The sequence below is a fragment of the Nicotiana tabacum genome, chromosome 11, assembly GCF_000715075.1.
Source record: "Nicotiana tabacum cultivar K326 chromosome 11, ASM71507v2, whole genome shotgun sequence".
Taxonomy (NCBI): domain Eukaryota; kingdom Viridiplantae; phylum Streptophyta; class Magnoliopsida; order Solanales; family Solanaceae; genus Nicotiana; species Nicotiana tabacum.
The window spans coordinates 7,093,761-7,165,849 of NC_134090.1; the positions used below are offsets into that span (position 1 = coordinate 7,093,761).

At 37.3% G+C, this 72,089-nt stretch overlaps 5 protein-coding genes across 5 annotated transcripts; 3 read left to right on the forward strand and 2 right to left on the reverse strand.

The window, feature by feature from the left end:
• The first annotated feature begins 4,642 nt into the window (after positions 1-4,642).
• On the forward strand, positions 4,643-9,636 carry LOC107775383 (protein ecdysoneless homolog). Its single transcript, XM_016595106.2, has 5 exons — positions 4,643-5,950; positions 6,839-7,159; positions 7,599-7,732; positions 8,407-8,567; positions 8,880-9,636. The coding sequence occupies exons 1-5, from the start codon at positions 4,806-4,808 to the stop codon at positions 9,060-9,062; spliced, it is 1,944 nt and encodes a 647-aa protein (XP_016450592.1). The 5' UTR covers positions 4,643-4,805; the 3' UTR covers positions 9,063-9,636.
• A 26,319-nt stretch (positions 9,637-35,955) lies between these two features.
• LOC107769432 (uncharacterized) lies at positions 35,956-36,705 on the forward strand. The gene has a single exon (XM_016588647.2). The coding sequence runs from the start codon at positions 35,956-35,958 to the stop codon at positions 36,703-36,705; it is 750 nt and encodes a 249-aa protein (XP_016444133.2).
• Positions 36,706-38,906: 2,201 nt separating this feature from the next.
• On the forward strand, positions 38,907-41,739 carry LOC107769430 (nicotinamidase 1-like). The gene is made up of 5 exons (XM_016588645.2): positions 38,907-39,158; positions 40,185-40,368; positions 40,450-40,583; positions 40,711-40,893; positions 41,371-41,739. Exons 1-5 carry the CDS (start codon positions 39,003-39,005, stop codon positions 41,464-41,466), a joined length of 753 nt encoding a protein of 250 aa, XP_016444131.2. The 5' UTR covers positions 38,907-39,002; the 3' UTR covers positions 41,467-41,739.
• Positions 41,740-41,829: 90 nt separating this feature from the next.
• Positions 41,830-46,001, reverse strand: LOC107769429 (kinase-interacting protein 1-like). The gene is made up of 2 exons (XM_016588644.2): positions 45,775-46,001; positions 41,830-44,747 (listed from the first exon to the last, which is right to left on the reverse strand). The coding sequence occupies exons 1-2, from the start codon at positions 45,866-45,868 to the stop codon at positions 42,082-42,084; spliced, it is 2,760 nt and encodes a 919-aa protein (XP_016444130.1). The 5' UTR covers positions 45,869-46,001; the 3' UTR covers positions 41,830-42,081.
• Positions 46,002-53,330: 7,329 nt separating this feature from the next.
• On the reverse strand, positions 53,331-56,476 carry LOC107769431 (uncharacterized). The gene is made up of 2 exons (XM_016588646.2): positions 54,886-56,476; positions 53,331-53,822 (listed from the first exon to the last, which is right to left on the reverse strand). The coding sequence occupies exons 1-2, from the start codon at positions 55,367-55,369 to the stop codon at positions 53,773-53,775; spliced, it is 534 nt and encodes a 177-aa protein (XP_016444132.1). The 5' UTR covers positions 55,370-56,476; the 3' UTR covers positions 53,331-53,772.
• Between the last annotated feature and the right edge of the window lie 15,613 nt (positions 56,477-72,089).

Below are 72,089 nucleotides of genomic sequence, written 5' to 3' on the forward strand. Positions count from 1 at the left end.
TCCTTATACGAATTGAAATAATTAGGGCGCATGTGGTATAATCGCTTGAGTGAGTACCTGTTGAAAGAAGGGTACGAGAATGATCCAATTTGTCTTTATAAAAAGGTCTGAATATGAATTTGTTATAATCGTTGTGTATGTTGATGATTTAAATATCATTGGAACTCCTGAGAGCTTCCAAAACCTGTAGATTGTTTGAAGAAAGAATTTGAAATGAATGATCTTGGAAAGACGAGATTTTGTCTACAAATTGATTATATGAAAAATGAAATTTTTGTTCATCAATCAACATACACCGAAAAGATCGTAAAACGATTCTATATGGATAAATCACATCCATTGAGTAGTCCGATGGTTGTAAGATCACTTGATATAAATAAAGACCCATTCCGACCTCATGAAAATGATGAAGAGCTTCTTGATGCCGAAATACCATATCTTAGTACAATTGGGGCATTAATGTATCTTGCCAACAATTCTCGACCACATATAGCTTTCTCAATAAGTTTGTTAATACAATTTAGTTTTTCCCATCACAAAGACACTAGAATATTATTAAGCATATATTCGGATACTTGCGAGGGACCATTGATATGAGTTTATTCTATTCAAATGAGTCTAAGGCAGCATTAGTTGGTTATGCAGATGCAAGATATTTATCTGATCCACATAAAGACCGATCTCAGATAGGTGTAAGGCCCCGTGAAAATTTCTACTCAAAACCCGAAATCTCATAGCACCAAATTGGGACCATGTGTTAGAAATTCGTGCATTAGAAAGTTAAGGAATTATGTTTCCCAGAAAAGTGCATTTATACAGTCCATTATGCGGTCGCATAATGGCTATGCGGACCGCATAGTCGCCGTAGAGTCAGACAGTTAATGGTTAATTTGAGGTCAACTATGCGGCCAATTGTGCGATCGGATAATTAATATGCAGGTCGCATAGTCATCGCATAATCCCCTTGGAATTTTTGTGAGAAGCAGTTCTGCGGTGCATTATGCGACTGCAGAACAGGTATGCAGACCACATTTCTGTCGCATACCCAGACAGTTTGTTCAGGTTTTGGGACCATTTTTGCGGTCCATTTCGCGGGCCGCATGTCCATTATGTGATCGTAGATTTTGTGGGGGCTCCTATTTTCTAACTTTTAAAATCCGACCTCATCCTATTAAAAACACCCATTAGACTTTTTTTATGTCATTCTTACTGCAAATAGAGTGAGAGAGAGAGAGAGAGAGAGCTCTAGAGGGAGAAACTAACTCTCAAACCTTGCCAAAACTTTGAAGACTTTCAAGCAAAATTTGCTAGGCTTTCACCCCAAGAGGTAAGAACTTGAGCCCTAATCTCTGGTTTCGAAATTCACACTAGAATGTGTAATTAGCTTGTGGGTTCATGGGTATAAAAATGGATTTTCTTGCATGCATAAGAGATAACAATGTATGGGGAAGTTATGAGCCAAAAAATAGTAATTGGGGTATAAGATGATGAAAATCTCTCACCAAAGGGTCCTAAAATTACAATGGACACTTAGTACTTGATTGTATACCTAAACGAGCTAGAATATTAATCATGTCTCTAATTCTTGGTTCAATTTGTAATTTTCATAAAATAGATTGAAGTTGTTAAGGGTCCCGAAATTTTGTAAGAATTTAAAGAAAGCTCTATTGAGGTATGTATGGCTAAATCCCCCTCTTATTAAAAATTGAACTCTGTTGGTATGTGTATGTGCAAATATAGTAAGACTAATAACTTGATTGATGTATTGATTGTTATTTTACATGAATTGGTTTTGGAATTGTATATATATAAACATGAAAAGTGTGCCTCAATGTGTGCAAAGTACTATCCTAGATATTTGAAGATGTGCAAAGAATATGAACCAGGTGTTGAAATTGCCTAGACTTCACATCAAGATTTAAAACTGAGATTGTCATGCTAACTATGTGAAATCTTACCTATGCTTGCAACTTAAATTGCTTTTGTATGTGCCTATGATCATAAATTGCAAGGTTGGCATTGAAAGTAGAAATGATACGATAATTGTGGCTTTAGTGCCAATGAATTGATATAATAAATATGAAATAAAGATTCAAACGAGATGATTAATGAGAAAGGAACAACGCCTAGGTAAGGCAGCCTAGCCGATCGGGCCGTGATCGGATACCATGCCGCACAAATGGTAGTAATGTGCTGATATTGAATTCCAAAAAGGAGAATAAGATTGTGCTTGAGGTATATGTCTCAGATGAGGCAACCTAGCCAATCGGGTTGTAATCGGACTCCGCTCAAGATAGTTGTGGTATGTGAATAATGATGAACAGTATGAAATGTCCCAAACTAAAGCTATGGAAATGATGTGAAAGTTATATGATTATTTTATGTGATGATGTGGTGCTCGGTTAAAGCTTTTGATTGTCTCTTGTGATTTCCTTGTTCTTCTATGATAGTTCTTTCTAATAAGCTGGTGTTTAGTTATACATACTAGTACTATTCCATGATACTAACGTCCCTTTTGTTGGGGGCGCTATATTTTCAAATGAATGTAGATGGCTCCATAGCGGACAATGCCTATCGCGCGTAGCAGAGTATCCTCCTCACATAGTCTTGGTGAACCCCTTCCTCTTTCAAGGGGGTATATTGCACATCTTTTGTTGTGGACTTCCACTTTTGAGGTATAGCTGGGGCCTTATTGCCGGCGTTGTCATAATTATCTTTTGTATCTTTAGAGGCTCTGTAGACGTTTGTGTGGGTTATGAATGGGTGTTGGATGGGTCTATGAACTAGGTTGTAATCTCAAACTCTTGTTTCTCTAAATTGTGACTGTATGTAATCTTGGAACTTAACTATGGTTTAAGGTTGTAATATGAAGTGATCTATCAATGCTGAATGTACAATCTTTCCTATTGTCTAAGTCAACGAAAATATGGTTCCCTTAATCATATGGAGTTGGGTAGGAAGTGTTAAAAAGACTTGCTCAGTTGGGATCACTCGATTGAGCACCAGTCACGCCTCCCGAGGTTGGGGCATGACAATAGGCTACTTATTTACATGTGGAGTTACAACCATATCATGGCATTCAACAAAACAGACTATGGTTGCTACTTCTTAAAATCATGCAGAGATAATAGTCATGCATGAAGCAAGTCGAGAATGCGTTTGGTTGAGATCAATAACTCAACACATTCAGGAAACATGTGGTATTTCTTTAAAAGGAAATATTCCAACAACATTGTATGAAGATAAGTCGGCTACCCGCACTCTGTAACCAGAATAGGGCTCTGGACTTAAAACCAACCGCTTTTAGAAGTTTGGAAGGCGGCGCATAAACTAGTCGGACACTCTTGAATCGATAGGCTTACCAGACGTCTCTGTCTATTCAATTGATTTTGTTGCAGACTTTTCCCCATGTCTATTTGTTCCGCTGGCCCTGTAGCTAAAGTCAAGCCTCTTCATTCATTCATGGCAATCAGTCTAGTAAGGAAGAAGTGAGCTCTAGCCTTAGTCTTAGTACGCGCACTCCGACCTATGGCTTTTCGATTATTTCGATCAGACAGAAGCTGGGTCGGACGACTTTCTTTTCCCTAGCTTGTCGAATCACATCCCCGCACAACGACATTCTTTGTTTGTGCGCCCCTTACCATTCTCGCTCAGTCTTTCAATGGCTGGGAAGGCAGTCGTAGAAATGAAGCCTATTGCCACGCCGACCATCAAATACATGAACTTCCGGAGTCCCTATCTAATAGTCACCCCCCTCCCTTACTGACTAAGGCTAAGTTATACTACATGTATAGCTCAACTGAAATGAGGATATATTAAAGGAGACGGAACAAAATATATTTCAACAAAATTCTTCTTCACTTATGATTTTCAAAATAATAGTGAAATAGATGTTCAACAAGTTCGTCCAAGTAATAATTTAGCGGATCTGTTTACTAAGGCATTATCAACCTCAACATTTGAGAAGTTAATATACAAGATTGAAATGCGGCGTCTCCGAGACCTTAAGTGATATTTTAATCAAGGGAAGTAAAAATATGTGTTGTACTCTTTTTTTTCCTTAACTAAAGTTTTATCCCATTGAGTTTTAATGGGGGGAGTAAAAATAACTCCAAATGTTTTACTATTAAGCTCTTAATGATGCATATTTTTTTTATATGACCATCCAAGGGGAGTGATGCAAATAGTATGTGGATGAAGTTCATGTATAAATACCTTGTGGATAGATTTCTATACTTTATGTCCATCTCTTATACTATTTTACTATAGTAGTTTTCACTTTGTATGCCTATAAAATTTTATGTAAATGACATTGGAAAGACACCAAAAGAAGTAAAATACTCCCTTTTTCTATATCTGTTTCTTATTTATATTTTACTAATAAATTACTTTTATTTAGTAACAACGGTAACATTAAGAGCTCGTTTGATATGAGGGATAAGGAATAATTAATCTTGGGATTAAATTTAAGAAGAATTTATTCCATATTTGGTAGGTAAAAAATTGTGATATAATTAATTTTGGGATTAATTATCCCAAAATTATTGTATTTTTTATACTTATAGAAAAATAGAATAATTAATGCCGGGACAATTAATCTTTAGAAAACTTCTATACGACCAAAGGACCCTTATTTGTGCACATCGCCCGTAGCGTATTGGTCCTAAAGTGCTCGAACCAGCCCATTTCCTCCCCGACCCGAACAGATGAAACCCAAACCCATAAAAGGCGGGACAAAAAACCGCTATCTCTCGAGCTTTCACTCTCAGTAGTTCTTCTAAGTTCCAGAACCTCACCGGCGAACCATGGCGGAGCTCCACCCTTCCACCGCCACTTCCTCTAACATCTTCTCCCAGAAAAATTCCGGTCCACCGGACGACACTGTGTATTTCTCCATATACCCAGATTTCTCCTTAAACCCAACTTCTCCACCCACCACTATAACTTCTCAACTCCAATCCCTTCACCTCCAAATCCTCCAAACCCTATCCCCTTACACTTACAGCTACATATGGCAACACGAACCCTTCACCCTCTCACTTTCCGCCACCGCCACCCTTCCCCATCTCTCCGGCAAACTCCGTTACGGCGACAACCTCGAAGACGAATGGTTCGTCGTATTCCTGCTATTCGAAACCTCAAAACACTTTCCTGATGTCTCGATTCGTGTTTGGGACAGTGACGGCGAGTTTTTGTTAATTGAAACCGCTTTTCATCTCCCCCGTTGGGTTAACCCGGACACAGCGACGAATCGGGTTTTCACTCGAGGTGGGTTTCTCCATATTATCCCTAATTCTATAATACCCTCTACCCCGGAACTTCGCGAGGCGTTAGTTTTATTAAGCAATAATATCCGTTCTCTTCAAACTAGAGCACCCGAGGGAGTGCAGCGTCAGTTAGAGAATAGGTTAAAGGAGTATCCTAATAGGGCGGAGAAGAATGTGCATCGGGTTAGGGTTAGGGTTCCTGTGTCAGTGGCAAAGGTGTTAAAGCATGAGCCTTGTTTGATTTCACTTGCTGTTGAAGGGTTTTACGATAGGGATATAGATACAATGAAGTTTGCAGCGAAGATGGATAAGTTTTTGGAGAGAGGGAGCGGGGAAGAGCTGGTGCAGGTGGTGGTTAGGATGTCCAGGGCAATGTATGCGCAGTTGGTGCAGCAGACGTTTCAGGCGCCAAAACGCTATCCACCATTGCCACCTAAGAGTGATTTAGGTGCTTATTTGGAAGCTGAGCTAGGGATGAAGATTGCTTGTGGATTTGAGATGATTTATCAGTTGAGAAAGACACAGGGCATGGAGGGAAAAGGGAGTACTTGGGATGCATTTAGACAGAGTCTCGAAAGGAGTGGGTATTTTGAAGGGTTGTTGCCGGGATCAAAGGAATATAAAAGATTGATGCAGAATGCTGAGGAGTATTACAAGAATAGTTCACTGCATGCTCGAGAAAGGTACCTGTTGTTTGTCTGTTTGTGTCAAAGCTTGATTTTTTTTAATGAGATTATAGAAGATGCATGTTTACAGACCTATTAGAGTTTGTTTCATAAGCTTTGGTACAATTGGTTTCTTGGGTAGGACGAGTTCAATCTATACTTGGCATTTGGTGTATATATGTCTAGTTAACTTCTCTGCCAAGGGAAATGGTGTATGCAATGGCTTCTTGAATGATATTATTGTGAGATAACAAACAAAACTGTGGGTTGCACCACTAACAATATCTGTAGATTTGGGTAATAATAAATTATGCCATCGAGTTTATATTATCAATATGAAATTTCTGCATACCGGGTAATAAAATGGGCATTGCCTGATCAGGATCTGTCTGGTATCATTTGCAACTTCACGAATCCTAGGTAAATATCTCCTGGTGCATCTGTTTAGCTTTATTTCTTGTTTATATGATGATGCAATAGCTCCTATCAATTGTATGGATTTTCAATAATGAGTTCAAATTGTTGTATACTTTCCTATGCATCCTAGATGTCAAAAGGAAAATTTGAAGCAGAATTTGTGTATACAGATATGATCTGGATTTTGGAACTTTTTGCCTTATTTATTTAATAAAAAAACTTGGAACTTGATTTTGAATCTCCGAGAGTTGTTAGTCTTTGAATACTTATGTTCTGTACTAAAAGGAGAACTTGAAAATGGTAACGTAAGTGACATGGTCATATTGTTTACTGTAATGGTACTTTTTTTCTCTTGGCTTGATTCACCATTTTCTCCACTTATTGCTTGATGTGCTGATAATACTGTTTATATTAATCTTGTCTGAGATGCCCTTGTGTGTCATTTAAGTATTCCTTAACCTATTACTAATCAACTTCTTGAAAAAGCAGTGATATGCTAAGTGCTCCAGTGCGAAGAATAGATGAGATCCTTGCTCTTCCTGAGTCTGCTGATGACTTTAAGGATCAGGAGCTGCCACCCTCTGATGATGATTCTTGGCTTTATGATGGGGAGGATGAGCTAAATGCCGCTCTTCAAGAGAGGCAAAGGGAGATGGAACTTTACAATTCAAAAAAGAAACAAAAATCAAAAGAACAGGATGGGCCCAGCAATGATTCTGATAATTTTGATCTTAAAGATATATCAAAGTCTATGCAAGCATTTGTCACGAAAGTGGCCAGCTATGAAGGTGCAGAGGTTCCAGAAGACAGGTTTTTGTCCTTCATTCTTCTCATTTCAGCACGTGGATTGGCATATACTTGGTTTCTTTTGTTTTATTTTTACTGACGAGAGGTTAGATTGTACCATCTTGTATTTATCGGGGTTGTGCTATTTGGATTAACTGACTTGCTGATTATAGTGATTGTCTTTGGACGTTTTCTGGGGTCCAAGTTTAAAATAGATCAGATAGTTATGAAGCAAGAGATTGCATCATAAATTTGGTCATAAAAAATAGGTTCCTTGTAATAGTCTAATAGATATAAAGTCAAAGGAGGGCTAGTTTGCTTAAATATATCGTATCTATATTCTTTAGGAGCAGCATCTTCTTGAAAATAAGGGTGTAGTGCGTGTGTAGTGCGTCAAACTGGTGAATAAAGGACATGCGTCCATCCTCTATAGCTTATTTTGGCTTATCCTCGTCTCCTATAGGAACGTAAAGGAAGTGGACTTTGATGTGGATCGCTTTATGAAAGACATGGAATCATTTGTGAGGCGTCAGGGCTCTGGAGACACTGGCAATGATGTTGATATAGAAGAAGAGTCATCATCGGATATGGAGTTTGGTGAGTCACGTTTTTTATTTCTTCAAGTAGATCTTTTTAGTAGCAATAGCCAAATGTTATTTATTAATTATATATGCAGATTGGAATTTTTCGCTTATTTATAATATTAGTGGGTCTGCCAACGAAAATTGCCTAGTTTTAGATGGATATCTCACAGCTTTTACTTTCAATTTTTCCTACCATAGTTTGTTGCTTTTTTTTTTGTTGGGGGAGGGGAGGTGGGAGAGGCCGGAGGGATGTGATACCTGGTCTCCCTTAGGCTGGGTTTGGTTGAGGTAAAGTGGTAGGGCGCCATATCATTTTTCTTGTTGGTTATGGAGGTGAAGTGATAGTGGAAGGCTCAGCTGCTCCTCCATGACAACTTTTACCCATCATTTCTAATGTGTCCGAATGTGGACAAAAAATCACGTTTATATAAGGAAGTCAACCAGGTAGTTTCTCTCCCTTATCCTCCCTCCTCTTCCTGGGGAGGAACTTAACATAGTATTGGTGTAAGTTCATCTTTTGAATTCACTAAGTTTACAATCCCAAACTCCTGCCAGAAATGCTAGAGGATTGGGGGTGGGAGGGACATGCTCAAATTTAAAGCATCTTCTGCATGTCCACCCCCCCCCCCCCAAAACCCAAAAAAATGCAAAAGAAGAAGAAAAAGTTGACATTTTTTGGACATGCAGATGAATCTGAAGATGAGAATGATATCACCGAGCCATCTGATGATGAGGAAGGTGCCGCTTTCATGGATTCATATTCGGACTCTCTGAATGAGGAACTTAAAGGTAGCACACTGAGCAATACATTTGTCCGTGCACATGAACAATCCGTTAAGAAATATGAGGTTAGTCCACACTTTCAATTAAATCTATATTTGTTTTCTGATCTTGGCTGGGGATCAGGTCTTAGCTGGTAGCAATTTTCCTGCTACATTAAATTTACAGTTTATTCCTGTGCCCCAACATCATTTCAGCATTGACAAAAGTGTTTATGTGGCAAAAAATGGGTTCTTGTAAATGTAGCATATTGCTCGCACATACCCCGATTCTGTAAATTAGAGGCAGAAGACAGAAAAGTGAAAAATGCCATCATACATTGCATTTCAAGTTACAAATAATATTGCTAAGATCACTCATTGGACAAATTTATGAAGCAGGGAACATCTAATGCTACAGAAAGCATGGAAGAGGAGTTCACTCCAGTGGATGTGGATTTCAATCTTGTAAAGAATTTCCTCGATTCATTTTCTTCTCAAGAAGGACTTCCTGGACCTGCTTCTAACTTGCTTGGACTCATGGGCCTACAGTTACCACCACCAGATGCTAGCAAAGGAAAATAAGCATATTTTTGTCCAGCAGCCAGCTTATTTCTCTACTTCCTTTTCTGTATCCTGTTTGTTTATGATTGCCATGGAGATGATGGTCGTCTGGAGGCTTAGCTTGAAGTTAAAGATTGTCCACATTCTAGTGTACTCATGCATATTCCCATAAATGACAAGCTAAAGCAACACAACTCCAGGAGCCACCACCTTGAAACGAAGTTTATATATTGTGTCAATCGTTCTGCATCAGATATGTTCCAATATTAATCGAGAATTCTTGTTGCAAGGAATGATATTTTTGACGAGATTAATAGCCGATACATAATAGATCTTAGATGCCATGATCTGTTTTTGGCCAAGAGGCATGTGATGCGATTGTATCAGTTTGAGTTGTGAGAGGTCCTCCCCTTAAGGGGGAGTTTGGTGTGTTCATTGTATCTATTTTATCTTCCCCTAGTTACTTTTAAGTCGGACACAAGATTTTGAAAAGAAATTAGACGATTGAGTTGAGAACAAGAGGAGTTTTTATGAAGCTATGCAGTAGTTTATCTACTGTTATAGTTGGTATAATATTCAATTTGCGAATTGTCCATTATCATTTGGTGCAAGTTTATTGGTCAAATCCCAACAGAAAACAAATGTGTTGGATGAGTCTCTTTCTCATTTGTTCAAATTTTGTTGTAGATTTTTATATTAGCATTGCAGGAAGCAGTAGGTGCTTGATGAAATTCCTCAAGCACAAATACTTGATGAAATAATTGATATAAGCATCAGGGGCAGAGCTAGTGTTCTGGCTAAGGGTGTATTGTGGGTCGGGCCTAGCCCGGGACCGCTAGCAAATGGGCCAAACAGGCCGGTTTAAATGGGCCGGTCCCTAACGGTCCTAAAAGCCCATTGTGGGCTGGTCCTCCCCAAAATAGACCGCGAGCCTGGGACCGTTTAGCCCAGGATCGGCAGGCGGGCTTGGGCCATTTCAACTGGGCCAAACGCTATTTTTCAAAAAAAAAAAAAAATTGCCAACGGTTAGAAGTTTAAAAACTAGTCGTTGGCCTGCAATATTAGCCGTTTGGCCTTTTCAAAAATAGTCATTTGGCCCCCAAACTTTTTATAATTACACTTCTTTCCTATTCTCAACTATAAATACCCCCTCATTCTTTCATTTTTACTTACAAATTCATCAATCTCTCTCTAATTTTCTTCTATAATTACTTACTTTATTATTGCATTTTTGTGAAAAATTGTGAAGTTGGTGAATTGAAGTATTCAAGTCTTCAACGATATACAATTTTCAACAAAGTTGTTCGTCAATTCGGTAAACTCGTTCCAACTCTTAAGTTTTAATATTATAATTTTGTTTGTTTTAGTTTGTATAATTATAATTAATATGACCTTTTCTTTGAAAAAAATGTTTGGTGGGAAGGGAAAATCTAAAATTGGTGAATCTACTCGCCAAGCTACTACTCCTCCCCCGGCTCCCCGACCCAGACCTGTTACCCGTCCTCCTCCACCTGTTATTCTTGATAGTGATAACCCTTGTTTTCAATTTTCCGATAGTCAATTTTGCCATGGTGTTGCACCAGGTCAACAATTAAATGATGAAGTTATGAATGCTCTTTATCCTAATCAAACTATCTTTGAAAATGATGAGGAAAATGATGATTTAGATGATACACCTACTAGTCATGTTAATAACCCAACTGATAATAATCCAAATGATGCCCCGCCTGACCCTCCTGTAGTAACCCCTACTTTTAATAGACAACCTTCTAAACGGACCGAAACATCTCTTGTTTGGCACTATTTTACTCAACTAAGAGAACAAAATAAGGCTAAGTGTAAAACTTGTGGGTCTTTGATGGCTCATAAATACACTGGAGACCGTAGCGGTACAGGTACTTTGACTAGACACATAAAGAAACACCCTAGAGATAAAGCTAGATATTTACAAATGAAAGTTGCGCCAAGAGGGGAGAAGTGTAGATACTGAGGTTAACCCTAGTACAGGGTCAAATCTAGTTCAACCGGGAATTAACATTGTTACCGGTGGCATTTTATATAATGATCCAAATAAAGATCGTGAAGAATTGGCAAAAATGGTTACTGTTATGTGCTTACCCTATAGTTTTCCTTCTAACACTCGCTTTGTGCATTATATTAGAAGAGTTTTTAATCCTACTTATAAAGGATTACCTTGCACAACTGTAAAGAGCGATATTTATAAATATAAACATGAATATAAACAATATTTGCGCTATTTATTTACTCATATAGATTGCCGCATTGTTATTACTACTGATATTGGTAAAAGTGGTAATGATTGTGATTATCTAACTGTTACAAGTCATTGGATTGATGAGGACTGGATAATGCAAAAGCGCATTATTGCTTATAGAATAATTAATTCGCCCCACACAGGTAAGTTTATTGCTAACACATATTTGTAGATATTTTTGCACTAGAGATAAAATAATGTCAGTTTCAATGGATAATGCTTCTAGTAACACTAATGCTATAGGCTTGCTTACAACTACACTAAATCCTGCATTTAGTAATATTTTTCATGTTAGATGTATTTGTCATATTTACCATTCAATCGCCGGTGATGGTAGAAAATTTTAAATGTGAAAATTGAAAAGGTTAAAATGGCTCTTAATTGACTTTTTTATTCAAACCGTAGAAGTAGACTTAGAGAATATTTTAAAAAATGTGATGAATTTGGCCTTAGAGAAAGAAAGGTTCCTAAACCTTGTTCGAGTAGATGGATTACATGTATGAAAGTTTAGTTGTTGCAAATGAATATAAAAACCCAATAAACGCAACGTTTAATGCTCGTGTTGGTGGTGGTGATGATGATGATAATGATGATGATGATGATGATGATGATGATGATGATGATGATGATGAGTACCTTACAAATCAGGATTGGACTAATGTTAAAATGCTTATAGACTTTTTAGAACAATTTCATGTTGCTACAAATAAATTATCTGGGCAATAATTATCCTACTATTTCTAACTGTTTAGTTTATATTGCAGCACTTGCATATTTGTTTAATCAATTTTCAGAGGGTGGGGTAATTTATCAACTTGCTATTAATTCTATGAAAGATAAGTTTAAAAAATATTTTTTCCCTATCCCCCCTATTTTTGGTGTTGCTGTCATGTTAAATCCTACCATGAAATTAGGAGGTCCTCACTTTTGGTACACAAAATTTTATAAGGCTTTATCACTTTTAGATGAGGAATTTGATACACTTGGAGATGCAAAAACCTCAATTAAAATAAATGCTCAAACAATTTATAATGCTTATCAACTTGCCTTAGATCATGTTAGACCTAATGTTCCAACTCCTACTTCGTCTAGTTCGCAATCATCTAAAAGAACTGTAGGCCTAAAAACGCTTAGTTCTTGAACGAAGTTCAGGGGTTCTCAAGGTGATAATATTGGTGATAGTTCACAACTAAATGAGCTTCAAGTTTATTTGTCGTAGGGACTTGAATAAGAGAATCCCGACGGCTCCTTTGATGTCTTGGAATGGTGGAAGGACAAACAAAAACATTATCCGGTTCTTTCAAGGATGACTCGAGATATTTTAAGCGTTCAAGCTTCAACGGTGGCATCAGAGTGCACTTTCAGTCAAACGAGACTTCAAATCGGTGATCATACAACATCTATGAGGAAGAGCTTGGAAAAATCATAACTCTTCAGAGATTGGATCCTTTCGGAAAGAAGAAATTTTGGACTTGCAGAATCACAATCGGAGAGAGACGAAACTTATGAAGAAATGCTAGCGGAACTTGCGCAGGATGCTGCTTCGCCGGGAAGCGGTGATGAACAAGCTTCTTTTCCGCCACCACCAACGGAAATTCCTCCGGACCTTGAAGGATTTATGAAATTTGTTAGAGATAATACATAGACTAATATGTAACTTGTATTTTGGAACATCTTCCTTAGTTTTTTTCCTTTTAATGGTGGTATTAGTACCTTGTTATGCTCATTCCATTGGGGGAGGAAGACTAAGAAAGATATTGCCATTCTTTGTTAATGTCGTAATAATAAAAATTATAACAGATATCTATGAATGGGATATATATGGTCTTGCTGAAAAACAAATCTATACGACTGTCACACCTCCTTTTTACGCACCCGCTAGGGCGCAAGGGAGTTTTTTCCAATTAAAGGACAACCGAAACGGGATTTGTTTATTTATTTCAGAGTCGCCACTTTGGAGGTTTAGGGTGTCCCAAGTCACCAATTTTGATCCCGAATCGAGGAAAAGAATGACTCCATGTTACAGTCTGCGTACCAGAAATCCGGGTAAGGAATTCTGTTAACCCGAGAGAAGGTGTTAGGCATTCCCGAGTTCCGTGGTTCTAGCACGGTCGCTCAACTGTTATATTCGGCTTGATTATCTGATTTTATACAAATATGAACTTATGTGCAAATTTTAATTTTTTACTGCTTTCATTGTTATATTTTACGAGAATTGCAACGTTGTGAAAACATATCTCGAACCACGTTACATCAATGCACACGTGATTGTTGACATATCTCGACTCGGTTGAGATTTGGATTTGGGTCACATAAATGTGCACCCGAGTTAAGGAAAATAAATTACTAAAGGCGCGCTTAAAGCAACTAGCGTATTGTTATTTTGGGAAAAGCCATGAAATTCGCTAAACGGCATGTCCCGAATTCTAAGTATTTTTATACATATACATTTAGAGGGCCCCGCACTTTGTACATCTTTGTTTGTCGAGGCTCGTCTCATTCCTTATGAAAAGAATTTGCAACGTCATGGAAATGCATCTCAGATCATGCCACAATCAATGTACCCGTGGTTAGAGACACATTTCGATTCCGTTGAGATTTGGATTCGGGTCACATAAATGTGCACCCGAGTTTAAGGAGATAACATTATTAAGTACGCGCTTAAAGAGACTATCGCGTTATTATTCTGGGAGGGCCGTGAGATTTGCTAAACGACCCATCCTGGAAACTGAATGCTTCGATAATATACATTTAACGAGGGCCCCGCAGCCTGCGCATTTTTGTTTATTTTTGTCGAGGCTCATCTCGTTCTTATTTTAAAAGGATATCCTATAGCAACTACATTTCTTGTCGCGTTTGTCTCTACTAATTGAAAACAGTAGATAGTCCTAATTAATTACATGCTTGCAAGTTATCTATAACAGAATTCCGAGTGCTTGCGCAAAATCAGAAGCACGGCCACGTACACAGTCAGCAGAGCAAAAATTAAAGGCCCAAATCCAGCCCGTGCGTGATGGGCCAGACCTGGGCCATTGTTTGTCCGGTGCAGGCCTGCTTGGTCTGTTTTGACCTGGGCTCAACCTTCGTGGGGTTGAGATTACAAGCCCTGTGTTCTTTGTCTTAAAACATGGTTTAACAGTTATATATGGCAATTTATCGGAAAGGAAAGAACTTAACTGGTAGTGTACGATTTTCATGCTTGACATACATTACAGACTTATACTACACCATTGAACTAAATCTGAGATACAACCTACTGCCTTGGGCATACTCTTATCACCAACCTATATACACAGTCTAACATTCAACTACCATACATTGACATTTATTAGGCATGAAGACTATCTCCAGCATCCAAAACAAGAATGTAAACCATTATACATTACATGAATATTTAATGTAACAATCTATGTATAAAAGACATTCTTCAGGTCTTTTCATTTGTATTCATGCTCAATTTTTCCAATTACATTTGACAGTGCATTGGTTGTGTACCTGGTATAGAGGACAAAGAAGAAAGGAATGATCAGCTGGGCAGTATGCAATAAACACAGCAACAGCAGATACACAGCAACCACACAGCAACAAACCAACAACCACAAGTGTTTTCCACAGTCCACAGACAACCAACAACAATTTCCAGAACAAAGAAAACCAACAGATGGTCGAGCACCAAACAAGTGATCCCAGAAAAGAGTAATGAGATGCAGCCAAGAAAACCCAGAATGTTCAATGCAGTAACAGCAGAAAATCAATAACCACAAAAGCTGAGCCAACAGCCAACAACAATCAGCAAAGACAGCTTGAACAACTTGAACTCTTACACAGTTTTCAAATGATACTCATTCACAGTATTCTGAAATCTCTTTCTATTTTTTTTCTGAAGACTAAAAGTCCAGCCCATTTTAAGTTCTGAAATGGCCTATTTATAAGCCAAACGACCCAGTGCAGCTAAGCTGCCTGGATCCTCCCACTTGCAGACTGCCCATACTCTTTAAACCCATGCTTAAGCATCTTTTGGTGCCAGCCATTTGTTCCCCACGCCTGGCTTATTCTTTAATCAAGAGTTATGGGCTCATTTTATTATTCATTTTAAACCCCATACTCTTGTGTCTTGTTCCCCATTGGTATTAGTTTAATCCCAAATTAGTACCCTACTTGTCAGCTCATTTAAACTAAGCCTTTTTGTTCTTTTCAAACCCCAGACTACCCCTGTTAAACCTTGATTATTACTGCCCTGCCCATTGCAGCATCATGGCATTTTGAACTCATGAAAGTTCAAATTCAGGACTGCCCTGGACTGAACCTTTTCAGTCATTTTTGCAATGCAAACAAACTCATTCCAGACGATGCCGGGCATTCAGTCAGTGACATGGTTCAAACTAATCGACGACGTTTATCGAGTCGACTATACTAAATATAACATGTAATAATCAGTCGCTCATATAAACAACACGTACAGGGTCCCGAATGACTTAAAACATTTTTGTTCAATTACTGGGAACCTATATGAGTTAACTTATTTGACGATTAATCTAATTGACGAGCATGTATATCATAGAGTACATTCAGAACACACATAGAAAATCAACCGACCAAATAAAAGGTCTTTGCTAGAGATGGAAGAAATCAGGAAAAATAACAGATAATAACAAACAATCACAACAAATCATGTTGACAACTCAATCAAAACTAAAAGGAAAGAGAACACTTACTGGGGAAGTTTAAACCGAAATGACCCAAGTCCGACTTAGCTTTGACCATTTGAGGCCAAACAAACTTTAATCAGGGTGTTCTCACATGAGAACACCTTGATTAAGGTCTATTAGACCTCGAACCCTTGTTAAGGTCGGCTGGATTCCAAGGCTATCCGTGTTCTAGGTTTTGGATTTTCAGATCTGGTTTTTTAGGAGTTGTGGGTAGATTCGGACCAAACCAAGTTTGGTTTGGTCACGAGGAGGGTCAGGGGAGTGTCTGGTATGAAGATGGGGTGGTTTGGTATAGATCAGAGTTCGACTCAAATCTTCAAATGAAGATTCGAGACGAAGGAAGGTGATTCGAGGCAAATGGATAGCAGATCCATGTTTAGGACAGTGAGGTGGTCCTAGGGTGTTCAGGAGGTGGCCACCGGCGTCCATGCCGCCGGCTTTAATGGCGAGGGAGAGGGGGCGGCTAGGGTTTCTAATGGGAGGTCTGGGTTTGAGCTTGGGGACGACGAGATGGGGTGTTCGTATAGGGGGCTGGGTAATGAATTACGTTTATATACGTAAAGTGTAATTAGATCCTGGCCATTGGATGCATCGAGATTGATGGCCAGGATCTTTTACTTAGAACGGAACGACACCGTTTGGCCTCGGTTGGGGGGTTGGTTCGGATTGGTTCCTGGGTCGGGTTTTGAAACGGGTTACTGATAGTGATCCTGGACCGTTGGATTGGATTGGTTGGAACGGCTGAGATGAGTCGTCCTTGAAACAACGTAGTATTGGTATTGAACTACGTCGTTTTGATGACCGGTGAATGGGTCTTGGGCTGGCTGACTTGGGCTGCTTCTGGGCTTCCAAAATTTGAAATAAAATAGGCCCGATCCGATTTCTTAAATGATTTGCACTCTTTTATTTTGTTTTCTAATTTTAAAATACAACTAAATTAATTAAAAAAAATGAATTTGAAATACCCATTAATCAATACTTAACACAATTATTCACACACATATATAAAAAAAACTTTTTTTTAAAATGGTTAAATTACAACCTAGAAATGCATACATATTTTTTGTGAATTTTCTTTTAATGACACATACTTTTTGTATTTTGTTTTGATAAGATCAAATGCAAAATGGACAGACCCAGAGGTGATTAACAGCACATGTCGCGGAAAAACGACAAATTGTACAGCGAGGCCATTTGTCACTATTTTTTGTTTTCCTTTTGGAGTGATTGCTCGTAAAGCAAAAATCACGTGCTTACAGCTGCCCCTCTTTGCCCGAAGACACGAAGGGTTTTCGCGCGAAGACAAAGCGGGTGATTTTTGCTCGTCTGAGTACTCCGTGTGAAGCATTTTTGAAAAATGTTTGACCGAACCTTTGCTTCAAAGGTTTCCTACGTATCCTGGGCTAAACAGGAATCAGGTCAATGTAGTTCGGGAAACTTTGGTAGCTGGGACTACCGTGTCACTGTAGTGCTTGCTGTTGTTGTGCGCTGTTGCCTGCCGCTGTAGGATGCTACCGCTCAACCGATCTCCTTGTTACATTGTTCTTGAAAGGAAAAACAAGAAGCTAAGTTAGAGTATGAGATCTCATCTATCTTCAACTTGTTCTTGTTGCCTTGCTTTCTTGTCGGCTAACGCTTTCCTCTGATGCCCTTATTTTGTGAACTTGGGAGATGATGCTGGTCCTTCGCCTTTTCTGAATGCCAATTTTCATCACTTCGCTTGATTTGCTGGGAACATGGCTTAAATCTTTCAATGGTTTCTTCAGTGGTATGGCTTTCTTCATCAAAATTGTTATATTAGGCATGCTACAACGTTCCCAAACTGCTTCTTCTGAGACACGTTCAAACCTTTAAATGTACTCTGTTATATTTAGTACAGCCTTCTGTTTCTTTGCGCTGGGGATTTTATTGTTTCTTGCTTAGGGGATCTCTGTTGTAACCTTCTGTCTTCAGGTGGGGCTACTGATTCCAAAATCTAGAGCAAAAAAGTATTCCTACATTTTACTAGTGGGCGACCTAGAACTTAAATGTATTCCCGCGTTATACTGGTGGGCGACCTAGAACTTAAATGTATTCCCGCATTATATTGGTGGGCGACCTAGAACTCAAATGTATTCCCGCATTATACTGGTGGGCGACCTAGAACTTAAAAGTATTCCCGCATTATACTGGTGGGCGACCTAGAACCTAAATGTATTCCCGCATTATACTGGTGGGCGACCTAGAACTTAAAAGTATTCCCGCATTATACTGGTGGGCGACCTAGAACTCAAATGTATTCCCGCATTATACTGGTGGGCGACCTAGAACTTAAAAGTATTCCCGCATTATACTGGTGGGCGACCTAGAACTTAAATGTATTCCCGCATTATACTGGTGGGCGACCTAGAACTTAAATGTATTCCCGCATTATACTGGTGGGCGACCTAGAACTTAAATGTATTCCCGCATTATACTGGTGGGCGACCTAGAACTTAAATATATTCCCGCATTATACTGGTGGGCGACCTAGAACTTAAATGTATTCCCACATTATACTGGTGGGCGACCTAGAACTTAAATGTATTCCCGCATTATACTGGTGGGCGACCTAGAACTTAAATGTATTCCCGCATTATACTGGTGGGCGACCTAGAACTTAAATGTATTCCCGCATTATACTGGTGGGCGACCTAGAACTCAAATGTATTCCCGCATTATACTGGTGGGCGACCTAGAACTCAAATGTATTCCCGCATTATACTGGTGGGCGACCTAGAACTTAAATGTATTCCCGCATTATACTGGTGGGCGACCTAGGAACTTAAAAGTATTCCCGCATTATACTGGTGGGCGACCTAGAACTTAAATGTATTCCCGCATTATACTGGTGGGCGACCTAGAACTTAAATGTATTCCCGCATTATACTGGTGGGCGACCTAGAACTTAAATGTATTCCCGCATTATACTGGTGGGCGACCTAGAACTTAAAAGTATTCCCGCATTATACTGGTGGGCGACCTAGAACTTAAATGTATTCCCGCATTATACTGGTGGGCGACCTAGAACTTAAATGTATTCCCGCATTATACTGGTGGGCGACCTAGAACTTAAATGTATTCGAAATTGTTTCCCCGTTCTTCCGAGAAAATTTTTGACAATCGGCAGAAAATTTTCTGCCCCGGTTTTTGGTGACTTCCCTGGCGTTGAATCTTGCTGCCATCATCAATCCTTTGTTTTCCTGCAGCAGACAAAAGGATTTAATTAGTTTTCATCGTGGTGGTAGAGGGTGCCTTTCCGGCGGATGATTTTTCCTTTCTTCTCTTTTTCTTGCTCTATGTCCCCATAATTGGTTAGTGGACAAAATTGCCTGCTGGGGGTCTCTAGCCTGCTGGGGCTGGTTTTCAATTTGTTCCCTTTTCTACTTTCTCTTTAAGCACGAGCTGTGGGAATCTGCTTTTACTCCCGAAACCATTCCCTTTGGAGCTTACTTCCTCCAAAACTGCGAGGCACGATTATTGTATTGCCTGGTGCCGGCCTTTAAGACTGTTTGTGTTATCCTGCATTGGATGAATTCCCCTTCGGTCTCTGGTAGTAAGCTTTGAAAAATCCTTTTCAAGACAAATTTTAGGAAGAGAAATAAAAGCTAGAAAAGGAGAAAATCTTTCTGAACCAATATTTGGTGGGAGAAGAAACTCAGAAGAACTTATCTGGAGGACATGGCAGGTCCCCGTGATCATGACGTGCACCATAGATTCCCGACCCAGTCTATTTATATCAATCGATTTGCCCGATGGTCTGACTTGCTGGGGATGATAAATGACTGTCCATTTTGTTGCGAATGTGGTCGCTTTTTTGTTGATCTATCTCGTCGCCTCATGGTGCCCTTCGAGGGGTTTTCACCAATGAGACTCTCTCTTTTCTCTCATCTCCCGGCGCCTTATGGTGCCTGTGAAGGTTTTCACCAATAAGACTCTCTCATTTCATATCTCTCATCTTACGTCGCCTTTCGGTGCCTGTGAAGGTTTTCACCGATAAGACTCTCTCATTTCATATCTCTTATCTTACGTCGCCTTTCGGTGCCTCTGAAGGTTTTCACTGATAAGACTCTCTCATTTTATTTCTTTATTGAAGAATCGGGGTGTTGTCAATACGACCCTCTCTTCTGGAGATCCCTTTGACCATCAATTCAACCCCAGTCTTATGATCTCTTCTTTGCTGGGGATCGGTGTATTATTCTCGGCTTTATTTGCCTGACTTCGCATCTGTTGGATATTGATCGGGAGGTCTTTTGGACGTCGATGTTGGTTTTGGTGTGGGGCTAACGAAAGGCTATAAAAATGAAAATAATTTGATGGGTGATGTGCTACAACTTTTGGAATCAAACCTTTGTTGGAACTCAAAACATAACCTCTGCCCCAGTTTTCTTGCTTGGGGAATTTATTTTCTTACACTTATGTTGCGCTACGTGCGTTACGCACACTGTGCCTATTATGCACACTATGTACATTATGCATCCTATATTCACTATGATGCATACTATGACCGAGCCGTGAGGCGCCTACGTATCCTCTTTGAGGAATCAGATCAAACGTAGTTCCCACGGTTTTGTATTTCTTATGATTTTATCTTCCTTTTTTTTTTCTTTTCCTTCTTTTCATTTTCTTTTTCTTTTCTTTTTCTTTTTTCTTTTTTTTTCATGTCTTTTCCATTCGTGATTCCAAAAGAGGGGTATGAAAGAATAACTTAAGGCTCAAAGGGGGAAGCAAGGGTTAAAAGTGTTTGGATAGAAGAAAGAATCGCCTCCGTCATCTCATTATCCAATAAATGCCAAATACAAACAAATAAACCAAAAATTGCCATAATTAAATAAATTACGCATAATATCTCTTGACCGCATCTGAATTGATAGCCATGTCGACACATCTACCCTCGACATCTGTCAAACACAAAGCACCGTTGGACAATACTCTGGTCACGATATAAGGCCCTTGCCAATTTGGGGCGAATTTGCCTTTTGCCTCGACCTGATGTGGGAGGATCTTCTTCAATACCTGCTGCCCTACTTCAAACTTCCTGGGGCGCACCTTCTTATTATATGTTCTCGCCATTCTCTTTTGGTATAGCTGACCATGGCACACTGCTGCCAATCTTTTCTCATCTATCAAGCTCAACTGTTCCAATCGAGCTTTGATCCATTCATCATCATTAATCCCGTCTTCAGCGATAATCCGGAGGGACGGAATTTCGACTTCCGCTGGTATTACGGCCTCAGTTCCGTACACCAACAAATAAGGAGTTGTGCCTATGGAAGTTCGGACGGTAGTGCGGTAACCCAACAAAGCAAAGGGTAATCTCTCGTGCCATTGTCTGGACCCTTCCACCATCTTTCGCAGTATCTTCTTGATATTCTTATTGGCTGCTTCGACCGCTCCATTCGCCTTGGGACGATATGGGGTGGAATTGCGGTGTGTAATCTTGAATTGTTGGCATACCTCTCTCATCAGGCTGCTATTAAGATTCGCACCATTATCCGTGATGATTACTTTTGGGATCCCAAATCTGCAGATGATATGGGAATGAACAAAATCCACCACTGCCTTTTTGGTTACCGACTTGAAGGTTTTAGCCTCAACCCATTTGGTGAAGTAATCAATGGTCACTAGAATGAACCTATGACCGTTGGATGCTGCCGGCTCGATGGGCCCAATGACATCCATGCCCCATGCCACAAACGGCCAGGGTGCTGACATCGTATGTAACTCCGTTGGCGGAGAATGAATCAAATCTCCATGTATCTGGCACTGATGGCATTTCCTCACGAAAGTGATACAGTCATGTTCCATGGTGAGCCAATAACACCCTGTTCGAAGGATCTTTCTTGCCAATACATATCCGCTCATGTGTGGCCCACAAACTCCAGCATGTACCTCTGCCATAACCGTCGTTGCTTGACTGGCATCTATGCATCTCAATAATCCCAAATCCGGGGTTCTTTTGTACAATACTCCTCCGCTGAGGAAGAAACCATTCGACAAACGCCGAAGGGCTCTTTTTTGGTCTCCAGAGGCATGTTCTGGATATATCCCCATTCTGAGGTATTCCTTGATATCATGAAACCAGGGTTCGCCGTCTGCTTCTTCTTCTATGGCATTGCAGTAGGCGTGCTGATCACGGACCTGGATGTGCAGAGGATCAACATACATTTTGTCAGAGTGGTGCAGCATTGATGCTAAGGTGGCCAAGGCATCCGCAACCTCATTGTGAACTCTCGGGATGTGTTTGAACTTCACCGATCGAAACTGCTTGCTCAGATCATGCAAGCATTGTCGGTATGGTATGAGTTTTAGATCTCGCGTTTCCCATTCACCCTGAATCTGGTGTACCAAGAGGTCCGAGTCTCCCAAGACCAAGACGTCTCGGACATCCATGTCAGCAGCCAAGCGCAGACCCAGAATGCAAGCCTCATACTCGGCCATATTGTTGGTGCAATAGAAGCATAGTTGAGCCGTAACAGGATAATGGCGTCCTGTTTCAGAAATGAGTACTGCTCCTATTCCAACCCCTTTTGCGTTTGCAGCTCCATCAAAGAAAAGCTTCCAACCCGGTTCCTCAGGTAATTCCAACTCATTTGTATGCATTACCTCCTCGTCAGGAAAATACGTTCTTAAGGGCTCGTATTTTTCATCAACGAGATTCTCCGCCAAATGGTCTGCCAGCGCCTGGGCTTTCATGGCCGTCCTCGTCACATAGATGATATCAAACTCTGTGAGTAGAATTTGCCACTTTGCCAACCTTCCCGTGGGCATAGGTTTCTGAAAGATATACTTTAATGGGTCCAAACGGGATATGAGATAAGTAGTATACGAAGACAGGTAGTGCTTCAACTTCTGAGCTACCCAGGTTAGGGCACAACATGTTTTCTCGAGTTGAGTGTACTTGACTTCATGTACTGTGAATTTCTTGCTAAGATAGTAGATGGCCTGCTCCTTCCTTCCTGTCTCATCATGTTGCCCCAGCACACAACCAAATGAATTTTCCAGGACAGTCAGATAAAGAATTAAGGGCTTCCATGGCTTAGGCGGGACCAAGACGGGTGGATTAGACAGATACCCTTTGATTTGGTCGAAGGCCTCCTGACACTCTGCCGTCCAACCTACCGCAGCATCCTTTCTCAGCAATCGAAATATGGGCTCACAAGTTGCTGTGAGTTGGGCGATGAACCTGCTAATGTAATTGAGTCTACCCAGCAAACTCATTACCTCTGTTTTGTTCCTTGGCGGTGGCAAATCTCGGATGGATTCAATTTTGGATGGGTCTAACTCAATTCCCCGTCGACTGACGATGAATCCTAGCAGCTTTACTGATGGAACCCCGAATGCGCATTTGGCCGGGTTGAGCTTGATATCATACCTTCGGAGTCTTTGGAAAAATCTCCTTAGGTCTGCTACATGGTCTTCCTGACGCCAGGATTTGATGATCACATCATCGACGTACACCTCGATTTCTTTGTGTATCATGTCATGAAACACAACAGTCATTGCTCGCATGTATGTTGCCCCGGCGTTCTTCAATCTGAACGGCATTACCCGATAGCAGTAAGTTCCCCATGGCGTAATGAACGCTGTTTTTTCCGCATCTTCCTCGTCCATTAGGATCTGATGATAACCCGCATAGCAATCTACAAAGGATCCGATCTCGCGCCCCGCGCAATTATCGATCAAGATATGGATGTTGGGCAATGGAAAATTGTCCTTGGGACTTGCTTTGTTGAGGTTGCGGTAGTCGACGCACACCCTGATTTTTCCATCCTTCTTTGGGACTGGTACCACATTGGCCAACCACTCGGGATATCGAGTGACCCGAATGACCTTCGCTTGCAACTGCTTAATCACTTCTTCTTTGATCTTTACACTCATTTCTGTTTTAAATTTCCTTAGTTTTTGCTTGACCGGAGGGTATGCCGGGTCAGTGGGCAATTTGTGAACCACTAAATTGGTACTTAATCCAGGCATATCGTCATATAACCATGCAAAAACATCTTTGAATTCCATGAGGGTTTTGATCAATTCTTCTCTGACATTCGGCTCAATGTGGATGCTAATTTTGGTCTCTTGGACGTTATCAGCGTCTCCTAGATTCACAGCCTCAGTGTCATTTAGGTTAGGCTTGGGTTTCTCTTCAAATTGGCACAGTTCTAGGTTTATCTCTTCGAAGGCTTCACCTTCGTCACATTCAGATTCATCCTCACAAACGACCTCTTGCATCATTGAGTCGGATTCAGATTGATTTATTAGACTAGGTCGAAGATCCGTTGTGCATGCCATGTCATTAGAACCAGTAAAAAGAGAACTGTTCAGAAAGAAAAAGAACAAAACAAAATTAAAATGGGACAAAAGAAAAGAACTTTATTAAACTTGCGGGATAAAAGGGTTCACACTTTTACAAAAACGAGAGTAAAATTTGGGTTACACCCTTGAATAATCCGGACAAAACAAAACACACAAAACATAAATCAAAGCCTACTACCAAGACTCCCCTCGGACAGGAAGAGGAGTAACTGTCCAATTGTTGGTCTTGGCCTCAGGCCCCACAAACTGTATCTCTGCTCTGCTGGAACCTTCTCCAGCTTCCACCATATTGACATCCGCGAATAGCCTCTCAAAACTCTGATTCAGGTCTTCATTTATACCGATCAAAGGTCCTAGAATCTTTGGGACCGGTGACCCCTTGGCACTTGCTTTGACAAAAGACCTTGAGAGGCGTGGCACTGGTTTAGGTAGAAACCAGACCCTCTTCTTCATTTTTCGCGCTTGCTTCCTATCTGCTGCGGTTGGTTTGAACCCCAATCCGAAAGTTTCCAGATTTTTAGGAAGGGAGACAGGTTGGACAATCCCTTGAAACTCGAATCCCAGGCCTTTTCCTGGCACAAATCCATTACCCAGCATTTCTGAGACCATCATGACTGTTGCGGCAGCTACCCTAGGGTGCGGGATAATTTCTCCTTCAGAAATTTTATTCGCCGATCCTGTATCGAAAATCTGGTAGACCCAAGGACCTTTGTCATCAGCGGTCTCTATGAAAGGTACGATGGCTCTGCCCATGGTGCACGTTGTATCCTCACCGTGTAACACGACCTCTTGTCTTTCCCACTCGAACTTCACTATCTGATGTAGGGTGGAGGGCACCGCCTTGGCTGCATGAATCCATGGTCATCCTAACAGCAGGTTGTAAGATACTGTGGCGTCTAATACCTGGAATTCCATGGTAAACAGGACTGGACCGATGGTCAGTTCAAGTACAACATCCCCCACAGTGGCCGTTCCGTTTCCGTCAAACCCTCGGACACAGATACTGTTCTTGTGGATCCTTCCGTGGTCGATCTTTAACTGGTTCAAGGTAGATAGTGGGCAAATATTGGCGCTTGAGCCATTATCCACCAATACTCGAGTTACCACCGAGTCTTCACATTTGACAGCTAGGTATAGAGCTTTATTATGCTCTGTACCTTCCACCGGCAGGTCATCATCTGAGAATGTTACCCTGTTCACCTCGAAAACCTTGCTGGCAATGGTTTCCAGGTGGTTTACAGAAATCTCACTGGGTACATGAGCTTCGTTCAATATCTTCAACAGGGCCCGTCGATGCTCCTCAAAATGGATCAGTAATGACAGCAACGAGATCTGGGCCGGTGTTTTTCTTAGCTGTTCGACCATGGAGTAGTCCTGCACTTTCATCTTCCTCAGGAACTCCTCAGCCTCTTCTTCGGACACAGGTTTCTTGGTTGCAACTGGGTTGGTTCTTCTTAGCTCCACCGGAGCAAAACATCGACCTGATCGAGTCAGCCCTTGCGCTTCACAACTGACTTCTTCCACCTGTTTTCCTTTGTACATCACCGCCGCCTTTTCATATTTCCAAGGCACAGCCTTGCTATCAATCATCGGCAGCTGGACTACAGGCTTTACGGTGACCAGTTCTTTATATGCCCCTTTTACCACAACAGTAGGTGCGGGTGGAACCCCTGATATTACCAACTTGTTTGGCTCGGGTTTGCTTGTTGTGGCGGACGGACTCTTTCCTAATATCACTACTAGCTTGATGCTTTCTCCCTGTGACTGTACCCTCGTTCCCCCACTGGTTGAGACTTCTTTCGGGGCGGCCTGGATCATCATCACTGTTTGTGAGGGTTTTCTCAACTCTCCTCCCTCATATACCAACTCAATCATGTGAGTCTCGTGGTGCGCTGGTAGTGGGTTCTGGTTGATGTTAGGAGCCTCCGGTGTCTGGACCTCGATCTTATTGGTGTCAATAAGATCCTGTATGGCATGCCTCAATTTCCAACACTTCTCGGTATCATGTCCGAGCATCCCTGAGCAGTATTCCCAACTTAATGATCGATCCACATTCTGAGGTGGGAGATTTGGTTCTCGAGTCTGGACAGGATTAACCAAACCCAATTGCCTCAACTTGTGGAACAAAGCGGTGTATGTTTCTCCCAACTCCGTGAAAGTTCTCTGTTTCCGCAACCTGTCATTCCTAGCATCTGGATTTCCCCGAAAGCTTGCCCCTGAAGGGTTTCTATACGCCCTTGGTGGTGGATAGGTATTTTGTGGTGGTGCATATATGTTCTGGGGAGCCGGCGCGCGCCATTGCGGGCGAACCGGAGGCTGGGTGTATGCCTGGGCCTGGTGTACGGAACAATGTGGTTCTTGAGGTGGATAGAAATTTTGTGGTGGGTTGTATGGGTAGTTTGACCTGTGAGGTCTGGGTTGGTTGTAGTGTGGCCTGCCAGCCCTGGACCAACTGCCTGCCTCGATCATGGCAACCTCTTCTTTCTTTCTTCTCAGCGCACCTCCCGTGCCGCTTTGAATAGCCTGGGTTGTGGCCTTGAGTGCTGAATAGTTTAAGATTTTGTCAGACCTCAAACCTTCTTCTATCATGACCCCTATCTTGACCACCTCGTTGAAAGATTTTCCAACCGTTGTCACCAAGTGACCAAAGTAGGTTGGATCCAATGTCTGCAAGAAATAGTCCACCATCTCTCCCTCTCTCATGGGAGGATCGACTCTAGCTGCTTGTTCTCTCCAGCGGAACCCGAACTCGCGAAAACTTTCCCCGGGTTTCTTCCCAGTTCTTAATAATGTGAGACGGTCAGGGACTATCTCGAGATTGTACTGGAAATGACCTGCGAAAGTCTGGGCCAGATCATCCCAAGTATACCACCTACTAGAATCCTGCCTGGTATACCATTCTAGTGCGGATCCGCTCAGACTTTGGCCGAAATAAGCTATCAGCAGCTCATCCTTGCCGCCAGCCCCTCTCATCTTGCTGCAGAATCCCCGCAAATGTGCCATGGGATCACCGTGTCCTTCATATAAGTCAAACTTAGGCATCTTGAACCCAGCCGGGAGTTGGACGTCTGGGAAAGGGCACAGATCCTTGTACGCTACGCTGACTTGGTTGCCCAGCCCGTGTAAGTTCCTGAAGGACTGCTCCAGGCTTTTGAACTTTCTCAGCACTTCACCTTGTTCAGGGGCCTTAGCCGGCTTTTCAATCTCTGTCGGTACTTCCAAATGTGGATTGTAAGCTTGAGGCTCGGGTGCATGGAATGTAGGCTCAGGGGGATAGTATTGTGTATCGTGAGCCTGAAATAATGGCTCACTGGTCGTTCTTTGCAAAGGGGATGATGTTGGTCCCACAAAAATGGGAATATTGGGTGTTGGGAGAGGTTGATGGGGTGGTGGAGCTTGGGAATCATGAGGGCTTCTTTCTTGATGATAAAGGGGATTTGGGCGGCTTGTGGAAGGGCCAGAGTGAGGGTACTCCGGCATGTGTCCCAGTGTTTCAGGGCTCTTTTGTGTTTTGGCTATGGCTAGCTGCATTGCATTCATCTCTAGTCTCATCCTTTCGATCTTTTCCATTGCTTCTTTTAACAACTGGCTCATTGGCCTTTCTTCCTCATTACTATTCTCTGAAGTAGTCATGCTTGTTGCTACCGGTCCTTTGGATCTGGTTTGGTATGAGTGTGTTGCCAGAGTTCTTTAACAACTAACTTGTCTGGATCAGACAACAACAGACTTTGTTAGCGTTAGAGTTTAACAGATTTGATCATAACACATAGAGGATGCAATGTACCTAGGCAGTTAACTGTTTCTACATGCTTTGCTTCAAACAACATGCGTCATCCCGGTTTGCTCATTCGTCCCTTCTTAAAGTATTTTGGGAAACCCTGTGTTTTATTTTATTTTCTTTTCTTTCTTTATTAAAAGCGGTCAAATCTTATGGGGATTGCCTACGTATCACGTCCCCGCGTGAATCAGACCAGGCGTAGTTCTGCCTCAAAGTAAAGAAATACAAAATTCTTGTGAAGTCATAAATTCATTCTCAAAATTTTGCTATTACTTCAAACAAGGAATAGCAACAATACAGACTCCACGGTTCTTTGACCCTATTTGATTGAAGGAAAAATAGAAAACAACATATGGGAAAACATCAAAGCCTAAATAAACAAGACTCGACCAAAGGTTAATTTTCCAACTTAGGGACCCGCGAGGCATCATTCGGCCTTTTCGCGGTTCTAGGTGCGAGATCCCTTTCGAGCTGCTCCAACTCGTGCATGGTCTGTTTGACATAACCCATCACTGCTGAGAGAACGGTAACGCAGGTCATGTTCTCGCACCGCCGACACCGTCTGATGATGGCATGGGCAATGGCCCTGATCTTATCTCTGGTTTGTTTCTTCTCTATGAGTAGGTGTCTTATCTGATCACTGCACGTCTTGAATACCTGTGAGTCTTGTATATATTGATTCTTCAGCTGCCGCACTTCTGTCTTCATTTGGGCCAACAAGTCGTAACAGTATCTACTCTCCAATTGGAAATCTCTGGCCCGCTTAACTGCTTTAAACTCAAGTGTAGCCATCTCTCTCTTTATTTTGGCAACAGTCTTCTCGTGGTCACGTTTCAATTGGTTCAAGCATCGGCGATGCTTATCTACTCTTGTATCCCACTGTGCCCTGAGCTCTGCTATGTCGTTTTCGGATTTCTCCAAACCATCTTGCCATTCCCTGATTTCACTTTTTAGCCTTTTTATCAACTGCTCGTCTGATCGACGCCTTGGCTGTTTATCCGCATCCGCCCTTATCTGTTTGATCTGGGCTCTAAGCATTTCGTTTTCCTGAATTAGCCTGTTCCTCTCTCCCAGATTGGCAGCAACTTGCACATTGTGCTCATATTTCAAGCTTTCCACTTGTTGTTTCAACCTGCTGATTTCGGCACAATACCCTCTTTCTTTTGCTAGCCAATCCCATTGTTTTTGCGATGTTTCAGCGAAATTCAGGATGTGGGGTCTCTTAGCCGGCATTTCATGCTCAAGTTCCCTTCTATACTATGCGAGGTAACCTGGTGCCGTCTCACCTTTGGCTCGATCCCGTACGCAAGTATCTGATTTCAAATATTGACACTCACTCCAGATTTGGCGAATTTTCGCTTCTGGAAACCGTCCGTCAGGACTTATCTCAACTGCTTGAGTGCTAAGATCTTCCTCATGAGGTACTGTCTGGCATCTTCCGAGCTGTCTCAAAACTCGGTAGGGCGTGTAAGGTTGAATGCTCTTAAGCCCCATCAGTAAGAAATGAGTTTTAGCTGCCGGCATATATATGACTTCATCAACAGGCAACCATCCCAGCGTCCACTGTATTTGGCTGGCAGTAAGAGCTTGAAAGAACGAGGTCCATGCCAGGACTCCTTTGGGCAAACTAATCTCTTTGGTTCTCGTGTAAAATTCTTCTATGCAAGTCTTTTCCAGGGAGCCATGGCTCAAAATCTCGGAACGATGGCAGAGGTGCTCGGTCATCCACATTTGTAGGAGCAAGTTACAACCTTCGAAAAATTTTCCCCCAGCTTTACAAGCTGTGAGGGCTCGGAAGATGTCTGATACCACCATAGGCACTAGAGTACTGTCACTTTGCGTGAGTAAAGTGCTGACGACCCCGGATATCTTCAAATCAATGTTTCCGTCTTTCCTTGGAAATACCAGAAGGCCCAGGAACATCATCATGAAGGCTACTCGTCTGTGTTTGTCCCACTTCTGACGAATATCTTTGCTGCACAGTTTGTTGATTGGATTATTGAATCCCTCTTCATGACCGTACCTATCATATATGAAGCATGGAGTGCAAAAACCGGCAGCCAGATCCGGGTTGTGGACCGTTCTGGGTATCTTCAGTGAATCGAGGAACCGATGCACCGTGACAGCTCTTGGGGCGACCAGGTATTTTTGCTTTAACGGAAGTTCAGCAATTCCGATGTACCCATCCATTTCTTCCAAAGTCGGGGTGAGTTCAAAATCAGAGAAATGGAAAACATTGTGCGCCGGGTCCCAGTACGTAACCAAAGCTCTTATGATATCTCCCCGAGGTTGGATTTCCAACAAACCTACGAGACCTTTCAAATATTTCTTGACCTCATTTTGTCCTTCAACACCTAGATCATTCCACCATAGCCGTAACTTGACAGGGATTTTGGTCATTATTGAAAAATGTTCATTTTGCATCGTGCTCATCCTGCACATTTATTAAGGTGGTTTTAACAAAATGACTTGACTCAATAATATTTTACAAATGGGATCAAGTTTTGAACACGACCTTTAAGTACTTCGGGGACGAAGATTTAAGGCCATGTGGGTCAACTGGAAACAATACTAAACAAGACCCAAAGGTGGCTGTTTTATGCAAAGTCAGCCTTCCGGCGTCCCTTTTGGGAACATTCGACTTTTTATGACAAAACAGCATCACCTGACTTATTTATGACTTTTTAAAATTTGACACACATTTTTTTTTATTTATTGATTTTGGCTATTTTAGCAAAAATGGGGTTGAACCCGACGAGGGTTGCCTACGTATCTCACATCCGGTGAGAATCAAACCGGCGTAGTTCGGTACATCATGAATAGAAAAATCAATTAGACCCAGAAAGCAAGAATATATTTTCTTTTTGAAAAGAGATAAAGACTAAAGAAAATATTTTTTTTTTTTTTGAAAATATAGAAAAGGTACATTAAAAGAAACAACATTTTTTGAATTACGAATTTTCCATTTTTGAAAGTAATTAAAGAGAATATATTTTTTCCATTTAGAAACCGGTCAGCATGCGGAACTGAAGCAAATAAATGCGCAAACAAGTAGGATGCAGCAGGATGGTCTTTTCATTTCAGGTTGCCTATCCTAGACGGACCCAACCCCTGTGTTGAGTCCCCTAAGTCAAATGCAACATGATGCAAATAAGCGTTCCTACTAGGGATCCGGCATGAAGTTTCGTTATACTAGGTTTATAACCTGGGTATTTGTTCTAGACTGTGTACCCGAGCGGACACTCGAGTCGAGGAGGGGGCTACGTACCGGGGACCCGCGAGATCGTCCGGCTTTGTAACTTGTCCGACCTCTTTCTTATTTCAGGGTATGACACTAACAGAATAGGGAGTCTCGACCAGCGAGCTTCTCCCCGGAGGTAAGAAGAGAAGGGTTTCGGCACAGTTTATATACAGTTCAGATAATATCAAAGCGGTAAAAGACAAAATTTAGCACGTTATGCAGAAACATGTAATAAGGATCAGATAATAAAGCCAAATATAACAATTATTCTAAGCTCGAATTCTTGAACCCTGAACCAGTGGTTCTGGGTTAAAAAGATATTCCCCAGCAGAGTCGCCAGAGCTGTCACACCTCCTTTTTACGCACCCGCTAGGGCGCAAGGGAGTTTTTTCCAATTAAAGGACAACCGAAACGGGATTTGTTTATTTATTTCAGAGTCGCCACTTGGGAGGTTTAGGGTGTCCCAAGTCACCAATTTTGATCCCGAATCGAGGAAAAGAATGACTCCATGTTACAGTCTGCGTACCAGAAATCCGGGTAAGGAATTCTGTTAACCCGAGAGAAGGTGTTAGGCATTCCCGAGTTCCGTGGTTCTAGCACGGTCGCTCAACTGTTATATTCGGCTTGATTATCTGATTTTATACAAATATGAACTTATGTGCAAATTTTAAATTTTTACTGCTTTCATTATTATATTTTACGAGAATTGCAACGTCGTGAAAACATATCTCGAACCACGTTACATCAATGCACACGTGATTGTTGACATATCTCGACTCGGTTGAGATTTGGATTTGGGTCACATAAATGTGCACCCGAGTTAAGGAAAATAAATTATTAAAGGCGCGCTTAAAGCAACTAGCGTATTGTTATTTTGGGAAAAGCCATGAAATTCGCTAAACGGCATGTCCCGAATTCTAAGTATTTTTATACATATACATTTAGAGGGCCCCGCACTTTGTACATCTTTGTTTGTCGAGGCTCGTCTCATTCCTTATGAAAAGAATTTGCAACGTCATGGAAATGCATCTCAGATCACGCCACAATCAATGTACCCGTGGTTAGAGACACATTTCGATTCCGTTGAGATTTGGATTCGGGTCACATAAATGTGCACCCGAGTTTAAGGAGATAAAATTATTAAGTACGCGCTTAAAGAGACTATCGCGTTATTATTCTGGGAGGGCTGTGAGATTTGCTAAACGACCCATCCTGGAAACTGAATGCTTCGATAATATACATTTAACGAGGGCCCCGCAGCCTGCGCGTTTTTGTTTATTTTTGTCGAGGCTCATCTCGTTCTTATTTTAAAAGGATATCCTATAGCAACTACGTTTCTTGTCGCGTTTGTCTCTACTAATTGAAAACAGTAGATAGTCCTAATTAATTACATGCTTGCAAGTTATCTATAACAGAATTCCGAGTGCTTGCGCAAAATCAGAAGCACGGCCACGTACACAGTCAGCAGAGCAAAAATTAAAGGCCCAAATCCAGCCCGTGCGTGATGGGCCAGACCTGGGCCATTGTTTGTCCGGTGCAGGCCTGCTTGGTCTGTTTTGACCTGGGCTCAACCTTCGTGGGGTTGAGATTACAAGCCCTGTGTTCTTTGTCTTAAAACATGGTTTAACAGTTATATATGGCAATTTATCGGAAAGGAAAGAACTTAACTGGTAGTGTACGATTTTCATGCTTGGCATACATTACAGACTTATACTACACCATTGAACTAAATCTGAGATACAACCTACTGCCTTGGGCATACTCTTATCACCAACCTATATACACAGTCTAACATTCAACTACCATACATTGACATTTATTAGGCATGAAGACTATCTCCAGCATCCAAAACAAGAATGTAAACCATTATACATTACATGAATATTTAATGTAACAATCTATGTATAAAAGACATTCTTCAGGTCTTTTCATTTGTATTCATGCTCAATTTTTCCAATTACATTTGACAGTGCATTGGTTGTGTACCTGGTATAGAGGACAAAGAAGAAAGGAATGATCAGCTGGGCAGTATGCAATAAACACAGCAACAGCAGATACACAGCAACCACACAGCAACAAACCAACAACCACAAGTGTTTTCCACAGTCCACAGACAACCAGCAACAATTTCCAGAACAAAGAAAACCAACAGATGGTCGAGCACCAAACAAGTGATCCCAGAAAAGAGTAATGAGATGCAGCCAAGAAAACCCAGAATGTTCAATGCAGTAACAGCAGAAAATCAATAACCACAAAAGCTGAGCCAACAGCCAACAACAATCAGCAAAGACAGCTTGAACAACTTGAACTCTTACACAGTTTTCAAATGATACTCATTCACAGTATTCTGAAATCTCTTTCTATTTTTTTTCTGAAGACTAAAAGTCCAGCCCATTTTAAGTTCTGAAATGGCCTATTTATAAGCCAAACGACCCAGTGCAGCTAAGCTGCCTGGATCCTCCCACTTGCAGACTGCCCATACTCTTTAAACCCATGCTTAAGCATCTTTTGGTGCCAGCCATTTGTTCCCCACGCCTGGATTATTCTTTAATCAAGAGTTATGGGCTCATTTTATTATTCATTTTAAACCCCATACTCTTGTGTCTTGTTCCCCATTGGTATTAGTTTAATCCCAAATTAGTACCCTACTTGTCAGCTCATTTAAACTAAGCCTTTTTGTTCTTTTCAAACCCCAGACTACCCCTGTTAAATCTTGATTATTACTGCCCTGCCCATTGTAACATCAGGGCATTTTGAACTTATGAAAGTTCAAATTCAGGACTGCCCTGGACTGAACCTTTTCAGTCATTTTTGCAATGCAAACAAACTCATTCCAGACGATGCCGGGCATTCAGTTAGTGACAAGGTTCAATTAGTCATGTGAAATTATTAGCTCATTTGATCCATCAGTTATAGAAAACTAATCGACGACGTTTATCGAGTCGACTATACTAAATATAACATGTAATAATCAGTCGCTCATATAAACAACACGTACGGGGTCCCGAATGACTTAAAACATTTTTGTTCAATTACTGGGAACCTATATGAGTTAACTTATTTGACAATTAATCTAATTGACGAGCATGTATATCACAGAGTACATTTAGAACACACATAGAAAATCAACCGACCAAATAAAATGTCTTTGCTAGAGATGGAAGAAATCAGGAAAAATAACAGATAATAACAAACAATCACAACAAATCATGCTGACAACTCAATCAAAACTAAAAGGAAAGAGAACACTTACTGGGGAAGTTTAAACCGAAATGACCCAAGTCCGACTTAGCTTTGACCATTTGAGGCCAAACAAACTTTAATCAGGGTGTTCTCACATGAGAACACCTTGATTAAGGTCTATTAGACCTCGAACCCTTGTTAAGGTCGGCTGGATTCCAAGGCTATCCGTGTTCTAGGTTTTGGATTTTCAGATCTGGTTTTTTAGGAGTTGTGGGTAGATTCGGACCAAACCAAGTTTGGTTTGGTCACAAGGAGGGTCAGGGGAGTGTCTGGTATGAAGATGGGGTGGTTTGGTATAGATCAGAGTTCGACTCAAATCTTCAAATGAAGATTCGAGACGAAGGAAGGTGATTCGAGGCAAATGGATAGCAGATCCATGTTTAGGACAGTGAGGTGGTCCTAGGGTGTTCAGGAGGTGGCCACCGGCGTCCATGCCGCCGGCTTTAATGGCGAGGGAGATGGGGTGGCTAGGGTTTCTAATGGGAGGTTTGGGTTTGAGCTTGGGGACGACGAGATGGGGTGTTCGTATAGGGGGCTGGGTAATGAATTACGTTTATATACGTAAAGTGTAATTAGATCCTGGCCGTTGGATGCATCGAGATTGATGGCCAGGATCTTTTACTTAGAACGGAACGACACCGTTTGGCCTCAGTTGGGGGGTTGGTTCGGATTGGTTCCTGGGTCGGGTTTTGAAACGGGTTACTGATAGTGATCCTGGACCGTTGGATTGGATTGGTTGGAACGGCTGAGATGAGCCGTCCTTGAAATGACGTAGTATTGGTATTGAACTACGTCGTTTTGATGACCGGTGAATGGGTCTTGGGCTGGCTGACTTGGGCTGCTTCTGGGCTTCCAAAATTTGAAATAAAATAGGCCCGATCCGATTTCTTAAATGATTTGCACTCTTTTATTTTGTTTTCTAATTTTAAAATACAACTAAATTAATTAAAAAAAATGAATTTGAAATACCCATTAATCAATACTTAACACAATTATTCACACACATATATAAAAAAAACTTTTTTTTAAAATGGTTAAATTACAACCTAGAAATGCATACATATTTTTTGTGAATTTTCTTTTAATGACACATACTTTTTGTATTTTGTTTTGATAAGATCAAATGCAAAATGGACAGACCCAGAGGTGATTAACAGCACATGTCGCGGAAAAACGACAAATTGTACAGCGAGGCCATTTGTCACTATTTTTTGTTTTCCTTTTGGAGTGATTGCTTGTAAAGCAAAAATCACGTGCTTACAACGACAGTACATAGGATGCTGATGTATAGTACTATCTGTAAAGTTAATAAAAATACAGCTAGAGCAATAGCAGAAATGATTATTGCTGGATTTACTGGTCAACTGAAAGGCTGGTGGGATAATTATCTCACCCAGGACCAGCGCTTTCAAATAATAAATGCAACTAAGACTGAAGATGATAAGATTGTTCAAAACTCAGTCTATTCTTTAATCATGAATATCATTGAACATTTTTCTGGAAGATGGTCTGATAATAGTGAGACCATTAGAACAATGCTCCAGAATTTGAGGTGTAAAACCCTCCCATCTTTTAGATGGTATAAAGATGTTTTCTTATCCAGGGTAATGGAATTACCAGGGAGTAATAGTACTCATTGGAAGTCTAAGTTCATAGATGGACTCCCGCCCTTATTTGCTGAAAGGATTCGAAAAGTCCTTAGAGGCACAAGAATGAGTATTGATTATAATAATTACTCATATGGTAAACTATTTAGTGTATGCATTCAGGAAGGTTTAGCTCTGTGTAATGAGATCAAGCTAAACCAACAAATTAAGAAACATCGTCTCACTGAGAGACAACAACTAGGTGAATTCTGTGAACAATTCGCCATTGATATACCATCCCAAAGAAAGAAATCTCATAAAAAAGATTTCAAAAAGAAGAAGGGTTCGCTGGAGAAGCGGCATGAAAAAACCCAAAGAAGAAAGGCTTTTCATAAAGCCAGAAAGGGTTTTATTAAATCTAAAAACCCTCAGGCCTGCTATAAATGTGGAAGAGTAGGCCATTATGCAAAAGATTGCAAGATCAAAGATAAGATCAAATAACTGGATTTAGATGATCATATCAAAGATTCTTTATGTACGATTCTTTTGAATTCTTCTCCAGAAATATCTGATACTGATGAAGGATCTTCATCAACAAGTGAAGACCTAAGGGTCCTTCGTGAAGAAAGTTATACTTCATCTTCTGAAGAAGAACAAGATTCCTGTAATAAGGGACAATGCTCAAATCATTGTTGTAATACTCACCACGAACTCTTTAATATCTACTACCAATTTAGAGATTTAAAGATTAATGTTTTGTCTAATGACAATTTGATTGCTTTACTCTCTCTATATATATATATAGTTTACAAGAAATTGCCTTAGATAAAAAAAATTCAAAAAAATAGCCCGGAACATTTAGGCCCATGGGCCCGGCCCAATGAGCCCTGACCATGTGGGCTTAGGCCCACAGTGGGCCGGTTTCACCCATTAGGACCGTTTGGCTCGGGACCGCCAAAGACCGGCCCACCAAAGCCCGGGACCGTTAGGCCCGGTCCGTTTAGCCCAATTACGCCCGCGCCCGGCCCAGAATACAGCCTTAGTTCTGGCTACGGGTTCCGCGAACTCAGTAGCTTTTGTTCTAACCTTGTATTTGTGTTGAACAATTCATCAATTATTTACAATTTAATAATTTAAAATCCGATAACTTAAAATGCTTAAAATTCAGAACTCATAAGTTTTAAATTCTAGTTTCGCCTCTGATAAGCATTAGTTGACCCAAACATGGACAGTTATTGGAGTATCTATCTATATTCATATTTATCTATGTTTTATATTATATTAAAATTACAAAAAATTTAGAAAAATATCATTTGTCGTTTTTACCCGTTAAAATTACAGTTCACATTGGACGAAATTGTCATTTAATTAGTTTCTTGATGTTTATGATTTTGAAATGGATTAAAATTTTGGTTATTAGAAACTTTCTTTATTTACACTATGTAAGAAGTTCTAAAATATAGGACTTCAAAAATCAATTAAGATTTTACCTTATATAGATCTATTTTTTTGAATATTCATATGAACTATTTGTTATTTTTAAAATTTAAACCATAAGTGGTTCCTATGGACGACAAGATGCGTAAAACGTGGTTTCTATGGATGACAAGATGCAGGAAGCGAGGCTCAGATGGTTCGGGCACGTGCAGAGGAGAAGCCCAGATGCCCCGCTAAGGAGACGTGAGCGGTTCGCTTTAGCGGGTACGAGAAGAGGTAGAAGGGGGCCTAAGAAATATTGGGGAGAGGTGATCGGACAGGACATGGTGCAGCTTCAGATTTTCGAGGACATGACCCTTGATAGGACGGTGTGGAGGTCGAGCATTAGAGTTGTAGGTTAGGAGGCAATGAGCATTTTCTACTTCGTACCGGATGTGAGGCTAGTCCAATAGGGGTTTTGTTTTCGACTGCTAGTGGTTAATGTTATGTTCACACTATTCCTTCGTTTTTCATTGTATCAGACCTTATTTTCTAGTTATTTTTATTGCTTTTCATCTATTTTCTGGTTCTTACAATACTGTTATTATTTCTATGGTTTCTGTTGCTGGTATTACTCCCTCCGGTCCACAATAAGTGATTTTTTGGCCTTTTTTTGTGGTCTAAAATAAGTGATTTTTCCAAATTTCAATAATGAATAAATTATTTTTTTCCTACATTGCCCTTGGAGAAAATAGTGTTAGAGTATGTGTTAGGAGTGTTTATGTGAAGAGATAGCAAAGGTTAATATAGTCAATTTTATTCCTAATTAATGTTAAAAAGTAGATTTCTTAATCTGTGTGAAAATAACCAAAAAATAACTTATTTTGGACCGGAGGGAGTAATATATAGTCTCTTTTCGTCTTCTTGAGCCGATGGTCTGTCGGAAACAACCTCTTTACTCACTCGGTATAGGGGTAAGGTATGCGTACACACGACCCTCCCCAAATCCCACTTATGAGATTTTACTGAATTGTTGTTGTTAAATCGGTTTGTTTTTATTCTTAAAATTACTACGCATTAGGTTTTGAAAAGTAATAATTGATTTGTGATAAAAAATTAAATAGGATTAATATTTGTTATTTCAAGAGTTTATATATTTAAAAATTTAATTTTCAAAGGCTTATATATTTTATAATTTTTTACACATTCATGTAGGGTGCGCAGACATCACGTGTACTATTATTGTTTAGAAAGTGAGTTTATGGGACTTTTTGACTGAGCACATCCACCAATCATCAATACTACTATATTAAGAAAGAATAGAGAAGACTTTGAAGACTGATAATACAAAATAAGCAATTTGTTTTTTGTTATTTACAGTGATGGGAACGGTGGCGAAAGAGGCGGCGATTGATTTACTGAAAAATGAGATTCCGGTGAAGGAAGATGAGCCTCTGTTTCTCTCCGGCGACGTCAACACCGGTCTCGTACTCGTCGACATCGTTAATGGCTTCTGCACTGTCGGCGCTGGCTATTTGGTAATTTTTGTATACATGCATATATTTTTTTGTCTTTATGAGGAAATGGACAGCAAAAAAACAAGTGAAATTTAGAAGGATCTGTATATTCCATCTGTCCTGTTCTGTTTGGATCAATTTTCATTGTATATGTAGATTAATAATTTTTTTAATTAAACAAGTGCATATTTAAAATTATTATAACTGATAGTAATAGAACTACTTTAAAAATCATATTAGAAAAATGCATGATTTTGATTTACAGTTTATGATATACACAATCACTATAAAAGGCAAAAAAATGTTCCAACAAACGAGACGGTTAGAGATAGGTGTATTATTTATATCTGGAGTGTAAAAGCAGGGAATGAAAATTTACATTGGACTATGGAAGAACTATACTTAAGAGTATGCATAGCTGTTTTTTCGATCATTTGTTCCTGGAAGTTCAGATTGTTTTTTTTTTTTGGGGGGGGGGGGGGGGGAAGTATATGTGTTGTTGCTTCTGATATTAGATATACACCATCTAAAAGTAGATTCTTTTTAATACATAAGTTTTGTTTATACCTATTTAAATGCGTGTTAGGCATAGCTCGTGTAAAGCTAGGAACTTTTTAGCTCAAAGACTGGACAGGTTTAACTGCTGTGATTAAATTGGTTAGAGATGAACCTATTATGAGATTTATGGATTAGTTGAGCTGGAAATTAAGCCGGTCTACTGTCATTTCTATATAGTATTATATTTATCACTTACTCAGTGATAGACGGTGCTTGGAAAATCATCTTATTTCTTTCCTTAAATCACTATACTTTCTTGGGGTGCAGAATCCGCAGATAAGAGAACCTTGGGTGATAATCCAATATTGTTCTCTCTCTCTCTCTCTCTCTCTCTCTATTCATATGTGGTTCCAATGTTTGTTTTTGATCATTTTGGTGATTGGAGTGGGTAAATCTCAATTTGGACTAAGAAATTGATGTGATCCTTATTCCTCCGATTATTTTTTTTTAATTATTGATTATGATTTTGTGCCATTTACTTTGTTATAGGCTCCAGTAGCACCTGATAAACAAATTTCAGCAATGGTTGATGAGTCGGTTAAACTTGCAAAATTGTTTTGTGAGAAGAAATGGCCTATTTATGCTCTTCTTGATTCTCATCATCCTAATGTGCCCGAGCCACCTCATCCTCCTCATTGTATCGCTGGAACGGATGAATCTAAGTTGGTTCCTGGTTAGTCTTCCCTTCATGTTTTCTCCTTTTCAGTCTAAAAGTGATGTATTTTCAATGAGGTCCATTTATCGTCATATGCAGCTCTGCAGTGGTTGGAAAGTGAACCGAATGTGACACTGCGATGCAAGGATTGCATTGATGGGTTCGTTGGTTCGATTGAGAAAGATGGATCTAATGTCTTTGTAGATTGGGTGAAAGCTAATGAGATTAAAGCTGTAAGTTATCACCATATTTCTCATGAATTAATCAAATTCTGTTTCCATTCCATTCTATCGTAAATTTGGTGTTAAAACAAACATTGATTGGCCGCTGATATTGGGAGTACGAAATTTGTTGGTGTAGATATTGGTTGTAGGGATATGCACGGACATTTGCCTGCTTGATTTTGTGTGTTCTGCCTTATCTGCAAGGAACCGTGGATTTCTCTCCCCCCTGGAAGATGTGATTGTATATTCCCGTGGCTGTTCTACTTTTGATCTTCCAGCACAGATTGCTAACATAAAAGGAGCCTTACCTCATCCACAGGTAAGCTAACTATACATATGCTGCTGCAGAATGATACTAAATGGATCACAGTACCATTTGATGATTTTGAGCTTGTTCTGCGGTATTCCTAGGAAATTAGTGAACAAAGAGATGAATATGATATATGAAGGATGACGGGTAGTCTCCACATTAGAAAGTGAGAAAAAAAGATTTGTTTGGTGTTTGTAATTGTTGCGGTGTATTTCGCAAAAATGCTCTGCACAAGTTCTATATAAGATCCCCATTTTTCCTGTGACTGTTATCAATTTATCATTACACTTTCTCAGTACAAGGTTATTTTAGGACTTCTTTTTAATATTAATTTCTTTTTTCTAAAAAGGAACTGCAATTAGTTGTTTCTGTTTCATGTATTTTAGCCACCAAAGACTTGAGCTTTACATACACTTTTTTTTTCACGCAGCAATTTCTATTTACAAAATTCACTTTTCTCATCATTTGCTGCATTTGCTGTGATAGGAATTGATGCATCATATAGGCCTTTACATGGCCAAAGGAAGAGGAGCAAAAGTAGTTTCAGAGGTCTCCTTTGATACATATGCAAAAGCGACATAATTCTAAATATGACACTCGGATCCAGATTTTCGGGTTTCAGAAGGAAACTGCTACAGCTGTTGCGACTTTACAAAAGACTTCTTAGCTTGCTTAATCTCTATTAAAGTATAGAAAGATAAATTTGTCAATAGGCAACTAACTTTTCTTGTTCAGTGAGATGTGCACCCAAACTTTCTTGTTCCAAAGCTACTATTTCTCCATATTGTATTAGTTCTTGCTAGATTACATTGTCAATGACAATTTGACTATTATCAAAATATTGTAAGCTTATTATATCAACTACTAACTGAATAAGAGTACACCTTGTAAAATAGGCTCACAGATTGAGTAGATTTGGCGTTGCTATGAAAGGCTACTGAAAAGTAGTATCAGCTAATGAAGAATGGTACTGTTATATAAATTCTCTGTTTACACTAACTTGCACATCAAGGCAATACATACAATCCCCAAAAACTTCTCACTTGGAGCAAAAAAAGAAAAGAAAAGAAAAAAAAATGTATAACCAACATTCCTTGTCTGTCCAGATAAATGTAAAAATACCTGGAAAAGAATGAGAACAAGGGGGAAAAAAAAAGAGAAAAAAGGGAGAAGAAAACAAGATCAAGATAAAAACATCTATAAAGGTACTCCACCTTTCAGGACCTGGTATTTCCTATTGTGATGAAAAAACGAACGCTTGCTCTTCTTTGCTTTGGTTCCAAAGATGAACGCTCGCAAAGGAATCCTTGACCTACTTGCTGAGTTTGTCAATTGTGGTTGACTTCCACTAACATCAAACTCTTGATCCAGTTTTCTCAATGTCTTCTCAACATCTACTTGAAGTGTAGTTACATGCTCTACACCAGCTTCCAGTTCCTCTCTTACCTTGTTGTTTTCTTGTTTCATGTTCAAAACTTCACCTTGGAATTTTGCTGCTTGATGGCTACTGAATCTTATTTCTTCTTCTTCAACTCCCTCCTTTAATGCTTTTGTAATTTCCTCCTGAATGCTACATAAAGACGAGAACCTACGTTTGAGTTCATCTTTTAGTGACAAGCTTTGTTCTAACCACACTGTTAGCTCATTCTGTATCTCCCTTAGGTGTTTATATATGGGCCTGATTTCTGATTTCATGTCTGTTTTAGAGCTGCCTTCTTTCACCTCCTTGTCCCTAAGCGTTGATATTTCACCCTGCAAATCTTGGACTGTGGTCTTGAACTTTTGAATCTGATGAAATGCTGAGCTAAATCTTAGCCAGAAATCTAAGTTTTCGTCTAGTAATGCATCAATGCCCATCCGGAGTTTTTCTTCTACTGGCGAGAGGGATGAACGTTGATCAATTAAAATGATCTTGACATCATGTTCATCCTTGTCTTCCCTCGAGTCCTCAGGTTTTAAGCTTCGATCATCAGAAGGATTAGAATCTTGCTGTTTTTCTTCTTTCGACTTTGGACTTTCAGAAGCATTTCCTTGCACAAGGCTCAACTTCAGACGCAGACTTTCTATCTCTTCATCCTTCTTTGAAATAGCACTTTTAAGCTCTCTTATCTGCAATGTGACTTCAAATTCAGTATCCCTTTCTTTCTTCTCCATGTCAATCAGCTTCCTCTTCAATTCCTTATAATTCCTGAGAATTGTTGTATATTCTGTAAGGAGGATCTTTTCTTTATTCTCCAGTCCACTCAACAGCATTTGCTGCCATGTAAGGTCATCGTCTTTCTCCACGTCTTCATGTGGTTTAGTCTCATCATTAACCCGACTTCCAGACCGAGCTGAGACTTCCTCTTTACCTTTTTCTGCTGGCGTTGGCTCCAGAAGTTTGACATCTTTACTACTGGTTTTAGTATCTTCCTGTACTTCTTTATCGCTAACTACTGTACTAGGACCTTGTTCTTTCTCAACTTCACTTGCACTAACATTATCTTTTTTCTTTTCTGGCTTTTCTTGTGACCTGATATCAGCAACGGCCTCCTCTTCATCTTGAGATGAATCGGTCTCATCAACCTCTGCATCTGGTTTCACACTAGTCAATTTAAAAGATAAGTGGCCAAGACTGGTACGCGCTTCAGCAAAGTGAGTCTGAAGGCTACTGTTTTGATTTTCAACATCTTTGTTTAGGTCCTGAATACCCTTCAACTTTTCCTCTATTGCAGTTACTCTAACATTAAGATTGTGTGTATCCTCTGTTAAAGCTGCTGCCTTGTCATCTTCCAATATCTGAACTTGTGTGTGAAGTCCACCAGCTTCTGTTCTTAATCTTTCAATTAGAACAGTTTGAGCTGAAACTGCTGTTTCTAGGCTGACCACCTTATTCACTAGCTCATCAATTTTCTCTGCCAATTGTGTCACTGTTAGAGATGACATAGAACTCGCGTCAAATTGCGCGTTGATCTTGCCATGCAACGACTCTATTTGCTTATCAACTGCTTCTTGGCTTGAGCTTTGTGATTCATCTGCTGCTTCAGCAGATTCATCGTTTTCATCAGGTTTTGCTTCATCGACTGGATCACCCAAATACTTTTGCCTGAAAGATTTCAGTTTCTTACGAGCTTCTTCAATCTTCTTGAACTCTTCTCTTGCTTCTTTGGTCGATTGTTCTTGTTTCTCCTGCAGCTGAGCCAATGTTTCTTGACAAGATTTTAGTGCAGCTTCAGCCATCAAGGTCCGAGCCTCTTCATCCTCAATAACCCGAGCCTCACCAAATTCATCCTCTAAACTGCAAATCTTGTGATGCTTTTCAACAATCTGGTTTTCGATTTCCATAGTCTTAGCAATCCCACTTTGGTAAGAGCTTTTTACAAACTCTTTCATAGTTTGCAAAGACAGTATATCTCTCTGAAGCTTATCGATCTCTTCAAGCGCTTCATCTTTTGTCAAACCAGATTTTGGAGCATCTTTATTTGAATCTTTTCCTTTGTTATATGGTTTCTTGCCTTGAAATTGCTTTGTACCTGTTTTCAGCAGACCTTTCAAATCTTTAACAGGAGCTTTTGGAATATTTGCACCACTTGTTGGAGTCTGTGGGAAACTCTTTGCCATTCTTGGGGTACCATATTCATCTTCTTCATCCATTGCTAGTTGAATTTGTTCTGGAAAAAGAGTAGCAATGGTGTTGTTGGCACTCTGCAACTCTCTTGACAACTTGTCGTATCGTTCAGCCAATGCTCGATAGGCGCGATAGGATTCTTCTACAAAGTTTATTAGCTCTGGTCTTTTCTTGTAATACATTTCTGCTCTTTTTGCAAATGAATCTCCATCTTCTTCAATGAGCTTAATCACATCTTCTACCTTCTCTTCCATATCTGCAATATCACAAGTACAGCTAGAACTTTTGATTTCCACACTAAACAAGCCAAAACCATATTTAAGATTTGGGAAATAAATAAGAAAGAAAATAACTTTGAGAATTACACTAGAAGAGCACATAGAAAGAAAATGGCATATCAGATTCTAATAGGTGCCAATATTCTTGATTACATCCTCTTTATTTGTATCTTGTTCTGAATAAGATTGTGCAGTCCATATAAATAATAAAAAAGGACAGCCTCATGCACTAAGTTCTCGCTTTGTGCGGGATCCAGGAAAGAGCTGTACCACAATGGTCTATTATACGCAACCTTACCCTGCATTTCTGCAAGAGGTTGTTTCCACGGTTCGAACCTGTGACCTTCTGGTCAAATGACAACACCTTTTACCAGTTACGCCAAGACTCCCCTTCCCCGCCCAAAACCTATGAAGTCTTTGATAATATTCTCTTATTACTTAAACTGAATAAAAATTGAGAGAAATGCATTACAATGTAAACCAATAAGAAAATGAAAGAACTTGAAATTTATGGCAAAAAGAATGCATATTTTCAGCAAAATTTTAGGATCAAAATTTCCATTAAAATATATGCATTTTACCAGACCCTTTTGTTCATCTAACAACAACAGATCTCATTCACATTCAAATATATTATCATCCTTTACATATTCTTTCCTTTTTCCCCCTCCTCAACAACACAAAATCTACACTTTTATCAAGAAACCAAACGTCATCTGAAAGGCAGAGAGGCGAACCCATTATCCACTAAGTATGGAAGTTGTAATCAATCTTCGAAAGAGAACCTTGGAACAACAGTAAAGTTGTCTCTGTGTGACCTATAGGTCACGGAGTCGACCCGTGGAATCAATCACTGATGCTTTTGCATTAGGGTAGGTTGCCTACATAACACCCTTGGGGTGTGTGACCCTTCCACGTAACTTGCAAAAATACAGAATGCTTTGTACACCGCCTGCCCTTTAGAAATCATAACCCCATTTGACTTTTGATGTTAAAAAAACATACCTTGAAGGCTTTGTTCAAGCCATTTAGATTGCTTAGTCCTAATATGGCTAGCAGCCCACCATGAATAAGCATTAGTTGCTGCTCTCTGTAACATCTTGAACCAATTCTTGATCTCTCTTCTACTTCTTCAAAATAATCAAAAAACACAAATCAAATATGAAACTCTTCCTCTTTTTTTTCCTCACAAGAACAAAGAAAACATGTTATAGGAAAGAGAAAGAGTTTCAAAGCAGGAGAAGTTTTCTTGTTTTAAGAAAAGTTATTGAATAATCATAGGAAATGGAATCATAGTTGAAAGGGACAACAAACTATGATGTCTTTTTTTTTTCTCTTGTTTGCCTTTAATGTCTAATTATAGTGTTTATTGGTTGAGAGCTCCTTTCGCACCAAAATAAATGTTGCACCCTTCTCTATCCTTATTAATAATTTAGCTTTTTTCACAAACTCTCTCTTTTTTGCGACAATAGCATTTTTAGTCCCTCCATTATTGCTAAATTCAGATTTTGGTCCTTGCGTTATCTGACTTAGCATTTTTAACCTTCAATTAATCAGCATGTGTATTTTCGGTTTCCTTCTTTAGAAAATGTATTATATTTAGATTTTTTTAGAACTACATTACCCTCCAAAATTGAGTACCGATACAAACTTAAATATTACACACGGGTAATTAAATAGTATAACGGATGATAATTCATTAATCTTGTCATTGCTCGCAAGCATAAGGATTAAAAGTGCAGTACTTCAATTAATTGAAGTTTCAATGTGCTTAGCTAGATATTACAAGGATTAGATCATAATTTGCCAATAATCGAGGGACCAAAATTGTTATTAATTTTTTATTTGGCAAACCAAAGCCAAAGCTATTGACAGCCAATTAACAAATTTGATTATTGTGAACGTGGCATCCACTGGCCTCTTCAACAGCTTGTCACATTCTCATACAGAACTTTTCCTAAAGTTTCTTGTCCAATAAACAAAAGAAGAAAGAAAATATATTTATTCTTGTCCTAAAGTTTCTTTTTTTCTTTGTGTACATTGGAAAAGACTAAAGTTTTCTTCTTTAACTAACTTTTGAATATTTCTGCGTTTTCATGTAGTACAAATAGCAGCTTTCGGCCTGTCATTAACTAACTTTCGGTCTAGATATTTAAAAAGATTTTGCAGTAATGTCCTGAAATATATCTTTTGTGATAGATTACCAGGCGAGTCAGGATTTCAAGTTTATGGGTTCGGATATCTAATCGTTTTAAGTTACTGAGTTTTAAATTAGTAATTTATAAATATTTTATTGTATTGGAGTTGCTAAAACTATATTATGTAACGAAACTTAATTTTGTCTAATTGTAACGTTCGAATCAGATATTAATTTCAGATTTTCTTCTTGTTTTATGTGAGAGAAAAAATAATCGGAATTGGTCTTCTTGCTTATCAAAATAATCATTAAAAACAAGGGCCATGATTTCATGATGTCAACTACATCAAATAAATTATTCGGATGAACAATAATTTAAATACAACTCATCATGATATTAGATATTTTTAATTGCTGGGGCAAAAGATTTCAGAATATTCAAAAAAAAAAAAAAAATCTTAAAACAAATTAGTAGTAATATTTACAATTAAGCGCGTAAAGTATCTAGTGTTTAGTCATAAACGCATATTATGCTTTACTTTAATCATGAAGACTGAAAAGAAAGAAACTTCATAGAAGGAAAAAGAATATACCAAAGGAACTTATATACTCTAGCTTTGCTGTTTTGTATTATTTTTCTCTTCCTTTCTTTAATCATACCCCCACCCCCACCCCCAACCCCCCTTAATATAACATGATAACATGTATTAATATAGATATACTTTTCCATGATGTTGTAGTTTGGAATCTGTTAGTGAGATCTCGAGTAATTATTTATTTATTTTTTTCCGTCCGAAAAAATGATTCATCGAAATATTGAGTTCATACTTGTCCATCTTATAGTCGCTGGATATATATCTTGTTCATACTGATCACAGGCGGAGCTAGTGCACTACTTACAGATTCGAACGAACCAAGTAATTTTTGCCTAGACTCTGTATTTTTTATTAAAAGATTTATTAAATATATAAAATTATTTCATTGCGAGCCCAGTACGTAACTAAAATGCTCTATGGGTTGGGGACAAGTTCAAAACCCATAAACTTTAAATTCTGGCTCCTCCTATAATACTAAATTAGTTTGCATACTTCAACTATTTCACTACTATCTTTCATATATGATAATATGATTATCCTGGTATTTTACTATCATATAAGGAAAAAATGACACCGTATTGCCACTGTAAAAATAATAATTGAATGTATAAAATTTATATATTTTATATATATATATATATACATTATGTATGTTATATATAAAAATTATATAAATTTTATATATTTTTTCGATTACCAAATATAAATAATTTTTAGAGCGGGCTAAAAGTGATAATACCCCTAATAAATTCTTGCTGCTCATTTTTATAAGTATTAACACCAGAGACGAATGTTTTGACATACTATATAATATCGTGTTATAAAGAGAATAACTGAAGATTTGAAACAAAATATTCGACTTCCAAATAAGATATAGTTCTTCCTCTAGTTTGTATCATCAAGATAGGTCAAAACGACAAAACCCAAGTGTTCTTTGCATCAATTCTTGTCATTATAGAAAATTAGCACAAGCAAGATAACATGATATTAACTTCAGAAAAAAAAAGAAAAAAAAAACAAATAGGCCTAAAGTTACTTTATTGCTTTACGAAATATCTTAATTTTGTCATCCGTTATATATCGAGTCATTCATATCTTTACGGTTAGCAAATTATCTCATATTTGCATTGACTTTACCTGAGCTCCAATGTGAAATTGGTGGATTACGTGTCAAATACTCGAGCTAAATGTTCATATTTACGTTTCAACTTTACTATGGTTTAACATTGTCCTTCATTATATTTCATGTTGGAGTTAGGGGTGTTCATAGTTCGGTTTGGATCGATTTTTCCATAAAAAAAAAATCAAATCAAGTAAGTCAGTTTTTCAAATATTAGAACCAAATCAAACCAATTAAGTCGGTTTTTACTCGATACGGTTTATGTCGGGTTTTGTCGGGTTTTCGGTTTTTCAGTTATTTGTCGGTTTTTTCTTAAATATAAGACATACGCTACCAGACACATATTCCGACGACCACATTTTCGACGTAACACTATCAAATCAATTGTCCTTTGAGAAATCTATTATTTACTAAGATATATTAATGATAACTGAATCAAATAGTGATGAATAATTTAAGGACTCAATTAAAAATATATATTTTTAACATGAAATAGATTCTTACACTTAACAAAAGAAAACTACCAATCAAACTAGAATATAAAGATAAAGAACTGTACTAAAAGTGCAAACGATTAACATTAACCATAAATTTTTTAAAACTTTGTATAAAAATATACATATATATAAGTGTAATAATAAATTTGAAATAGCTACTTCTATAGTCGGTTTGGTTCGGGTTTTTTCGATTATTTTTTGATTAAAATCAAAACTAAACCAAATTTGATCGGTTTTTAAAATTCAAAACCAAAATCAAACCAAACCAAAAAGTATCGAATTTTTTGATCAGTTTGGTTTGGTTTTCGATTTGGTTCGGATTTTCGGGTTTTATGAACACCCCTAGTTGGAGTTGTTAGGGCTAAACGCAAATAAGAAAGAATTTCCGTTAGGTAAGAATATGAATCGTAGTATAACACATTATAAAATTAATTGCGGGTAGAAAATGGATATTATTTACTTTTTTCCTTGATTGACAGTTGATAGTTAACTTACTAATATTAGCACATTATCAAATATCCTTTTTCAACGAAGATTTAATCCAAATAGCCGCTCATCCAATCACTTAAACTAAAAATAGCCGATGGATATATAATATATGCATAATTTATCTATTACATGTTTATAATAAATGTGTATCTATATATATGGCCAAAAAAGTAAATAATGAATATGGCCGGCTATTTGCGTAAAGACTCCTTTTTCAACTAGGTATGGTAACATGTATTGCCTGATGGGCTTTTATCAAATACATCATTCTTCAACGTAAAAATAGCACGGTATAGCCAGTTTTCGGACTGGTCATTCAAAAATAGTCAGCGTTTACGAAGTCAATGAAAAATAGCCATTATTTTGCTGCAATAGAGACCCATCCAGCATAATATACTGGAGTTCGGTGCACCTATATATGAACTCCAACATATTATGCTGGACCAGTATACTTTGCTGACTCCGGTATAATATATTGGAGACTGGAGTACCGGTGCTCCAAATTACAGTATATCATACTGGACAATTCTGGAGTTCTAGTGTACTTATGCTGGAACTCCATCATATTATGTTGGAGTTCCAGCATACTTATTCTGGAACTCCAGTATAATATGATGGAGTTCAAGCATACTTATGCTGGAACTCCAGTATAATATACTGGCATATTTTCCAGGGTTTGAACAGTATTTTCGCTCAGATTTATCTTTACATGAAAAGTGGCTAAATTTCGATTACTTTTGAAACTGGGCTATTTTTGAACGACCAATTGTAAATCTGGTTATTTTTGAATTTCTCCTTCTTCAACTAGGTAACTAATGGGCTTTTAGGCTATACCATTCTGCAGTTGGCCCAAAAGAAATAGCGTGTAGGATGAATATTGAGCCCAATCAAAGCCCAACCTAACTACAGAGAGGTGAAATATACAAATAACCCTCAAAGTAGATAGTCTTGATTATCTCAACTTGCTCCATATGCATAATATCAAGTTTAACAAGTGTTGTTCCATTCTTGCCCTATTGGCAACACTTTAAACTTTTGACGTTGAAGTTCCGCCAATGGGGTCAAAAGTTAAAGACCACTCCTAAAATCTAATGCTATAACTAAAGGAGTTTGAAAAACAAAGAAAAGAATCTAAAAACTATAAATCTTGTTCGAGAGAAATTAATTCGGGAGCTTAAATTGCATAAAATTTAGAGGGTGTTTGGATTGGTTTTTAAGCTGGTCAAATCAGTTTTAAGCTCTTTTTAGCTTTTTTCAGTGTTTGGCAAAGTCAAAAAGTGCTTAAAATAAGTTAAAACTGCTTAAAACAAACCCAAAGCAATAAGCTGGGCAATCCCAACTTACTGCTTTTTGGTTTTAAAGCTATTTTGCTGAAAAGCTACTTTTTTTAAATCAATTCAAACAGGTTCTTAATCTAATAGATTCAATCATTACATAACCATGCCCTCAAAGAGATTGCTCCAACTTTTAAATATTATGCAATTTTCCTTTTCTTTTCTTTTTCTCTTTTTATATAGACCGGGAAATTTTTCGGAAACTATTCCATATAAAGATTTTCAGGAGTTACACGGAGATAATGGTTCCAAATATAATGCAATTAGACATTTTTATAATAGTATTCTTATATAACAGTCATTTACTATAAAAAATAAAATTTTAATCAATTTTTTATGTTATATTATAATATATGCCCTTTATAACAAAACTTTATTATAACATTTAAACAATATCGAAACAAGCGCGACTATAAAGAAATTTGACTGTACTTACAAGTTTAGCATGATATAATTTAGGTTCACTTTATCATCAAGAATTGAGGGAGAATCCCACAAATCACTCATTTTTTCTTGACATGTGATTATCTATCAAAAGGAATAATCCAACTTTGGTTTACGTGACAAACTGATCCAAGTACGCAACATGATTGTGAAAAGACAAATTGATTATATCTTAGAATCATCAAAATGTAATTTTTTATTATCAATAATTGCTTGTCAAATCTCTCTATGAACCTTGCTTATCAATATTTATTTGGATTAGAAGGAACATTGATGAAAGTGACATGAAATAGAAATTGCTAAGGGCAACCCCACCAACTATTTTTGAAATTTTATCCCTAAGAATCTAATAGACTTCTCAATAACTTTTTTAGCAGGTGTTTGAAATAAACTTGTAATTTTTGAAAAAAAATTATATTTGAAGTTAAGTTTAAAAATGGTATTTGAAATTTGAAATTATGTTTGGACATACATTTCACTTGAAAAAATAATGCAGTTTTGTGAGTTGGAAATTGGAAGTTTTTCTGAAAGACCACTTTTTGGTTGTGAAAAATTCATTTTCGAAAAATTTCCAAAAACTGGCAAAATTTTATGGACAAATACATTTTTGAATTTTTTTAGAATTTTTTTATAGACAAACGAGTCCTTAATAATGGGTATGTGCCCTATCTGCACGTAACGAATAATTATGTTCATCAAAACTTAAGTAAATGAGAAAATTTTCCTATTTTTTTGTTTCTACTGAAATTTCACTGATCTTCAAGATTGAAACAAACTTTGTTGACCATTAGACCACATAACTTAATGCTTACAACTTTATATAATGCAATTAGGAAACAACACCAAAATATTAAAAGTAATTTAAAAATATCCAAATATTCTAAGCAATAGTATGTGGTGTACAAGCACCAATTACATAGAAAATAATAACCACAAACTACATTTTCTTTTTCCCCCTATCATAAGTGCTAAGGAGCACACAAATTGTCAATGACCATTTATTTTATTTCTCAAAATATGTCCCATTGGCAACCTCAAATACCAAAAGTGGGGTCTGTTTCAATTTATTTAACATCCCTTTAGCAGAAACCCCTGGTGGAAAAAGTTGGAAATTTTTTATAAAGGTAGAGAAAAGTAGGCTAAGAAGGAATACTAAAAGCAAAACTTTTGTCAATCACTTTTCACCCTTTTAGTGGCAATGGTCACATGTCATTCCTGCAAACATCAAATGCTCTAATCAATTTGCATCTAAAAAGGGGTTTTGAAATCAATACAACAACAAAAAATGGTCCAACTGATCTTTAGGTTTTCTTGGCTTTGAGTGGAGTAATCATCAAATGCACTTGTACAAAGTCGAATCCAGTATTTTTATAACATGGCTGCACTATTAATCCGCCCGTCCGTGGACAACAAAGGGAAAGCCCCTAGTCTTTCCAATCTCATTGTAATTTCATCATCAGAAAAAGAAAAAAAATCTTGCTTATCGAATAGCTTTCCTAGTGAAGGCGAGAACGCTTGACAAGTCAAGAAAGTCTCGTGGAAAGCAGAAAGGAACTCAGACTATGACGACTATTTTCACTAGCTTCCACAAGAGTGTCCTAATGAAGCAAACAATATGCTTCAATAAGACTGCGTACAATAAACCCTTGTGGCTCGACCCTTTCCCGGACCCCATGCATAGGGAGACCTTAGTGCAGCGGGTTGCCCTTAATGAACAATAAGACTGAGGGAACCACCACAAAATAGATTGATGACAATGAGATGTGGAACCACAGTAACATTATAGGAGAGATGCATGGATTTTAGGAATGCTAACAGAGCCATTGCTAAAAGAATTGCTAATTGTTGCAACTAATTAAAGAAAGTCTCACTAAGCAATCATCTTATGGCAACATATGCAGAAGAAAATGAACTAAGAAGGATGATGCAAATTAGCAAGACTGAGAACATAATATATAACATTAATGTATAATCAAGATATAAACAATGATGTTTCACTTGTCCAGATTTTGGAAGACAGATGCTTTATTTACAACAGCAGCAGCCAAAAGCATAATACTTCTCCCATATTCACATTAGCTATATTTACACTAAAAATCAGCTTCACATGTCAAATTCCCAATCCCCACCCCCCCTCCCCAAAGCCATAACAGAAGTTGATCAATTCCAAAGTTTGAAGATGACAATGGTTTGTATTTTTGAGCTTGTAACCAAAGATCACTGCCACGATAAACTTGATTATTTGTCTCTCGCAAATGAAAATGCTGACCTGCTGCCACTACTATTCAATATTAATTCAGAACTTGCATATCTCCTCGTAAACTAAAAGATAGCTCCTGCTTCAGAAATTTCCTAACATGCAGAACAACGACCGGGTGCACTAGATTCAAAAATTCTGAAGAGAAGATAGCCATTGCTCCATGTACTTCTTACCCTCTGCAATCATAAAAAGAATTTCAGATAACAAGGAGGAAATGACAGGTCATATTTGCTAGTAAGTTTGATAGAAACTACATAGACAAGCATAAAGATGATACATAGTAGTAATCTATGTAGAACTAATAACAAGGTCTGCAGGCTTTGAAGTGGTTAACGAAATAAAAACTCTAAGCTTGGAAACTACGGACGAGAAGTTCTCCAGCTTCCGAACAAGAGTTACCACTTAAGGTTTCTATCTGAACAAATAAGGCTGGGGTGTAAAAGTATAACATCGCCAAGAGGGAGTTTGTAGAACTCGCTGCATTATGTTAGTACGAAATTTTGTTGCAGGTTTTCATTGTCAAATTACACAACAAAGGAGATGATAAATAATGCTCATTAACAGCATACTGTCTTTCTCAACAAAAAAAATCTTTCTCAAAAAACTGCTCACCAGTTCTACTCTGAGAATACTAATCAACCTCCTATGGAACTATTGCTCATTAATATCTGAATCCAATGATAGTAGTCTATCCATCTGTGCCCTAACGGGAGACATGCTTCTACTTTTTAGCACTATATATGTGATGCTTGTAACCACACGCTTCGTAATATGAAGGACAACAGTACTGCAAGCTCACATGTATCTTTTTCTCAGTCCACATATTAATAACATAACTAAAAGGGCAGCCCGGTATACTAAGCTCCCGCTATGCGCGGGTTCGGGAAAGAGCCGGACCACAAAGGTCTATTGTACGCAGCCTTACCCTGCATTTCTACAAGAGATTGTTTCTACGGCTCGAACCTGTGACCTCCTGGTCACATGGCAACAACTTTACCAGTTACACCAACGCTTGTATTACTAACATAACTAACATAACAAATTCAGCTCCAGTAGTCACTAAGTCAAAGCGGGGGCAGTTCTAAACAAGCACAATGAACCTCAAATCATAGTCATCAAGTACCGATAATCCAGCACTGCCGATTTAACTATAAATGCCTTATCTACTAAGAGAAAGATATTATTCTACAGAAATAATGCAGAAAAAGGCAAAAACAAGTAAATATCTATAGCTCTTACCAGCAGAATACTCATTTGAAAGGTTCTCAATGGCACTTAAAAACTGATTGTTTGGCTCTCCTATTTCTCTAATACAATCATGCCTGTAGCAAGGAACCAACACAGCAAAACTGTCATCAGCCTCATCATCATTCTGGAAATCAGGGGCATGTGGTTCCAGCCACCCGATTGACCAGTCCGAGTCATCGGATTCAGAACCTGATAAACAAACACCATCCGATGGCACCAACACTACATCATACTTCTTATCAACCCTCTTAATCCTCTCCTCTCTACTCTTCCATTTCCTCTTCACTTTCCTAGTAGTTGAGGAGGCCACATTATTAGCTCCCCTCACTGACTTAAACTTCAAACTATCACCTTGTTCCTTTAACCCAAATCCAAAATCTTGCAATGGATTCATTGAAGAAGAACCATTAGTCACTGGTTCTTTCTCTTTCCCACCCCACCACCACCAGGATAAACGAGTCAAAGAAACCGCCATTTCAACCAAAAGAGGCTCTAGAAAGGATCAAATATGAGCAAATTTCACAAAAAAGATTCAAACTTTAAGCTCTGAAATTGAAGGAAACCGAGAGTGGCTTGAAGGAAATAAATCAAGAAACAGCCATTTCATCCAAAAGGGGTTCTAGAAATGATCAAATATGATCAAGTGTCACAAAAAAAGATTCAAACTTTAAGTTCTGAAATTGAACGAAATAAATCAAGAAACAGTCATTTCATCCGAAAGGGGTTCGAGAAATGATCAAAGTTGAACAAAGTTCACCAAAAAGATTCAAACTTTAAGCTCTAAAACTGAGAGTAGACTGAAGGAAATATATCAAGAATTCAAATTCAAGCCCCAGAATAAAAATTCAACAAATATTTAATCCATTAGTACAATAAAAATATGGTATGGAGGAGAAAGTTTCACTTTTTTTTAATTATCAAAAGAGCAAAAAAGCAAACAGCTTTGCATAATTCAATCATCAAAACACAACCCCTTAACATGAAAAAGCTTCAAAATTCAAACCCAACTTCAGAAAACAGCAAACACTTCAAAGGGTCTAATAATATGAGAAATCACTAACTTTCAATCAAGTTTTTTATCAACTCATGATTGATAAGGGCAAAATTGGGATTTTTAGAAGACTAAAGGACCATTTTTTTTTGCAATCGGGTCAGACCCGAATTAGTAAATAGCACTAAAATTTAACTACAAATGCCAAATTTCTTCTTAAAAACTCACTCAGAAAGCGTCAAACACTTTAAAGGGTCTAATAATATGAGAAATTCTTTAAATTAAAATCAAGCTTTTTAATCAACTCATGATTGATGAGGGCAAAATTGGGATTTAGAGGACTAAAGGACCATTTTCTGCAATCGGGTCAGACCCGAACTTGTTTATCACTTTGGGGAATGATTTTCGCCGGAAAGTGAGATCAAAACGGCAACATCACCGGAAAAACAAGAAATTTATCACCGGCACTTCCATTTTCTATCACCGCCGGTGAATACCTTTTTTACTCTCTCACTAAAACTTCCTCTTTTGTCACCCACCCCCCTAAAGCCACACCCACGCACACACACACACACAGTGGAAAACTCAACTGATTACTTTGTGGCGGGGCCTATATATAAGCGATGGATAACTATTTTGTCTTGTTAATTTTTTGATATGGTTATTTTGTACAAATTAGATTTTGACCCCACAACTTTCCTAATTTGTTTTTTTAATGCACAACTTTTTTTTTCATTTAACCATTTGGTATTTGGAATCCACTGATCCACGGGTCTGATTGACTAATTCAGATTCCTGTATATAATACCTATTTAAGGTGAAAGTGCTCCGTACTAAAAAATTTTATTTTTAGAATTTGAACTTAAAACTTTTAATTAAGAATAAAGGGATCGCATTCATCCCGTCACATTCCTTTGTTGTGTGCACACACAATTCGCCGTGATCTTGTGTCCCTTTTTATTAAACTTATTTTCTACTTAGTATGCGATTGAGGATATGTGGATTTCGATTAAGAAGACAGGATGAAGAAAAAATTCTTAGGAGGAAGAGTAATGTTTTAATTTTTATGAGTGAGCTTTATTAATGGAGATAAATATGTTTTGATGAATATATACATGATGTTTTGTATTTTTCAATTAATCTTTTAGAGTCATAATTTTTATAGCTGTCGAATTGATAAGCGTAGGTTTTGGTGATTTCTATGTGTTTATTATTATTATTAGTTTACAAGTTCAATTAGGATCAAGGGCGTATTTAGGGGCAGAAGAGTGTTCACGCGAACCTCCTTTGCCGAAAAGTTATACTGTATATATAAGACAAAATCTGTATTTTATCTTTATATATTATGTTTTGAATCCCCTTGACATAACCCAAACATAGCTTAGTGGTCAATTGGGGAGAGGGGGGAAGTCAAAACTTTTGTAAGATCATTGGTTCTATTCCCACGAGATACAACTTTTTTAACTCTTTTCCTTTTTGTGAATCCCTTGGCAGTAATCCTGTCTCCCAGGGGCGTATCTAGGGGGTTCCATGGGGCACGTGAACCCATGTTCCTCTCCCTAAATCGTGTACAATAATGTTATATTTTTTAAAAAATATTTCAATGTATGTGTATGCTCAAAGTATTATATGATGTTGTGGTTATTAGGTGAGATCGTGAGTTCAAATCTTATGTCAATCTTGTTTATTTTTCCTCTTTTTTTCTAGAACTAGACGCCCACGGGGATGGGCGTGTCTGGTGTCACTTTTTGGATTGTAATTAAGTACTTTTTCTTTTCACTTCTTTAATTGTTTGGTTTATTCTTTCAAAATTTTCACACATTAAAATTCTTATTCTTCTTTTGTCGTTGTAAAATCTTATATGATTAAGCAAAATATGTATTTTAAAACTTGTAATAACGTATGGTGTAGCATATAGTCAATGGGTTCAACTTATCCCAATATTTTCAACATGGAAATAGACATAGATATAAGAAAACTACTCTATTTAAAGAAAAAATTAATTTCGAACTTATATTCCAAAAGTGTAATGGGTGCGCAATAGTAAAAACTAAAGGTTGAATCCGTAAAATTTATATTCTTGACATAGACGGATCTAGGAGATAAACTCTATGGGTTCAACTTTTAAGGTTTTTGGTATTAACTCATTATATTTTTAAAATTATGGGTTCATATCTACTATTTTTGTAATTTTTACATATAAATTTTTACCCCGCATCGAAAGTTTTGGGTTGAGTTGAACCCAACGGTAGTACACCCCATTCGCCTCTGATTCTCGATCCATTTTTTCTTAATAGTACATCTATCCTGCCAAAATCTTGGATCCGCCTCTGCTGCCTCCACCACTAATTATGATGCTTAAATTTTAAGATTGTAACTTATACTTGCATGAAAATTGAAAAAGTGTAAATTTTGGTAAATATGTATGCATGGTTTATATTTGTTAAATGTGAGTGTGATGTTCTGTTTTAGGGGAGGAGAAATTATATGGGGGGAATCTACAATTCAAGTTTCTTCTGGTCCTTCTGATATTGGAATTTTATCCAACTTAAAGATTCAAAAGGGTGACATCCAATGGCTAAGATTTTCTGATACAGTTTTGATCGTTGGATCGTTGGATCATCCAATGGTTATGTATTGACTCTCCTTAATTTTTTGGTATGTTTACGTTTATATATTTTGACATCATTTAATAAAAATTTTAATTCTGTCACTGAACCTGAAAAATGAGGAATGAAAATTGAGGACAATAGCTGAAAAGGCATGTGAGTAGCTTCCTAATCCCAATTATAGGTGATAAAACGCTACTTATTAAAGGTAATTTCATTTTTAGAATTTAAACTTAAAATCTCTAGTTAATGATGAAAAGAGTATTTTTATTTTATTTTTGAGAAGACAACTTTTTTTGTTCTTTCCTTCCTCTACTGTGAACAAAAAGATATCTAATTTTTGTTAGTTTTCAGAAGTAAAATTCATAAAATATATCAAACGGTAACTTAAATATCTTATATTGCTCTCCAGAGTTAAGTTTAATTCTTTTAATATTTTTAAAGTACCGAAACTGGATTAGTAAACCAAAAAAGAGTTAAATTTAAAAGTATTTTGATTTCTCATATAATTTGTCTGATGTCAAGGTGTTTCACAATAGACATAATGTTCATATTTTCCTCATCGTAATCATTTGTTGAATTTGGTTGAAAATATAAGAGATGACCCCATTAATTATTGGATTATATATTAGTCAACTTTCGAAAAGACATTAAAACAAAACGAGAAAATGTTCTAGAAATCAAAGAAAGTTCATTGTTGAAAATTGTTACTTATCAATTTTAATGGCAGTCTTTTTCTGAAACTATCAAGTGAAAAAAATAACAACACTTTAAACTTTTAAACAAAAGAAAACATCAAAAATTAGAAAAGCAAATTCAAAAAAGACAATGACTATTTCAGAGCAACATAATGAAGTGGTATTAAGGGTGTGTTTGGTTGGTAGGACAACATTTTCCGGAAAATATTTTTCAATTTTTCCATGTTTGGTTGGGTTAAATGTTTTGGAAAATATTTTCCTCATGAACTCATCTTCCTCAAATTGGAGGAAAATGTTTTCTCTATCAAGGAAAGGGAAAACATTTTCTAAAACTCTTTTTCAACCTTCCCACCATATTCCTCATCTCTACCAACCCCCACCAACCCACCTCTACAAAACCCAACCTACCATCCCGGCCCGGCCCGACGCCCCCACTACCCAACCCCCCGCACCACCCCACCCACCCTTACCCCCACCCTAACCCTAAATAAAAATATTATTAATAGTACTTTTTTATATGTTATAGATAGATTTTTTTTTCATTTCAACAAATAAGTATTTTCTTTCATTTTTTTTGGAGGGCGGGGGGGGGGGGGGGAGGCAAGGAAACATGTGGACTTGAGGGAAGGGGAGTGAGGAGAGTACATGAAAAGTATTTTCTATTCTCTAGCCAAATACTAGAAAATATTTTTCGGAAAAAGTTTTTCACTCACCAATCAAACAAAGGAAAATAAGTGATAAAACCACTCATTTTCTATTTTTCATGGAAAACATTTTCCTTTTGACCAAACACACCCTAAAATATGTCTAACTTTTAGGTATTAACTGTAAATACAAAAAATTTACACTATATTAATTTAATTAAAAGATAATAACATGTAATTATTTATAATAGTTGAAATACAACCTAAAACTAAAGTGAAACAATGAATAAACTATATTGATAGTTTGAAAATTATTTACACGGTGAGTATAAATTAGACTCTTCAAATTATATTAATATGATATATTGCAAAACAAGATGAAGTTACACTAATTCTTTGATAGCAAGTTGCACCAATTCATCAAACTATCGGAATATGAGAGTGTAATTAATGTCTGAGTTTGAGAAAATAACTTATTAGTTATACAACAAATAGACCTCTACATAAAAACAAACAAAAAAAGAGAGGAGAAATTCTCTATACAAGGAATAGACAAGTTTTTCTTTTCAGCATGAATTCGAATTTAGTCGGACTTCAAAACATATAATAAATATTAAATAAATAATTTTAAACAGTAAACAAGTATTTGGAAAATTCTTGGATTTTTTCCCAAAAGTAAGTGCTTCGAAGTTTGAAGCCGTGCATTTTAGGAGTTTTTGACCAATATTGTCCCTTATCTTTTAGGGTAGATTATTTTGGTCCTTCAAATATAATCTTGAGCATATTTAGTCCCTTAAGTATGCTAAAGTGGAACACTTTTAGTCTCATTAACACAATATATTCAAAAACTAAAGGTGTTACCCAACTCTGATTCATGAAGCAAATTTTCTGCTCTGAAGCAAAACGTTTCCTCTCCTTTTATTGGATAATGCAAATTACCACTTTAATTCCTCATTTTTTAGATAATGTTTTCTGAAATTTTGACCTTGAAAATATCCCCTTTTATGTCAGTTTTCAACGAGAAAATGACACTGTATGGCTGCAACACCCACTAATAGTACAGAGCTGATAAATTTAAGATTTTAACGTTGAAACTTTTACTTTTAAAAATTTCGATTGATTTTTCCAAAAAGAAAAGTTAAAATTTGAAAAAAATAAAGCTGCCAGGATCACTTCTAGGCATCTCAGTGAGAGTAAACGAATAACCGGGTTGTATTATCACTTTTAGTCTGTGCCAGAAACTATTTACATCTGGTAACGGAAAAAGTATATATAATTTGTATATATTTTTTCGGTTATTATTTTTACAGCGGCTATACATTGTCATTTTTTCATTAAAAACTGGCACAAAAGGGGATATTTTCAAGGTCAAAATTTTAAAAGACATTATCTAAAAATGAGGAATTAAAGTGATAATTTGTGTTATCCAATAAAAGGAGAGGAACCGTTTTGCTTCAGAACAGAAGATTTGCTTCATGAATCATAGTTGGGTAACACCATTAGTTTTTTAACACATTGTGTCAGTGAGACTAAAGGTGCTTCACTTTAGCATACTTAAGGGACTAAATATGCTCAGAGTTATATTTGAGGGACCAAAATGGACCTACTCTCAAAGATAAGGGACAATATTGGCCAAAAGCTCCATGAGGGTACGTGTAAAAATATTTGTGGAGAGAAGTTGTTGAGAAAGGATATTATTAATGTCCAAATCATTTAGTAACTCTTAAGCAACAAATTCATTTGAATTAAATATTTTTAACGTGAAATATAATTATATGTAAAAAAAAATATTAAATTTTTAGTAAATGGTACTTTTATATTATATAATTTTAAAAGTACAATAAATTTAACGTTAAAATTTTTTAATTTCCTTATTTAAATACTTGACCATCTTATAGTAAAAGATCAAGTCGTCTTTGATAATTCCCCAATTACATCATCGAAAACGTTTTCGACAAAACAATCCTCAACAAGAATAGATTGTTTGAAAAGAAAGCACTAATGAATTTAGACTCCATATTACAAGGAAATGACTTTGGTTATGTCTGTAATAATAAGTCAATAATAATTGGAGAGGAAATTCCATTACTTAATCCTTCCTCTTTTAGCTTTTGTATTAGTTTTGTCAATAGCGGGATAAAAACAAATTAATTCAGATATGTGTCATGTACGAGAATCTATCAAAGGAAAATTACTTCTTGCCTGAATTTTTAATTCTTGCGAACTCGAGACCTCTACATAAAACTGAATCGGATCTTATCTATTGCGCGTGGTTAAAATTCCTAATGTATGCAACGTACTTAAGTTCTTCTATATATCTACGTAATGAATCAACATAGAGAGAATCTGTATTAATCTACTTTGTTGAACGTCAACCATATCTTATGATTTGGATCACATTAAAGAAGCAAATATTTAAAGTTTTAGCATATATGCCCTGGACTAAAGCTTTGAGAAAAAAGATAGATAAAAGTAAATAAGGATAACCTTCTTTCTAGCTTATCCTTTTTATTTATTGTTTTAATCAAACAAATTAGGTTTAAAATAGAACATCAAGATTGTATTAATTATCTCTTTAAAAATTTATCACCGTTTCAATAAATGATCTATACATTCATTTTTTCTCTAAAAGTCATACTAATTAATCTCATCAGTTTTTAGAAAAAGCTGAGAAGAGAAAAATCTTAATTTAATCAATAAAGAAGGTAGCTCGGTGCACAAAGCATCTCGCGTTCATGCAGGGTTCGAATAAAGGAGCGCACCCCAAGAGGATGTGATGTAGGCAACCTACTCTAATGTAAGCATCAATGACTGATTTTATAGCTCGAACTCATGACCTATAGTACAAACAACTTTATTATTATTATTTTTTTTTGCTAAAAACTTTATTATTGCTTCAAGACTTTCCTTCACTTCAAACAATTAATGTTATTAAATAATTTTCTTAATATATATCAAAACCTTAGACGAGGACAAATAAGAAGACCGAGGAACTATTAAAGATCATGAACGTATCTATGAGCATAAAGTTTAATGTCATTGCACAAATGATTAATGAATAGAATAATAGTTTGCACTCACCAATACAATTTAAATTAATTTGGATATCTACTTGTAAACGTATATTTTTGTTTTTTTAAATAAAGATGGTGATGAAAGGTTTGTTTGTGCACGGGACCTTAGCCGCACTTTATTTAACTTTTCTCTTACTTTAAACCAAAATATTCTGTTTACCTTAGCCTGAAAGGGTCCTTTTCCTAGGCAATGATGAATATTTTATAATCAATTTTCCTACCCATTGTAAATTGTCATAAATTCCTATAGATTGGTGCACTACCCATCTTCTCATAAAATTAATTAAAAAAAAAAATTGGTAAACCTAAAGTTGCTTTTGCAGCTGTAAGAAACCATTTACGAGTAATTAGCTTAATACTAATATTTAATAGGAAGTAAATCAAGACTAACGTGAGCTAGAGGGTTTTTTCCTATTTTATCATCTCTTTCTTCTTCTTTTTTTTTTTTCTTTCTTTTTTTCTCTTTTGATTTTCATTTTAGATGGGGGTCGTGGGGTAACGGTTCTATGATTCCATGATTAGCAGGGAAATATATCGCTCATTCTTCCATCATAAACATATGCACGAATGACAACTCCAAACGTTACATATCTGTCGCCTACCTACATTTTAGGTAGCATCTACGAGATCCAACTAAGGTAAGAAACTTTGTGTCGCGTTTGCTCCACTCTGTTACGTTGCAATCTCATGAACTGAACTTCGTTACCTTCCCGCGCAAGGCGAATGAACTTAGTTTAGCTAGTTATATGATCCTTTATATTCGCCCTACTTTATCTAAAGCACTTCTATTCAACTACTCAATAAAACAAAATAGGGTTCTCTAAAACATATACAACCGGTTTTTAAAATTTACAATTTACAAGCTTTTTCGTTAAAAAATTTGGTTGACCAATTTATGGAATACGTTGTTGTACGTAATGTTTGGATATATATTGCAGACAACAGATCTTTAAATCAATTGTCATAAACTGAAGTTATATATATATGAAACATTTTAGAAAATATATCGTATATTATATTAGTTCCTATATCTTATATTTATATATAGCAGAACAGTAAATGTGACAATTTTTTTCAACACCTACTCACTTAAATTTCTTGATCATAGAACTTTGCATGGTTCTTATCTTTCAGAATTTTAGCGTGCATTTCCCAGGAGTGAAACGAATATGATAGGCTGTGTACGTGTTACTTATTGATTCATTAGATTCCAATCAATTTATAATTAATCAAAACTTGTACTCAGTGGTAGAGCTAGAACACAGGTTACGGGTTCGGCCGAACCCAGTAGCTTTAATTCAAACTGTATATTAATTTATTATAAAAATTCATTGAATATATAAATTATTAATTTAAAATTTAATAATTTAAATGAACTAGAAGCTTTAATCCATAAATTTTAAATTCTGATTCCACCTCTTCAATTGTACTTTTATGATATTTCATTCAAAGATCTCAAATTTATGTAACATGTGCTAATTCTAGAATCTAGTAACTAAGATTCAACGATTAATGGCTAGCCAAGCCATCACAATCTTAGAAGATATACAGCAGACATATGTTCGTGTATATATATGTGTGACACGTTTTGCATAGGGAATTAAATATGAATGTGAAAGTTAAATATATTTTGAAGAAAAGCAACTATATATGATAATTATTGTTCATACTAACAAGAACATGATCATGGATATTTATGTAAATTATTTTTCCTATGCATATGTGGCCCAATAGGTTAAGGCCCATAATTAATATTTAATTAATTATATAATCTCATCCGTCCGATTGGTTACTTGATGGACGAACCAGATTAAGTGAGAACCTCTATAAATTGGTCCTCTCCCCACCCACTAGGGTTACCGTATTTTTTTTATTTTCTTTCTTCCATCACTAAAGTCGGCGGTAACGTAAAGCTAGGGCAAGGAGCGAGAAACTTATTTTAATCAACGCTTCCGCTTCACGATAATGAATTCCGCTTCAGGTATGTTTTCTATAACGATTATATGTAAGATTATCATGTTCAAGATCCTGGTATGAATAAAAGTTTATGATTACATGTGGTATCACGAGCCTGGATAGTTTGAACAGATAATCTTCGTTTACTCGTACGCCGTGGTTTTTGTTGAGAAAAGTTTTTCAACGAGACTGTATAAGATTGATCTATTCTATTTTCCTTTTACTTAAACAAACTTGGCATAATGTAAAAAGCCTTGAAGGCGGCACCGAAAGGAAAGAACAAAATATTTTTGTAGTTTTTGGCATATTTTATAAACTTAAGTTATTGTCCAATATACTTGTGAGCATTTAGAAATTAAAAAAAAATTGTCTATGTTGAAGTTTAGATTATGACTTCAAGAATAATAATTCCTTAAGATTAACCATAAGGATTCTGCTAGAAACTTTTAGTGTTTAAATTGGTTGACATAAAGAATTCAATGTTGACAATATTGAACCCGCTAATCACATATTTTATGACGTGAGTTATGTGTATGAATGTTATCCGTATCTTGTCCTATATATTTTGAAGCTATTATGTTGTAATTTATTTTATGTTTGTGATTAATGTTTGTATAGTTTGTTTATCACCAAAGTGATCAAACTTGGTTGTTTAAAGTATTCACATGCATAAAATCTTATGATCTCTATTTTGTGTGTGCACTTATGTTATATAGTTTGTTAGTCACCAAAGTGACCAAACTAGTTTGTTTATGAAAATATGCATACATAAAATTATAGTTTATCCATAAAATTAATGAAATGCCTATAATTTAAAAATAGTGGATAAATTAATTTTCACTATTGCTAGAACTTAAGGATTTACCCAAAGATGCATCAATTATTCTATGAATAGTGAATATGATGAGGTAAATTAATATTCTTAGTCAAATATATATTGTCTGTCCAAAGATGACATATATATTTGGTTAAAAATATTTAATTACCTATTAAGACTGAATGATATTTAAATTATGATAGTGTGTCGTAGTATCTACCCAAAGGAGAATTGCGATATGCTTTAACTGTTTTGTTGAATCCATATTGATTTGTGAGTATGTATTATCTATTTTGCAGCTATTCCCTTTCATTCGCTTGCTTCGTCTATTACTGTGTTCAACGGATTGAACTTCTTTGAATGGCGTGAACAAGTCCAGTTCCACTTAGGTGTAATGGATCTTGACTTGGCTCTGCTGAATGATAAGCTCGCTGCCATTACTGATTCGAGCAGTGCGGATGAGAAGTCTTTCCATAAAGCATAGGAACGCTCTAACAGGCTAAGCCTTATATTTATGCGAATGAATATTGCCAACAACATTAAGAGTACTATTCCACAAACAGAAAGTGCCAGGGAATACCTGACATTTGTGGAAGAACGTTTTCGTTCTGCAGATAAGTCTCTCGCTGGTACACTAATGGCTGAACTCATGAAGTTTGATGGGTCGCGTAGTATGCAAAACCATATCATCGAGATGACTAACATTGCAGCAAGACTTCAGACCTTGGGGATGAAAGTGGATGACTCCTTCTTGGTTCAATTTATTCTGAACTCGTTACCTCCTAAGTATGGACCTTTTCAAATTAACTATAACATTATTAAGGATAAGTGGAATGTTAGTGAATTATCCAGTATGCTTACTCATGAGGAGTCAAGACTTAAGAAACAAGGGACTCATTCAATAACCTCATGGTTCAAGGAGCTGGTAAAGGACTTAAGGTGAAGGCCAACAAGTTCAAGAAGAAGAAAGCACCTACTAAAGCTCAACAGGATGCTAACAAGGAACATAAGGCAGATACGTGTCGTTTCTGTAATAAGGAAGGACACTATCAGAAAGATTGCCTGAAACGTAAAGCTTGGTTCGAAAAGAAAGGTACAATTACTGCTTTTGTATGTTTCCAATCAAATTTAGTAGAAGTTCCTAATAATACTTGGTGGCTTGATTCTGGTGCAACCGCTCATGTATCTACTACATTGCAGAGATTCCTTACGATCCAAACTACAAATCCAAATAAGGATTTCTTGTTCATGGGAGATCGTATGAAGGCTCCAATTGAAGGCATAGGGACTTATCGTTTGATCATGGAGACTGGACGTCACCTTGATCTATTACAGACTCTTTATGTACCTTCAGTTTCTAGGAATTTGATTTCTCTTTCAAGACTTGATGTTTCTGGATTTGATTTAAAGTTTGGAAATGGATGTTTCAATTTATATAAGAATGCTATTTTTTATGCTTCTGGTTTTCTCAGTGATGGTTTATATAAATTGAAACTCGATAGTGGTTTTTCTGAATCCCTTCTTGCTGTTCAACATAATGTTGGAATCAAATGTAGTTCACTAGATGAAAGTTCTACTTACTTGTGGCATAGACGTTTGGGTCATGTATCCAAAGAAAGATTAGAAAGATTAGTAAAAAATGAGATTCTTCTGAATCTAAATTTTACTGATCTTACTATATGTTTGGATTGCATTAAGGGAAAGCAAACCAAGCATAGTAAGAAAGGTGCCACAAGAAGCACCCAGCTTCTTGAAATTATACACACCGATATTTGTGGACCCTTTGATGTTCCATCTTTTGGTGGAGAGAAATATTTTATCACTTTTATCGATGATTTTTCACGTTATAGATACATCTATTTGCTGAAAGAAAAATCTCAAACAACAGATGCTCTCAAAGTGTTTGTTAATGAGGTTGAAAGACAATTAGATAAAAAGGTGAAAATCATTAGGTCAGATAGAGGTGGTGAATATTATGGAAAATATAATGAATCAGGACAATGTCTAGGTCCATTTGCAAAGTTCCTCGAGGAACGTGGCATATGTGCATAGTATACTATGCCAGGAACACCTCAACAAAATGGTGTTGCAGAAAGGCGCAATCGAACATTTATGGATATGGTTAGGAGCATGATAAGTAATTCCTTATTACCCAAATCATTGTGGATGTATGCTCTTAAAACCGCTGTATATTTATTAAACAGGGTTCCTAGTAAGGCAGTTCCAAATACCCCTTTTGAACTGTGGACAGGAAGGAAACCTAGTTTAAGGCACCTGCATGTTTGGGGTTGCCCAGCGGAAGCTAGAGTTTATAATCCACAAGAAAAGAAATTAGATTCTCGAACGGTAAGTGGTTACTTTATAGGTTACCCAGAGAAATCTAAAGGGTATGTGTTTTACTGTCCAAACCATAGTTCGAGAATTATTGAAACCGGTAATGCAAGATTCATTGAGAATGGTGAAGTTAGTGGGAGTGTTGAAAAATAAAGTGTGGAAATAAAAGAGGTGAGGGTCAATATTCTATTACCCACGAATGTGCCTACTTCCACACAAATACCAAATATTGTTCCAATTGTTGAAGAACACTTTGACAACACCGAGCAACATTTTGATGAAACACTTCATGAAGAAACTAACTCACAAATATCTGACACAAATGAACCACAAGAAATGCCATTAAGAAAATCTCAAAGAGTTAGAAAATCGGCTATTTCGGATGATTACGTGGTTTATTTGCAAGAGTCAGATTTTGACATTGGTCTTAATAAGGATCCGGTTTCATTTTCACAAGCCATAGAAAGTAATGAGTATGACAAATGGATTGATGCCATGAAGGAAGAGTTAAAATCCATGGAATACAATAAAGTCTGGGATCTTGTTGAATTGCCAGAAAGTTCTAAAAGAATCGGGTGTAGATGGGTCTTTAAGACCAAGCGCGATTCAAATGGCAATATTGAGAGATACAAAGCTAGACTTGTTGCCAAGGGTTATACTCAGAAAGGAGGCATTGATTATAAGGAGACCTTTTCGCCGGTCTCAAAGAAAGACTCCTTAAGAATTATTATGGCTTTGGTGGCTCATTATGATTTAGAGTTACACCAAATGGATGTGAAAACTGTCTTTCTTAATGGAGACCTCGAGGAGAAAGTTTATATGGACCAACCAGAGGGTTTCGAAACTAAAGGAAAAGGTCAAATGGTGTGTAAACTGAAGAAGTCAATATATGGACTTAAACAAGCCTCACGACAATGGTATATAAAGTTTAATGATACCATAACATCTTTTGGATTTGTGGAAAATACCGTTGATCGGTGTATATACCAAAAGATCAGTGGGAGCAAGTTTATATTAATGCTGTATTCTGGCCCGGGCCTTAGTGGGCCTAACGGGTCGGGCTTCGTGGTCCCGGGCTCTGGCGGTCCCGGGCCTGGCGGTCCCGGTCTTCGTGGGCTCAATGGGTGGAACCGGCCTGTGACGGGCCTAAGCCCACATGGTCCTGTGCTTAACGGGCCGGGCTCGTGGGCTCCGCGGGCCTAGCGGTTTTTTTTTAAGGCAATTTCTTGTAGTATCATGGCTATATTAAAAATTTACTATGTAGTATATATGTAGATCTAATTATTAAAGTGCTTGACGAAAAAGAAAATAACAAAACAATAGTAAAACACTAAATTGTCATGCATAATATATTGTCTTGTAGTCTATATATTGTATCTTATGTATATATATTCTCTTATATATTTTCTTGTAGTATATATATTGTATCTTATGTATATATATTCGCATAATATATTTTCTTGTAGTATATATATTGTATCTTATGTATATATATTCGCATAATATATTTTCTTGTAGTATATATATTGTATCTTATGTATATATATTCGCATAATATATTGTCTTGTAGTATATATATTGTATCTTATGTATATATATTCGCATAATATATTGTCTTGTAGTATATATATTGTATCTTATGTATATATATTCTCTTATATATTTTCTTGTAGTATATATATTGTATCTTATGTATATATATTCGCATAATATATTTTCTTGTAGTATATATATTGTATCTTATGTATATATATTCGCATAATATATTGTCTTGTAGTATATATATTGTATCTTATGTATATATATTCGCATAATATATTGTCTTGTAGTATATATATTGTATCTTATGTATATATATTATCTTATATATTTTCTTGTAGTATATATATTGTATCTTATGTATATATTGTAGCTTATAAATAATTCTAAGCATAGACAAAGAAATGTTGGGAAAAGATATTCATGGGTAGAAGCAATAAATTTTATTACCAAAAATGACATATCTTTCTTAGTCATCCTTCCCCCAATGGAATGAGCACAACAAGGTACTAATACCACCATTAGAAGGAAAAAAACTAAGGAAGATGTGCCAAAATACAAGTTACATATTAGTCTATGTATCATCTCTAACAAATCTCATAAATCCTTCAAGGTTCGGAGGAGGTTGCGTTGGTGGTGGTGGAAAAGAAGCTTGTTCATCACCACTTCCGGGCGAAGCCGAATCTTCCGCAAGTTCCGCTATCATTTCTCATAAGCTTCATCTATCGCCGGTTGTGCTTCTGCAATTCCAAAGTTTCTTCTTTCCGAGCGGATCCAATCTCTAAACAGTACTGATTTTTTCAAGCTATCCCTCATAGACGCTCTATGATCACCTATTTGCAGTCTTGCTTGACTGAAAGCGCTCTCTGATGCAACAGTTGAAGCTTGAATTGATAAAATATCCCGAGTCATCCTTGCAAGAACAGGAAAATATTTTTCCCTTGCCTTCCACCATTCCAAAATATCAAAAGAGCCGTCTGGATTCTCCTTTTCAAGTCCCTGAGACAAATAAACTTGAAGTTCATTTAGATGTGAAGTTTCATCATAATTTTCACTTGAGACCCCCTGAATTCCGTCCAAGATTTAAGAGCTTTTAAGCCCGCAACTCTTTTAGACGATTGTGAGCTAAACGAAGTAGGGGTTGGAATAGTTGGCCTAGCATGCTCTAAGGCAAGTTGATAAGCATTATAAACTGTTTGAGCATTAATCTTAATTGAAGCTTTTGCATCTGCAAGTGTAGCAATTTCCTCATTTGAAAGATCTAATGTCTTATAAATATTTGAATACCAAAAATGAGGACCTCCCAATTTCATTGTAGGATTTAGCATTGCAGCAAGACCATAAATAGGAGGGATGAGAAAAAAATATTTTTTAAACTTTTGTTTCATTTCATTTATAGCAAGTTCATAAATGTCCCCACCCTCACTAAATTCAACAAACAAATCAGATAGTGCTGCAATATAAACTAAACAGTTTGAAATAGTAGGATAATATTGCCCAGAAAATGCATTTGTAGCAAATTGAAAATGTTCTAAAAAATCTAAAAGAATTTTAACATTCGTCCAATCTTGAGTAGTAAGCATTTCATCATCATCCTCACCACCTACCCGAGAATTAAACGTTGCATTAATTGGAATTCTATATTCATATGCTACTACTAAACTTTCGTACATACAATTCCATCTAGTCGGGCAAGGTTTAGGAACCTTTCTTTCTCTAAGGCCATATTCATCACATTTTTTAAAATACTCTCTAAGTCTACTTCTACGGTTTGAATAAAAAAGCCAATTAAGAGTCATTCTAACCTTTTCAATTTCTATGTTTAATATTCGCATACCATCACCGACAATTAAATGATAAATATGAAAAATACATCTAACATGGAAAATATTAGTAAATGCAGGATTTAGTGTTGTTGTAAGCATGCCTATAGCACTAGTGTTACTAGAAGCATTATCCATTGAAATTGCCATTATTTTATCGCTAAAGCAAAAATATCTACAAATATCTGCAACAGTGTTAGCTATAAACTTACCTGTGTGACGCGAATTAATTATTCTATATGCAATTATGTGTTTTTGCATTATCCATTCCTCATCTATCCAATGACTTGTAACAGTTAGATAATCACAATCATTACCACTTCTACCAATATCAGTAGTAATAGAAATCCGATTAGGTATATGAGTAAATAAATACCGCAAATATTGTTCATATTCATGTTTGAATTTATAAATATCACTCTTAACTGTTGTGCGAGGCCAACCTTTATAAGTAGGATTAAAAACTCTTCTAATATAATGAACCCAATTAGGATTAGATGCAAAAGTATAAGGTAAGCACATAACAGTAATCATCTTTGCTAATTCTTCACGATCTCTATTTGGATCGTAATATAAAATACCTCCGGTGACAGTCTTAATTCCTGGTTGAACAAGATTTGAACCTGTACTAGGGTTAACTGCAGAATCTACACTTGTCCCTTCTAGTTGCGCTTTCATTTGAAAAAATCTAGCCTTATCTCTAGGGTGTG

Excerpts from the sequence above, each read along its gene's own strand:
- LOC107775383 (XM_016595106.2), top strand. The coding sequence starts at position 4,806 with ATGGCGGAGCTCCACCCTTCCACCGCCACTTCCTCTAACATCTTCTCC. Across the intron at positions 7,160-7,598 it reads GCAGAGGTTCCAGAAGACAG|GAACGTAAAGGAAGTGGACT; the intron begins GTTTTTGTCCTT and ends CGTCTCCTATAG. Across the intron at positions 8,568-8,879 it reads AATCCGTTAAGAAATATGAG|GGAACATCTAATGCTACAGA; the intron begins GTTAGTCCACAC and ends TTTATGAAGCAG.
- LOC107769429 (XM_016588644.2), bottom strand. The coding sequence starts at position 45,868 with ATGTTACAGAGAGCAGCAACTAATGCTTATTCATGGTGGGCTGCTAGC. Across the intron at positions 44,748-45,774 it reads GCTTGAACAAAGCCTTCAAG|ATATGGAAGAGAAGGTAGAA; the intron begins GTATGTTTTTTT and ends GTGATATTGCAG.
- LOC107769430 (XM_016588645.2), top strand. The coding sequence starts at position 39,003 with ATGGGAACGGTGGCGAAAGAGGCGGCGATTGATTTACTGAAAAATGAG. Across the intron at positions 40,584-40,710 it reads AAGCTAATGAGATTAAAGCT|ATATTGGTTGTAGGGATATG; the intron begins GTAAGTTATCAC and ends TTGTTGGTGTAG. Across the intron at positions 40,894-41,370 it reads GAGCCTTACCTCATCCACAG|GAATTGATGCATCATATAGG; the intron begins GTAAGCTAACTA and ends TTGCTGTGATAG.
- LOC107769431 (XM_016588646.2), bottom strand. The coding sequence starts at position 55,369 with ATGGCGGTTTCTTTGACTCGTTTATCCTGGTGGTGGTGGGGTGGGAAA. Across the intron at positions 53,823-54,885 it reads TTCAAATGAGTATTCTGCTG|AGGGTAAGAAGTACATGGAG; the intron begins GTAAGAGCTATA and ends TTATGATTGCAG.
- LOC107769432 (XM_016588647.2), top strand. The coding sequence starts at position 35,956 with ATGATTATTGCTGGATTTACTGGTCAACTGAAAGGCTGGTGGGATAAT.